A 72,089-nucleotide genomic window follows, 5' to 3' on the forward strand; every position below is an offset into this window, starting at 1 on the left:
AATAAACAACAAATTTCTCTTGATCTGATGGCAAAGCTAACACCGGAGCTGTTATCAAATGTTGCTTCAACTCCTGGAAACTTGCTTCACACTTGTTTGACCACACAAATCACTGATTTTTCTTGGTCAATTCGGTTAGGGGCATATAGATCTTAGAAAATCCCTCGACGAAACACCGATAATACCCTGCTAAACCGAGAAAACTTCGAACCTCCGTCACAGATTTTGGCCTCGGCCAATTCTTCACTGACTCAATCTTGCTTGGATCAACCATAATCCCATTCTTCCCGATGATATGCCCTAGAAAAGATACCTCAGACAACCAGAACTCGCACTTTTTAAATTTTGCATACAACTTATGATCTCTAAGTCGCTGCAATACCATTCAAAGATGATGCTCGTGCTCCTCTTCTAACTGAGAGTATACAAGAATGTCATCGATAAACACTATGATGCAGTTATCGAGGAAATCCTTGAATACCCTATTCATGAGATCCATAAAGGCGGCAGGAGCATTGGTCAATCCGAATGACATTACCAGGAACTCATAGTGCCCATATCTGGTTCTAAAAGCAGTCTTCGGTATGTCCTCCTCTCGAATTCTGAGTTGATGATAACCAGATCGCAAATCAATCTTCGAAAACACTGTCTTTCCTTGAAGCTGATCGAATAATCGTCGATTATGGGTAACGGATACTTGTTCTTAATCATCAGCTTATTTAGTTCCCGATAATCAATACACATTCTGAGGGAACCATCTTTATTTTTCACAAATAGAACCGGAGCTCCCCAGGGCGATACACTAGGTCGGATAAACCCAATGTCAAGCATCCCCTGAAGTTGTAACTTAATTTCCTTGAGTTCTGCTAGAGCTATCCTATATGGAGCTTTAGAAACAGGCTCGATTCCAGGTGCTAGATCAATTACGAAGTCAATTTCTCGTTGCGACGGCAATCCCGGTAACTCCTTGGGAAACACGTCGAGAAAGTCTCTTACCACCCTCACTGCCTCAGGCCCAAATGTTTCCGGTCTGTTGGAGTCAATTACCACTGCTAGAAATCCTACACAGCCACCGTGTAGTAAATCTCTAGCCCTCAGTAAAGAAATAACCGAGATCCGAGACACCTGAATTGATCCAACATAAACAAATTGATCTTCCCCTTCTGGCTAAAAAGTCACCATTTTTCGCTTACAATCTACACTGGCCGAATACTTGGACAGAAAATCCATCCCCAGTATAATGTCAAACTCAGTTAGTTCCAGTTCTATAAGGTCAGCGCTCAACTCCCTATCTTCGATCCTAACCGGCATAGACCTAATGCGCCTATTAGAGATAACCAACTCCCCACTTGGCATTAGGGTTCCAAACCCTCTTTCTAAAATATCACAAGGCCTACCCAAAAGATCAATTACTTTTGTAGCTACATATGAGCGTGTAGCTCCCGAATCAAATAATACTGTAAACAAGGAGTTGTTGACAGGAAACTGACATGTCACAACAGAAGGACTGGTTGCTTGGGTAATAGCGAACACTCGAGCAGGAACCGGTTTCACCTCAGCTTTCGACTCCTCTTTCTTTGCTTGAGGGCAATATTTCTTGAAATGCCCCACCATGCCGCACAAAAAGCATGTCTTCCGGTTACACTCTCCCGGGTGATGTTTCTTGCAATGAGGACATTCAGGGTAGGAGTAACCCTAGCGTCCACCTCTACCTTGGTTCCCATGGAACCGCTTACTCTGCCCTGAACCACCAGAAACTGTGATAACTTTCCTTTTCTGTTCAGTGGTGGAGTCACCACCATCCCTACCATAAACAGGAGTAGGAACAGTGGGGGTTCCACCAACACTCGGAGTCACTCGGGGCTCCTGCAGAAATTTCACCGCACCCTCGGCTCTCAAAGCCTTTTCAACCATTCCAGCATATGTGGTTGCTTCGGTAGTAGTGATCACCAAATCGTGCCTAATCTTCGCACTCAAACCGGCCAAATATTTTTGTTTTTGGCTAAAGTCAGTTGGCACGATTCTCGCAGCGAGTTTAGCCAGACGGTCAAACTTTGTCGTATACTCAGTAACAGACATTCCCTCGGTTTGAACCAGTTCGGTGAACTCTTTCCGCTTTGCACTGCGAACAACTTCATTGTAATACTTGGAGTTAAACAACTCCTTAAACTCTGCCCAGGTCATAACCGTGACGTCCCGTGTGAGGGTTATCAACTCCCACCACACGAGAGCGTCCTCCTGAAACTAGAAAGTGGCGCAGGCACTCGATCATTACCAACCACTCCCATAAAATTAAGGATACGCTTAATCACTGTGAGCCACTGCTCAGCCTTCATTACATCGGGACCCCCTAGAAACACTGGAGGTGCCTGCTTCTGGAACCTTTCATACAACGGCTCCATACGGTTACCAACAATAGTTGTTCTACTGGCACCGCTGGAACTGCTACGGCCTAAGTAACTTGTTGAGGAGGCATGGCAGGAGGACCCTGCTGCCTCAATCTCTGAATCTCTTCATCCTGTTGATGAATCTGATCTTGCATTTCCGCAAATCTTTGCTCCCAATCCGGAGGAGCTTGTGGTGGATTTACAAGGCGACCACCCTGAGCTCTGCCACGGCCACGGCCGCGACCACGAGGATTTTAGGGATTCCTCTGACTGCCTCCGGTCTCAACCATGCCACCCTGACTTCTTGTATTTCGCGGGGCGTCCATTTTATAGGACTTAGCCTGCGAATCCATAAGCCAGGCAGGTTAGACAGCGATCAAAACTTAACACCGCTCTTAAGGACTTAAAGGCAACACACTTTTAAAATAATTAATTAAAATCTAATATGCTTCCTAACATGCTTCCACATTCACAATTATTTAAAATACTAAACAAGTACGGGCTTGCTGAACCGTAAACCGAGCTTTCTCTAATGAAGATTGTACATGTCTTAGCAAGCTTTGGTAGACAAACCTGGCGGCTATGATACCAAAATTGTAACGCCCTAATGCTAAGGCACGCTACAATGCTTTTTCAATTACAGTACAATCTTCGCTAATCTAAGAATTTTCTTGAAAAAACGTGTCAAATTAAAACTTTTACATTAATTAATAAAATTTATAATATATTAAAATATTTACAAGTGCCTGGATCCCGTTTTCAAACTTTTTAAACTTAATATCCCAAAATACACAATTTACAGGTCGCTCAGCGACTACAAAATTTAACTCCCAGATGTCCCGAGCTCAGGTTCGACATGTACAAAATTTAACTCGCGCCGCTTCGACATGTACAATCTCACCCTAGCTCAGGTTCACTCCTGTTCAGCCTTCGCCTTTCATTTACCTACACATGGAAGTAGAACTGTGAGTCAACAGACTCAGTAAGAAAAGCATATAACATTTCATATAATTTCCGACTTGTACTTAGGCGCCCATACACCTATTTACAAGGCTTAACAGATGAGTATGAACGTTCCATACTAGGGTATAGCCACTATACCACATACACTACGTACCTCAATGTACAAGTGTCAGTAGAATTTGTTCATACCCTGAGTACCCCTGAGTGATATACCACGCATTCCCGGTACCTCTCCGTACTTATGCTGGGATCACGGTACTCTCAGATAACATTCACTATACCAATACACTCTATACTATAACGTATAAGTGTTGGTAGTGCAAATAACATTTTAAGCATGCATATACACGCAACATATACATACACTCGGATATTCATATCACACATTATGTACAGTTCTTACCTTCTTTCTGAATTCAAGTGTGCTGGCCGATCTGAACGGAAATTCACGTGCTAGATGAGTGCCCCAATCACATAAATTATAACATAGATGAGTGACTCGCTAAATCACTTTCCGGGGACTTAGACTTGAAACTAAAAGTTTCCCTATCGATAAATAACACGGCAATACCCTAAATATCTCAAAGATGGGACAAACTAGGGTTCCAAAAACTCCCCCAATCGGCAGACCGGTTCCCAACCGGAAGTCCAGTTCTGGGTCACCAACCGGTCGACCTGTTGCCACACGTCCCCCAGAACCGAAATTCCGGTTCTGTGCTGGGAACTCAAAAAATTCTCCCCATGACCTCAAAATCAAGCCAAACTCTACAAAACTTTCCAGTATACCTAAACAATGCATTTACAACATAATTCAACCAGAAAATCTCAAAACAAACCATTAAAATTCAACTTGCCATTAATGATCAAAGCTTTTAGTTCAAAACTCAAACTTGCATAAAATCAACACCACATACTAAAACCAGCTGCTAGGACTCTTAATCAAGTCAAATTAAGTCTAAAATTCAAACCCTAAGCAAAACTAAACCTAACAGCCCCTTACTAACAAAATCATAGCTTAAAACCAAAGAAAACTTAACTAAAACTCATAAACTCAAGAGATAAGGGTTTCTAGGGTTTACCTTACAACCCTTACTTGCAAAAACCTTGAATCCTTGCTAAATCTTAGAGAAATGGGAAAGAAAAGTTTGTCCTTGCCCTTGCTTTGTCTCAGCCGAAAGAAAGAGAGAGAAAGTTTCAAGAGAAAAACTCTATTTTCTAATTTCCTTCTTTTCTTAATTTTTTTCCTCAAATGAAAAAGGATTTTCCTCAATAAATCCTTACTGAATATTACTTGCTAGGTGTCCAATAATAAGACAGCCACCTAACTCACCATTCAACCAAATGACCAAAATGCCCATAACTCAAAACTAAGGTTTTTCTAAAGCTAGGGGTAAAATGGTCAAAATCCATAACCCCGCTCAAACCCGATATTTTATTTTCTCTAAAAAAATTCCCACTAAGAAATAAGGTTCTAAACTTACCCATGTGATAAAACTAGCCATCCATCGCATTTTCCGTTGTCGCCGAGCAAAAATAACAAAAATAGCATATTTCATATACGAATCACATAATACCCCTAGAGTTTAATAAAATCTCCAAAATTGAGAAATTATAACTCTAATATGTATTTCTAAATATTGGGATGCACAAATAATTAATTTCATAAATGATCATAAAATAACAGAAATTAAGGCTAATTGCCTTTTCAAATCCAAATTACTAAAGCGGTCATTACAATGGTAGTACAATTGAGTGGGAGCGCTAAACATAGATATGGAATCTATAACTTCTATCTAGCAAATATAAGAGAAATGATGATTTCCTTCGAGTTTGGCTAAACAGAGATAAATGGTTGAGTACTCATTTCAGTTCGCTGAAATATCATTTATATGGGTTTAAGTGTTTTAAGGATAAAATACATTGAAGGGTGTAACGGTAATTTAATCCCTACACAATGTAAATCATCTATAGAGGATCATTGATTATTGGGATTATAACGATGGATAATTGATAACGTATTTATATGGTGGAACATATAGAGCATTCTATATAGCTGAGAGTGCAATTCCAAGTTCTATGCAAGGACGCAACAATGAATTAATAAGTTAGTGAATTTACCTAGTAAGTTCTTGGTCTGCTTATTGGAAGCTCGGATATATAGGCCCATGGTCCCCATACTAGTTGAGACAATACTACTTGTAAGACTCAGTTAATTGATTTTGATTAATCAATTATAATTCTAAAATTAGACTGTGTCTAGTTTGTGAATTTTCACTAAGCAAGGGCTAAATTTTGAAGAAAGAGTTTCTAGGGTACATTTGTTAATTAAGAGACTTTGTTTAGTCTAATTTATAAATATATTAAACGACAATATTATTTAATAATTAATTTTAGTTATAAAATAATTTGAATTGACATTTAAATGGTTAAATTAGAAAATTGGTGTTTTTGCGAAAATGAGATGTAGAAACGATAAAACAGCAAAATTGCAAAAGTGGGGCCCATTGTCCTATACCTTGGCCGGCCACTTATGTAGGTATTTATTATTTATTTTTTCATTATTTTAATGCCAAATAAATCTAACCTAACCCTAGGTGGTTGACTATAAATAGGTAGTGATGGCTTCCGGAAAAAGATGATGCATCTTATTCTTTCAGAGAGAAACTGAGTGCCTTCTTCCTAAAACCTAGCCGCCACTCTCTCTTCCTTTTCTTCACTTCTTAAAACTGAACCCTTGAGTGATAGAGTGAGTGCCCACACATATCAAGTGGTACCTCAATCATAGTGTGGAAGATTGTGAAGAATCCAGATTCAAGAGAAGGACATTCAGGCTCAGATCTTGGTGATACTCTGTGACAAAAAGCATACAAGGGTTAGAGATCTGAGTGGAAGGAGACATTAAATTCCGCTGCAACTACTGTAAGGTTTCATATACTTTATATGTGTTTATTTAATATCGTTTCAGAAGTTCATATTTAGGGTGTTAAACAACATACTTGTTAGTAAATCTAATTTCCTGGTAAAATATTTCCGACAGCAAGCAGCTGGTTTAATAAGTTTACTCATCATTCAATCACTTTTTGGGAACAGTTGTCTAAGGACTTCAAAAAATAGTTCCAGACCGCAAGGGATAGGCAACCCAAAGCATCCTCACTCATCAACATAAAGCAACAGCCGGGCGAGACGCTTAAGGCCTACTTAAGTCGTTTTAGCACAGTTGTTGCGAGGGTGAGGAACCTAGATGATAGTACTCAGCTTACTGCTCTTCAGGCAGGGATCACGAATGATCTCTCTACCGCTGGAGGCGAGCTATTGGATAATCTATAGAGTCGCCCAGTAAAAAAACATTACTGAGTTCAATGAAAGGGCTCAAGTATTTGTTCGAAAAAGAAGAAGCCAGAAAGGAGATGAAGTTGTTGCAGACTGGCTCGGGAAATAAACCTAGCAATGTCTCAACAAGTACCGTCTCGACCAAGGCTGATAATCCAGGAGCCTCTAGTTCAAAGAGGAAGGATAACTTTAAGGAGTCATCCAAGGACAAGAAAAAGCAAAAGAAGCACGATAAGTACGTGCCGATTTACACCATTTACACCGAGCTTAATGAAACTCGGGAAAACATCTATCTCGCGCATGAGCACAGGGTGGCATTTCGTAAACCTGAGCCCATAAGGCACGCGAGACATGAGAGAGACGCAACCAAATTTTGCAAGTACCACAAAGACATTGTGCTAATCATAGATACAGAATCTATAGCTTCTATATGGACATAGAAGTGAAATGATGATTTTCTTCGAGCTTGGCTTTATAGAGATAAATGGAAGAGCTCTTATTTTAGTAATTATATTAGTTTACTAAAATATCATTTATAGGAAGCTAAGTATTTTAAGGATAAAATACATTGAAGGTTGAAACGGTAAATTTGTCCCTACTTGAAGTAAATCATCTATAGAGGATCTTTGATTATTAGAATTAGAACGATGGTTAAAATTTCATAACGTATCTATATCGTAGAACATATAGAGCATCCTATATAATTGAGAGATTAATTCCAAATCTATAGTGGTGCATAGAGGAATTAATAAGTTAGGGAAATTACTTGGTAAATTCTAGATCGACTTATTGGAAGCTCGGTTATATAGGCCCATGGTCCCCACACTAGTTGAGATAATACTGCTTGTAAGACTCAATTAATTAATTTTAATTAATCAATTATAATTCTAAATTAGACTATGTTTTATTTATGAATTTTTACTAAGCTAGGGCTTAATTGTGAAGAAAAGAAGTTTTAACGTTTATTTATTAATTAAGAGACTTTACTAAGTCTTATTAATAAATAAATTAAATGAAAATTTTATTTGATAATTAATTTTAATTATTAAATAAATAGTTTTTGACATTTAAGTGGTTAAATTGGAAAATATGGCATTTGTAAAATAATAGGATAAATAATTGACTAAAATGGCAAAATTGTAATTGGTGGGCCCACATCCTAATGGTCGGCCAAATAAGCTCAATCTAGCCATTTATTTATCATTTTTTTAATATCATACAATTCAAACTTAAATCTAGAAGGATCTCTATAAATAGATGCAAGTTAAGCCTTCAGTGAAATTTTAGCCTTCTCTCTCTCTCTCTCTCTCTCTCTCTCTCTCTCTCTCTCTCTCTCTCTCTCTCTCTCTCTCTCTCTCTCTCTCTCTCTCTCTCTCTTCAAACTTTTGTCCCTTATAGTGATTGAGTACATGCCTACACATAGCAAGTCTAGTACTCAATCATAGTGTGTAAGACTATGAAGAATCCAACACCTGAAGGAGAACTGGGCTCAGATCTCGATAATACTCTGTGACCAAAAGGAACAAGGATTAGATATCTTAGTGGAATGAGTCATTTAATTCTGCTACAACCAATGTAAGGTTTCTTGAACTTTATGTGTTTAAATTCCATTGTTTTAGAAATTCATGTGTAGGATGTTAAACAACATACATGCTAGTAAATCTAGATCCTGGTAAAATAATCCCCAACAGAATCATGTTGTTTTTTGTTACTAATGTTGTAGTATAAATTTCGAATTTTCATTGTTGGTCTAACTTAGTTTGTTGTTTTAATGGGACAAATCCCAAGGAATTGTCATCAGACAAACATAATAGTGTTAGATCTCGACAGATAAATATTTGTAAATGCGACATCTAGTTGTACATCCAAAGATGACAACTTAGACTAGTGTTTACAATATGAAACAATGAAGAAATTTATAAAATAAGAATAAAATTTGACTCTCTTCTAAATGGGACATCGTTGGATTCTTATTTTAATGGAAATTATCCTTTAATTTTTTCTCTTAGCTTTTTCATTAAGAAATTGCTTCGATAGTATGTCATTGGACAAAAGAATTATAAATCATTTGCTTATGATGTCATCCTATTTTCTTCTATGAAATTGAATGGCGCAAATGAATTTATTCTAGACATTCTATCTCGAAATGATACAAAAATCCTCAATCTTAGAAATCTCCTACTTGTATATGCTCACTTAAGGCAACCTAAACTTAGAGTTAGATAAGTAGTGGTGGTCTAAGCTAGAATAATTACTCCAAAATATTTGGTGTAAATTTAAGTCTTTGACTTTAAATTTTTGATTCCAAATAGAAATTTTATTTCAGTTTCCAAAGTACATTGAACATTACAATACAACTTTCACAAGTTGTTAATATTTATTTTTTGTCAATGGATCCAAACTGTATGTTTATGTATAGAATATGAGTTGTTTTGTATTCTATGACCAGAACACACTTGGACTATTCTAAGAACTCTTTGTTGTAACTACACCTAAGTCATCAAAAGACCATAACTATAATATATATATCTATGGCATTTGCATCTTGTTCATAGTGGTTTTGATAAGATCATCCTCTGCAAAGAGAAAACATGTCAATATCCACTTAAAAGTAAGATCATCTATATTCGAATATGGATGTACATTCACGGGTGGATATGAGCTATCATTAAATTCTTAAGATGATCACTCTAGGCTTCACCTTATGCAAATAAATTTGAAATGTTTGAGAATTTTATGAATTTCTAATAATATTGAAAAATATTAAGGTAAGTGGTTAAAGATCTTACGAACTGATCGAGGTGGAGAAATATTTGGTTATGCAGTTCAAAGATTATTAAGTTAAACTTTGAATTGTATTCAAACTTACCTCCCCAAAAATTTGGACTGCATATTGATGAAAGTATAAGTTCTATGATTAGTGACTAGTAGCTACCTGAGTCCTTCTAGGAGAAAACCCTAATAATTTTATATTTTTATTGAATTTTTAATTATTTATTAAGATATGAGTTTATAAATATAAATAAGTTTGATTTTTTTCTTCATAAAATCTTAGTTTACTTAAATTATTTATTAGATTCTCTATAATTTTGATTTGATTTTTTAAGATACATGTTGATAAGTAAAATAAAATTTAAAAATATTTTTTTATCAAATTTCTTAATTAATTTTATTATTTTTTTGAATTAATAGAATATTATAATTGCTTTAGAAAAAATAGAATATTATAATTTTTAATTTTTTATAAATAAAAGGGGAAAAATTTTGTGTTGGTCAAAGTTCAGGGGTAAAAATACTAATTTTTAATGGTAAAAGAAACAAAATTAACAGAATGGGCGAAATCAGGTAGTGCCGAAAGTTCAAGGACAAAAATACTAATTATTTAAAAAATTATGCTATCATTTAATTTAAAATACATCCAATATTAAAATATCTGATCTTATTATTAAATAATTTATAAATGTAATGAAATGAATAAAATTTTAAAATCTAACCATAATTCAAAATATAAAATTGGTAATTTTTAAGTTTAAACTTAAAATATCAATAAATTAATAATAATCTATTAAATAATAAAAAAATTATTAATTTAAAAGTTTGATATTTAGGTTTAAATATTGTAAATTATATTTTATGTAGATATTTAGTGATTTGAAATTGAAAAATCTGAAATTGGCGAAAAAATCACCAAAATAGGGATTTTTGGGTGAAAATCACGTAGTTGCCCACGAAGAGGCTACTAGCAGGGTTAAACGCGCGCGCAGGGAAGGATCAGCAGGTTCCTTGACCAAGGATTCTCAGCGAGTGTAGGGTCCTGGGCGTGCAAGGTCGTGTCTGAAGGTGGCGTGACCAAGGAATTCAGACAAAAAATGTTTGAAGCACGCGCATGAGCCTCGTCTTGTCCAAGGGTCCTAGTGTGATGGTGCACCACCCTCAACACCAAACACACCCGAATTTCAAACCTCGATATCTCCTTAAATTTTTATTGAAACTAAGTTCCGTAAAAACCAAAATTGTTTAATTTTTCAAAAGTAATCTAAATAAATTATTTTTAGAACGAAAAATAAAATTATTTTAATGGAAAAAATTCGTAATTCACATACATTTATCAATTCACATATAAACCAACACGAACATATCAAAATCAACAAAATCATCATTTTAAATCCATATTTCATGAAAATAAATCATTACCATGGCTCTGAGGCCAGTTGTTAGAACTTATGTTACCAAGATGTAGATTTACTAACATGTATGTTTGATTAACACCCTAAATATGAATTCTCTAAAACAATAAAATAAACACATAAGAGTTTAGAAAACCTTACATTGATGGCAACAAATTAATATGACTCCTTCCGCTCAGATCTTTAATCCTTGTTCCTTTCTATTGCAGAGTAATAACTAGATTTACGCTTGGATCTCCTTCTCTCTTTCGGTTTGGTTAACCATCGTCTTCCGCACTATGATTGAGTACTTGACTTGCTATGTGTGGGCATGATACTCTATCACTAAAGGCTTGAAGATTGATTAAGAATAGCAAGAGGAGTTCAAAATCACTATGAATGAGTCTCTCATCTACTAGTTGTCTAACAGAGTTAAAAAACTAAGTTTAGTTTGGTTGAAATTGGTTTGGATGAGAATGAGAGCATCATATTTCTTTTATAGTATTCCAAGTAGGGTTTAGGATTTAATTATATGGATTAAAAAAAGAATAAAATAATAGGTAAAAATCTCTTCTAGTGGCCGACCACTTAATGTGGGCCTCACTAGTTAAAATTTTACCACTTTATTTCAACTATTTATCTTTCTTTTAATAATGCCATATTTTTTTAATTTCAATCCTATAAATATCAAAAATATTTATTTAATAATTATAATTAATTATCAAATAAAATGTCATTTATTTTATTTATTAATTAGACTTAATAAAGTCTCTTATTTAACAAATAAACTCCAAAACTTCTTTTCTTCACAATTAAGTCCCTACTTATTAAAAATTCATAAATAAGACATAGCCTAATTTTAGAATTATAATTGATTAATTAAAATCAATTAATTGAGTCTGCAAGCAATACCATCTCAACTAGTGTGAGGACCATGAGCCTATATACTCAAGCTTCCAATAAGTAGAGCTAGAATTTACCAAGTAAATTCTCTAATAACTTATTAATTCCTCTTTGCGCCACTATAGATTCGGAATTGCACTATTAATTATATAGAACACTCTATATGTACCAAGATATAGATACACTATGAATAATCCATCGTTCTAATCTAAATAGTCAAAGATCCTCTATATATGATCTACATTGAATAGGGACAAAATTACCATTCTACCCTTAATGTATTTTATCCTTGAAACACTTAGCTACTTATAATGATATTTTAGTAAACTAATCTAATTACTAAAATGAGATCCCAATCATTTATCACTATTAAGCCAAGCTCGAAAGAAATAATCGTTTCACTTCTAATACTTATGGAAGCTATAGATTTCATATATATGATTAGCGCTCTCACTCAATTATACTATCATGTTCTGTTCGCCCGAACCATTGGTTAGCTTTCACGAACAACTCTAAGAACATTAATAATACAATTGAGATCAAACCTAACCATCTCAGGATTAAGATCTATTAACCTAAGATCAACCAGTGATATTGACTTAGAAAGATATAAAGGTAAGTTTATGATATTTTATCTAAGTTCAATATCGATCCAATCCAATGTATACTCCCTACATCTGATACTAGCATACTTTGTCAATGCGCTAGAAATGACATAACACTTCTCTAAGGTGTAAGTATACTTTATCACTGATTATCATGTCAGTCTAAATCCAGTGTACTGACAAATCATGGGACTTAAACTTTGAAACATATAATAATGATTATCTTCTACTGTGTTGACAACACTATAATCATGAATAACTGTATGTTCTGGACTTAATAATTTATATATTAAACATATAATCATGTGAACCATGCAACATAAAATAATTTATGATCTTTTATCAATTAGTAAATCTAATTATATTGAAATAGGTTTTATTTAAGACACAAAACCCAACAATTAGACAGGGAAAACTAAGACCTTGTATGGTAAATTTATGTGGCTTCACTGGCGACAGTGTCGTGAGCTTAGGCATAATCGAGCTTCCCTTGACTACGGGGGAGACACCGTTGTCTGCAACACAAATGCAAGAGTTTTTGGTTATCGACATCCCCTCTGTATATAACGTGTTGATGGGTCACCCAACATTAATTGGACTGGGGGGCAGTGAGCTCGATAAAGAATTTGTCCTTAAGATTTCCTACGAACTTTGGAGTGGGAACAGTTAGAGAAGACCAGTTATTGGCTCGAGAGTGTTATAGATTGGAACTTAAAAATAGAAGAGCCAGTCATCAACTGATGGTAATTCTGACTGAAGAAATTGAGAAGGAAACAAAATATTTGGATCCTGGGATCCAAGATAATAACAACCAACTCAAGCCAATTGAAGAGTTGGAAGAGGTGTTTTTAGATCTGAACAATCCCATAAAGTGTGTTCATATTGGGAAAAATTTGGGGGAAGAACTAAAATAACCACTAATCACTTTTCTGAAGGCAAACCAAGATCAGTTCGCTTGGAGCCACTCAGACATGGTTAGAATAAACTCGAATGTGATTCGTCATCACCTGAATATCGACCCAATTCTCTAGCAAAATGTCAGAAGCAACGACCATTGGATCACGAGACAAAATGCGCACTCAAAAAAGAGGTTTACAAATTGTTAACTAATGACTTCATACGAGAAGCCTTCTATCCCTTGTGAATCTCTAATCCAATCCTCATACCAAAACTAAATGGCACATGTAGAACTTGTATAAATTTCTTAAATTTGAATAAGACATGTCCTAAAGATAACTTTCCACTACCAAGGATTGACCAATTGGTAGATGCAATACCGGTGCACGAATGGATGACTTTCATGGATGCGTATTCTGGATATAACTAGATTAAAATGCAAATCCTAGACTAGGAGCATACAAGCTTTGTGACAAATATGGGGCTCTACTGTTACGAAGTCATGCCATCGAATTAAAAAATTCTAGAGCAACATACCAACGTCTCGTAAATGGTATGTTTGAAAACCAGATTGGACGAAACATGGAGGTCTATATTGACAACATGTTAGTGAAGTCACTAGAAAGCGAGAACCATACGGAGGACCTTGCAGGGTGTTTTTATATACTTAGAAAGTATGATATGAAGTTTAACCCTAAAAAAATGTTCTTTTGGGGTTTCCTCGGTGAAATTTTTAAGTTTCATTGTGAATGCAAGAGGAATTGAAGCTAATGCAGAGAAAATAAAAGCTTTAATCGAGATGCCTTCACCTACAAAGCCAAAAGAAGTTCAGGATTTAACAGGAAGAATGGCAGCACTCAATAAATTCATCTCAAAGTCAACTGATAAGTGTCTCCCATTTTTCAATATTTTACGAGGTAATAAGATATTTGAGTGGAATGAAGAGTACGAGGAAGCATTTAAAGGAATAAAGAAGCATCTTTCCACACCTCCATTTTTGGCTAAACCAGTAGCTGGTGAAACACTATACCTTTATCTTGTTGTCTCAGAACATGCCATCAGTGCAACATTAGTGCGAGAAGAGGGTAAAAACCAACGATCAATTTACTATGTTAGTCAAAGATTACTAGAGGCAGAATCGAGATACCCACCTCTAAAAAAACTTGCACTATGCCTGATTCATGCATCTCGCAAATTGTGGCCATATTTTTAAGCGCATCATATCAAGGTCTTAACGAATCAACCATTGTGACAAGTACTATCAAAACCTGATGCTTCAGGAAGATTAATAAAATGTTCAATTGAATTAGGAAAATTTGAAGAAACTTACTACCCGAGGACTTCAATCAAAGGGTAGGCTTTGGCTGACTTTTTGATAGAATGAGTAAACTCAGGAGAAGACTTTGGAATAGAAAGTGAGGCAGAAACATGGAAACTGTTTGTTGATGGGGCTTCAAATGAGAATGGCTTGGGAACATGAGTAATAATGATGTTTCCAAAAAAATTCAAGTTCCACTACGAGCTTAGGTTTCAATTTGAAACTTCAAATAATGAGGCAGAGTACGAGGCCTTGTTAGCAAGATTAAGAATAGTCGAGGCACTAAAAGTCAAAAGTATTACGTGCTTTAGTGACTCGCATCTAATAGTGAATTAAGTCTTAGGAGAATACCAAGCGAAAGGCTTGAAAATGGCCAAATACTTAGAGAAAGTTTAGAAGAACTTGAAGAAGTTTGATTTTTTTAAAATAAAATAAATTCTAAGAGAACAAAACTCTAATCCAGATGCCCTAGCAAAACTGGCATCTCAATTTAATCTCAATAAGTTAAACTTGGTACCAGTGGAGGTATTAGACGAGCCAAGCATATGTGAAGAGGAAGATGTCGACATGATAGATACTTCACCAACATGGATGACACTAATCACCAAGTATCTGTTAAGTGGAGAACTTCTTACAGATAAAACCGAGGCATGCCAACTCTTATATTCAATTCCTCGCTACACAATAGTCAAAGGGAAATTATACATAAGAGGTTATTCTATGCCTTTATTACGATGTCTGTGTTGGGTTTTGTGCCCTAAGTAAAACCTATTTCAATATAATCAGACTTACTAATTAATAAAGATCAGAAATCACATTTTATGTTGCATGGTTCACATGATTTATTTCATGTTTATTTTTAATGTATAAATTCTATTAAGTCTAGAACATATGCATTTGTTCATGATTATAGTGTTGTCAGCATAGTGGAATATAATCATGATTATATGTTCAAAAGTTTAATTCCCCGATTTGTCAGTTCACTGGATTTAGACTGGCATGATAATCAGCGATAGATATACTTACACCTTGGATAAGTGTTATGTCTTTTCCAGGGCATTGACAAAGTTTACCAGTATCAGATGTATGGAGTATACATTGGAAGGGACCGATATTGAACTTGGATTAGATATGATAAATTTACCGTAATATTTATTCAATTTAATATCACCTAGTTGATCCTAGATCAAATGATCTTAATCCTGACATGGTTAGGTTCGATCTCAAGAGTGTTATTCATGTTCTTTGATTTGTTAGTTAAGCCTACTTTTTGGTCAGGGTGATACGTACATTTTGGGAACATGATAGTGCAATTGAGTGGGAGCGCTAATCATAGATATGGAATCTATAGCTTCTATAGGTATTTAGAAGTGAAAAGATGATTTCCTTCGAGCTTGCTAAATAGAGATAAATGATAGAATGCTCATTTTAGTGACTATATTAGTTCACTATAATATCATTTATAGGTGGCCAAGTGTTTTAAGGATAAAATACATTGAAAGGGTGTAACAGTAATTTTATCCCTATGCAATGTAGATCATCTATAGTGGATCATTGATTATTGGGATTATAACAATCGATAATTAATAGCGTATCTATATCATGGAACATATAGAGCGTTCTATGTAACTGAGAGTGCAATTCCAAGTTCTATGGTGGATGCAACGAGGAATTAATAAGTTAGTGGATTTACTTGGTAAATTCTAGGTCTACTTATTGGAAGCTCGGTTATATAGGCCCATGGTCCCCATACTAGTTGAGACCATACTGCTTGTAAGACTCAATTAATTGATTTTAGTTAATCAATTATAATTCTAAAATTAGACTATGTCTAGTTTATGAATTTTTCACTAAGCAAGGGCTTAAATGTGAAGAAAAGAGATCCTAGGTCTTATTTATTAATTAAGAGACTTTATTAAGTCTAATTAATAAATATATTAAATGAAAATTTTATTTGATAGTTATTTTAATTATTAAATAAATAGTTTTGGCATTTAAGTGGTTAGAATTGGAAAAATAGCATTTTTCAGAAAATAAGGAAAGATTGTGATAAAATGGAAAAATTTCAAGTGGGGCCCAAACATCCTATGGCCGACCATTAGGGAAAGGAATTTCCATTTAATTTCTTCATTATTTAATGCGTAAAAAAATCCTAACCTAAACCTAGGTGGTTACCTATAAATAGATAGTGATGACTCACACCAAAAGATGATAAAAAATTCACCTCCAGTCAAATTTTCCTGAGCCTTCTTTTCTATTAATTTCGAACCACATTCTCTTCTTCTTCTCTTCATATTTTCATACCTTGAGTGATAGAGTAAGTGCCCACACACATCAAGTTGGTCCTCAATCATAGTGTGTAAGACTATGAAGAATCCAATCAACAAGAAGGAGAGAAAGAGATCCAGGTTCAGATCTTGGTGATACTCTGCTACAGAAAGGATACGAGGGTTAGAGATCTGAGCGGAAGGAGTCATTATATTCCGCTGCAATCAATGTAAAGTTTCTGATAACTTTTATGTGTTTATTTCATTGTTTTAGAAATTCATATTAGGATGTTAATGAAACATACTTGTTAGTAAATCTAGATCCTGGTAAAATAATTCCAACAGTGTGTTACTAGCGGAAGCTAATGAAATAATCAGAGAAATTCATGAAGGTTTCTGTGGAGATCATGTAGATTGGCAAACCTTGTCCAATAAGATAATCCGTCAAGGATACTACTAGCCAAGTATCAATAAGGACACACACAAATTTGTCAAGAAATGTGACAAATGGCAAAGGTTCTCACATATACCTTGAGTACCACCCACCGAGTTAAGAATGATGACCTCGCCATACCCATTTGTAATTTGGGGAATTGACCTTGTTGGGGCTTTACCCACAGGGCGAGGTGGTACAAAGTATGTTGTTGTGGTAGTCAAATTCTTCACAAAATGGATAGAAGCCAAACCTCTAGTTTCCATCACATGCAAGAAGGTTCTTGATTTTGTCATTAAGAACATCATATTTAGGTTTGGCATTGTAATTAAGATAGTATATGATAATGGAACTCAGTTTGATGGTGAATTATTTACTGAGTTCTATGAAAGAAATAAAATAATTGAGAGCTTCTCGTCAGCAGCGAGTCCTCAAGCAAATTGGCAAGTAGAAGCTATTAATAAAACTTTGAAGGATACTATTAAGAAGAAGTTAGACGCCGCTAAAGGAAGATGGGTTCACGAGCATCCACAAGTGCTCTGGCCCACAGAACCACAGAGAAAACCGCAATGGGACACACTCTATTTTCATTGAAATTTGTCTCGAAAGCAATGTTACCTGTAGAGGTGAACATTGTAACCCACAGGCGTGAATTCTACAATCAGGAACAAAACCAAGAACTTTTAAATATGTAATTGGATCTACTTGATGAAAAATACAATGAGTCACAAATAACCAATACTGCTTATCAACACCGTATCACGAAGTACTTTAACAAAAGAGTTCAAAAAAGGCTATTTGAATTAGGAGATTTGGTCTTAAGATGCGTATTTACAAACACGCGAGATCTAGCAGCTGGGGTGTTCAACCCGAACTGAGAAGGACCGTACATCATTGAAGTTGTAGTTGGAACAATGGTTTATAAATTAGCTTCACTGGAATAAGGAGCATCTACGGCCTTATTACCAGTAGTTTATTATTTAAATATTGTACTAATCTTTGTCATAATCGTTCATTATTCTGAATAAAAGTTGATTTTTTCAAGTAATTATAAAATCTCAATTTCTTGAAAATTACTTGGGGGCATATATGTGTATAATAACTAGATTCTACCTAAAAATATATAGGAAAATGCTGAAAACCTAAAATTTAATTTTTTTCACAAAAAAAAGGATAATTAATTAAAAATTGTCTTAGGACAGTACAAAATCAAGAATTAAAAAACCTTTTCTTCAAGTGGAAATTAAATTAGCAGTTGTAAGTGAGATTCTTTCTCATGAAACAACAAGAACCTATATGCGATCTGAGTAAATAACGGCTCGCATGATTATATCATGTATTATAAACAAGACACAAATGTGTCTTGAAAAATAATACGCAAGCTAAAGTATGATTAAAGGATTAACTATTCATACAAGTAATCAAAAAGTATTAAAATAGTTCTTAAAAGAACTATTCAAAATAATTGAAGCTTACTCTAAACATAACAGATTACAAATTGCTCGCAAAAAACATAACTCGAAAAATGCAGGATAAAAGGTATAAAAGTATATATATATATATATAAATTAGCATTGTTGGCCATCCAACAAAGTAAAAGTTTTACAAAAAAATACCACAAGGGGCAAACTATTGTCTCGGCATAAAGGCTATTGCTTGAAAATAAAAATAAAGATGACTAAGTCTACATGGTTGGAGACTTGGTTGGGTCTTCTTCTTCTTCTTCTTCTTCCTCGACCTCTTCCTCAACATTTCTTGGCTCATCCTTCTTGGTTTGTTCGCAGAATGCTCGCATCTCTTTAGTCTTGGCTCCCAGAAAACTCAAATCCATCCAAGGGTTGGCCAACCAAGCTCAATAAATAGATCGCTTATCGATCATATTAACCCTAGCTTTGGCATCAACGTTGGGATATTCAAGCTTTTTCTCAGCATCAACTTGGGCTTTTTGGTTCGCCTCTTCAAGTTCCTTGATCTTTATCTGGGCAGCCTCAAGGTTTGCTTTGAGGGTTTTTTATTGCTCCTTGGAATCTTTCTTGACTCTTGAGATCTCCGACTATGAATCAGTCCATTGCTTAGCCAAAAACTTTGCAATGTTCCCTAGATTTGCAAAGCTAGGCATTAAGCATCTCGATGTTTTGGAGACCTCTTTGTTGAGCCACAGATGATAGAAGAGATGGCTGTGAAAAGTAAAGTCAGAGGAAGACGTACAGGAGAGAAGTAAAATGAATAAAAAAAAAGAGACAAACTAACTGACTGCATGAGATCATAACTCCTTGTCATAAGACTTTGAAAGTTTGTCGTTGTTAATTAAATCCCAATCACCTTGCTCGAAGGTCTTATAATGGCACCAATTATTGGTAGCATGCATCGAGCATATCTACGAACCCTCTGTGCCAGCATAGATAGGTAGGGGCAAGAGGGCTCTAGCAGTGCCATCTCGGGTGGAGATCTCGAGAATTTGACTTGATGAACAGACCCTAGGGCTTGTTCACCAGAGCTTACAACAGTTGGGGCAGTAAATTGTCTAGGGACTTTTCTAGTTCAATGGTGAGTTGGTTCGAGGCACGCTTCTTGTTGGCAATCTTTTTGATCCTTTCAAAGGCTTCTAAGTTGATCCAGAGGCATATCCTATTGAATTTGTGCGCTTCTTGGATTTCTTGATGGGGCCAGTAGGACTGCACAACACATCTTTGAAATCTAGATCCATGTCTGCGAGACAAAAGATAAAATATCAACACTTGTACAAAATAAACAAGAAAAATGCGGTGAGATAATCTCCCACTAAAGAAAATTACCATAGTCATCAGACGAGGATGAAGAACTAAAATAATTACTAAACTTCCTATAACCAATAATCATGAAAAAAACCAAAGTGGTTTAGAGGAGACATGTCCCAATCTGGATGGCTTGCCCTATCGAAGTTAGTACCATATTGTTTGGCAGTCCCAAAGTAAGAACTATTTCAACTTAATTGGACATGATGCTTAGGATACCAACTGTCAAACCAATCAGCAATGCGATCTACACAATTCCAAATGTACAAGTTGTACTGACTATCCTTAAATTTAACTAAAGTAGTACGCTCAACTCTAAGTACAGTCGAGGACCATCCACAAGTACAAACGTTATTACCTTGGGAGGCATCATCTTTAGCTTCCCAAGGGGTTGTGCTCTTCAAATTGTGGGTGCAAGCCACATAGTCTCTATCCTATTCGTTAGTAGGAACTGGAAAGTATTGCTAGTTTGAGAATTTTGGGACCTTGAAGTCTCCAGTAGATTATTTGCTGCCAAGGAGAGCACAAGCCTTCAAGTTGTTCTCGTGCAACAAGAAATCAGCTGCTCGTAACCCAAAAGAAAGGCCAAGAAGAATCCTATGCCTTTTTTCAATTTTAGGAATTGGAATAGGCCTCTTGGTGATCGCTGTCAATACAACATATAAACAAAATTAGTAAGATAAAGTCTACATTTAATGGATTAAAACTCAAAACCAAATTTTTGAGAAAAGACAATACTTACGTATGATTTAGAATTTGGTTGTGTTGATGGGAAAGAGACATGAAGTCCAAAAGAATTCATCCTTGAATTCTTTTTTATTGGGTAGACTTACAATGATCCTATGATAATTAGTATGGGTTCCGAGGTAGTAAAAACTACATGCTCCTCGCTTCCTTGCAGGAAAGGTCTTCACAGAATAAAATTAAAGAATTTCAAGTGGGGTCGGGCACTCCCACTTCAAAATATGGTATAAAGACTTTAAACAAGTGAATATCCTATATGAATTTGGTGCCAACTGGAATGGGGCAATATCGAGGTAATTACAGAAATCCTTGAAATAATCGTTAACAGGGAGTACTACTCCAGCTCTTATATGTTCGAGGCTCCAAGCGCCTATCTTAGATGGCTCGCTAGTATTACACCCTTCTTCTCAAAATACACGTTCAGGAGGATAACAATTGAACTCCCCCTCAGTGATAGACCTAACCCGACATCCTTGCTCATATTTGATGCCACATGATTTTAATACTTCCCCAACATAAGATCATATTAATCTAACTTTAGACTCTATCAGTTCAGCCTCAAAGGTGACTATAGGGTCTTGAGGGGTCTTTGATTTTGTGTGCTTTTTGGGCCATAATTTCAAAATCTAAGTTACCTGGTAAAAAAGTAACACTGACTTCAGGTAAAAACATTGGTCTCGCTAAGAGAATATAAATTGAATTTAGAGGTTCAGTTAAGCAGCTTCTCGCTCTATTCCTGGTTATCTTGTAGCTAGATCCTTCGAAACCACAAGAATCCTTAGTTAGAATGGGATTCCAACTCAGCACCTTTTGAGATTTTGAGAAGAGTTGCTCTTTGGAGAGCAGAGTTCGATGAAAGTTGTAAGTTGTGTTCAGGGGGAGCCTACCCTTAATTATCTCTTGTAAGAATTGCCTATAACGACTAGAGGTTTCATCTTGGCTAGTTCTAGAGATAACCCCTAATTTTTGCATTATTTACTTCAAGAATGGTGGGGATTTATGTGTTTCGGGTCTGAATTTGATGGTAGAAATTTGAGGACAAACTGATTCTAGGGATTCTGGGATTATGATTTCTAGAAAAAATTGAGACATATTCATAACTAATAATATCCCAATTACTATAAAAATAGAACACAAGCTCAGCCCAAAAAATCTACAAATCATATAACCTAAAAAAATTTTCTAGACCTAGAATTATTCAGACAAACAAAATTAAAATTACCCAAACAACAAAATAATGCAGATAGAGAAACACTAACCAAGGAATAGAAATTATGAAGACAGATGAAATATCAATAAGGAAAAAGGAATATGTCACTTACTATTTTGACGAAAAATTTTGGACAGAGGAAAACTTCGTGATTGAAACTTCGAAGGTTGAAAAGTTGGGTCGTGATAATGTCTAGAATGGGAGGTACAATTGAATGAAATACATAGAAAAATGTGAATGATAATGAGGGCATGCAAGTTTAGGAAGGAAACGGTTGAAGTTTTTGCAAAAAGCTTGAAGGTTTGAAAGAAGGAAATGTCAAATGTGAAGTGCAGTTTTGATTTTATACCTAATAGGTGATTACCGTTCGATTGAAGAAAATCTGTTCTAACGGCTGGGAACGTTGCAAAAGAGGAATAATCAGGGCATTAAAGGATCAATGATGTACCTCGAATTTTTTTGAACCGCCAAAACTCAAACCATACAATTTTTCAAAACCGATTAAATGCGATTATACCCCTAAGAGCATTTAAAAATTTATTTTTAATTAAAAAGTACTTTTTAGGGGGCAATTGTTATACTCGAAAATTTGACTGTTCATCAGAGACCGACACGTGTCCTACAAAAAGAATATAAATCAACTTGAAGAATATAATAATTAAATTGTATTAGTAAATACGATTCAAATAATTTGTTCTAATTAATTAAAGTTGGTAGAAATGTTCAAACTTGCTGACGACCTAAATCATATGCGAGATAAGAATAATAATATTAAACTAATATAATTGACAAGGCAATATGTCAATCTCAAGATAAACAAAGTATATGATAGAAGCTTACAAGACGAGACATCAAGAAGCTTGTAACTCATCGACCCACATACATGAACAGGGTGAAAATAACTGCACTCAACCATCTCGCTTTCTATGCGACGTAGTAGTCATCTCGCATCATCACTACAATATGAGAGTGTTGCGAGAAAAAGAATGTCTACACTTAGCATTCTTTCCTCTCAAGACAAATAAGAAGGATAATTCATACTCAGCGAGAAATAAATTCATTAGTCAGCATAACCGTTTAAAGGATAAAGACAAGGAGCAGTTAGGTAGTTATTAGATATTATCCCATATACAAATAAATAAAACGTGGGAAATATCCACGTTTCATTAGCATTTGTAAATGAATCGATCCCAATAAAAATAATTGCCAAACCGACCAGACCGTAACCGAATTTTCGGTTCCACGTCATCACCGAATTTGGCGGTCGGTTTCGGTTTCGGTTTTTTTGACACGGCGGTCGGTTTCGGTTCTTGAAATAAAAAAATAGTTTAACCAAAAAACCGTCAAAACCGCCAAAAACCGCCTAAAACCGCCAAAAACCGCCCAAAACCGCCTAAAACTGCCAAACCGAAAACCGCCAAAAACCGTACGGTCGGTTTTATACGGTTATAATTTCTAAACGGTCGGTTACGGTTTTCGTAAAATAAAAACCGTAACCGACCGGTCGGTTATAAAATTTTAAAAACCGACCATAACCGACCGATTTTCACCCCTAACACCTATAAATAGGAGCAGATTCTATGGGAAGAGGGACGACAAAATAGAGAGAGAATTCTATTATTTATTAATACTGAGATTTATACTATGCATTTAAATAAATATCCCTAATAATACGGACTCGTGGAGTATGTAGATTTAAACTACAAAATCACGTAAAATATCTTGTGTTCATTATTATTATTAAATTCTGTAGTAAATTTATTATGTAAAGTTATATATTTAGTCAACGAAAATTTGTGTTAACACTTACTTTTACACAAAAATAATAATTACTATATTTACTTTCTTTTAAATTTATCCAAATACTTTGAATTGCTTTTAGTTAGTATCCAAAAATATTTGAATTTTAGGAAGTTATTAATTTAAAATTATGCTAGACTGGATACTTATTTGAGTAAGTATTTACTTTTACTTATAACTAGAAGTATGAGATAATTATAAATTTTGACTTATTTAAAACATTTAGATAACTATTATATGAAGATTTTTTTTTAATAAAAAATATTTTTCAAAGTGTTCAAATGTCATTGGAATTTTTTTTTTTTTTTTGAGTAAATTAAAGATTATGTAAATTATTTTAATTTTAAGAATAACTTCTCAAAAGTCATTTTAAGAGAAATTACAAATCATAAGTTCTCCCGAAGAACTTTTAAATTAAGAAAAAAGACTTCTCATTTATTACCCAAACACTTTTAAAAGAACTCTTTTTTAACAAAAGACTTCTCCAATTCTGTATCATAAGACCATCTTTAATGGGTGGTGTAAATTTTGCACTAAATTTGACTCAAAAAATAAGTCAATCCTATATTGGACCCAAATTTTATTATCGTGCTCCGATGTAGTGGTAAATTAACTTTTTTTTTTTAATAAAAAGTTGTAAGAAAGTCAATAAATACATTAAAATTTGATTGAAAATGTATAAAATTTTAGTAAACATATCAATAAAATGTAAAAAGTTAATAAAGGCATTAATGCGTGGCAAAAGAGTAAACAAAATAGTGATATTTATCTTGGTGTAAGATTCAGTGCATGTTATATTTTGTGTTAAATTTGGCACAATTTTTAACATGTATCAAATTTAAATCATCTTATACACTATGTAGTTCAATTTTATGAACATATGCTAAGGAATATATCTACACCTTCTTTATACCATTCATATTTGGAGATGCTCTAAGTTGTGTCAAATTTAGCACATACTAAAGGTTGTGCTAAATTTGATACAAGATATAATATTGTGTCAAATTTAGATCGTGTCTCGGCAGACTTTTTCTTCTTTTATCCGAAATGGGGAGAGTTTATACGAACCAGTAAGAATAGCCCATTCCAGTCTAACAAGATTTACTAGAGAGTAAATAAAATCATATTTTTTTACCGTCTTCTGTATTTGTAGGATTCTTAGGTGTAGGTTTAGGTTTAGCAACAAAGTAAGTTTGACGGGGTAAGAAAGCCTCTCCTCTAAGGAAGCCTGCCCGCAAGAACTCTGGTTATCCCAGCCCCCAGCTTTTCGAAGAGGGCTTTTGGTAGAGTAAAGAACGGGTAAATCTCTGAACCGGACGATCCGCTTGTCCTTCTTTATTGTCTATCGACAGAAGAAATTATTTATCGTGCCAGCTATAGTAACTTCTTTCTTCTTTCGTTCTCACTTGGATATCGATCTAGTTAAGTAACCAGGAGTTTTCTAGGGTTCATGTGATCGTTGCCACGGGGGCCCCCGCTCGAAACACTACAAGGACGTCTCCTTCTGGCAAGAAAGAATGTCCTTCCAAAAAGATGAGTGCTTGCGAACGCCTCAGGTGCATCACAACATGCAGGCATGCCACTCTCAAATGCGCCGTTATGTCCCAACTAGTTCACTGACGGACTATACTTCTCGAGTGATTTTAGGCAAGGGTCACAGTCAAAGAGTGGTATACTGACTTGCTTGTTCGGCGCGAGTGCCTAAAAAAGACGTTCTTCCCCTCTAAAAAGAGTGTCTCTGGTACGGCTTTTCAAAGCGGAGATTGCTAAGTTGGAACTTGCGATCTTGCCCCAAAGCATCGCACACAGCACTCTGATTCATTGCCTACCATTTAGTAGGGGTTGCCCGAAAGGAGACCGGAAGGCATACATCAGAGCTAGCTTTTAGAGCCCCGTGGACTTTCTCTTATCCGAAAGCCTCTCTTTGTTGAATTGATCTCTCGACTGTTCCTCGTGACGAAAGATCCTAGCCTACCCCTCCGTCAGTAGCCATTGTTTCAACGGCACCCGAGACTTCTGAATCAGTCCGTGAACCAAGAGCCCACACTTCTTTTGTTCATCGCACTCGCCTTGCTCATTGCAAGGGGAGATCCTTTCCTATCTCCATCGGCTTGTCCCGTCAGTAGGAAACAAATTATTCATGAATATTTTGCTACTTAAACTGTTATTGTCTATTGGAATACAACTATAAATATTATCTTATATATAACATTTGTTTATTATTTGTGCCAAATTTAGTATAATACTTAGATTTTGCATTGGAGATGGTCTAAGCCAGCTTAACAATTTTATTTAAACATTCCTATTTGCTATCTTAAAGTGTCCAATCCTATATTATTAAATTAAAATATATAAAACCTAATATTAAAAGGGAAACTTACAAAAATACTAGAATTTGGGTTAACTTTTACAAAAATACTGCCACACGGAAATCTTTTCAAAAATACTGCGTTTTTATAAAACACCAGTAAAACACAAAACAGAACAACTCAAAACAACAGTAGAACACTAGTAAAACACCAGTAGAACATCAGTGTAAACTTAACACAGTATACTGCAGTATGAAACTTATAAAAAAATACAGTAAAAAAGTAAAAAATTCCGCTTGACAGTATTTTTGTAAAAAAATAACAAAAATTAATATACTATGTAATTTTCCCTATTAAAATATACCTATTTAGTTCCATAAGGTCTCCTAGCCAAAGAGAGCCTAATAAGAGCATTTTGAATGGGTATATGTTTTTTTTTTTTTTTGAAGAAACAAAAAATAGAAAAGAAAAAGCCGCCTTGGGTATGCCTTGGAAGGGGTCACATCATATATTTGAAAACGTATTTATATATAAATCAAATTTCCCCTCGCCAATAGAAGTTAGTTGATCTGAAAGGTATTATCAACACCGCCAAGCACCATCACTTTGACTCTGCCGCTCTCTCTCTGACTCTCTCTCCATTCGTCGCAGCATTGGCTGATTCATGAAGTGTTTCCATTTCACCAGCGGAGATAGGCGCGACGACGATGACGCTAGCGTCACTGGCGCCGGCTCCAACGTCGTTTCAAAGGTCGCCTCCAAGGTGTCTTGGGCTCGCTCGCTCAGTGTTGCCTCCAGCAGCCTCGACAGTACTCGCCGCTCCGAGTTCGATTCCGACTCCAGGGACCTTTCTGACTCCATCGGGTGTTACGACTTCCTCAGTCTGCGTAGAGCCAATGATCTGAGGGTGTTCACGTTCTCCGAGCTCAAATCGGCCACCAGAGGGTTCAGTAGGGCCTTGTTGATTGGGGAGGGAGGTTTTGGCTGCGTTTACAGAGGAGTTGTTAGGGTTTCGGGGTCGGATGTTGAGATTGAAGACGAGGACGACGAAGACGCCCTTCCCTGTAAGATTGATGTTGCGATCAAACAGTTGAATCGTAGCGGCTTCCAGGCATGTCTTTCTTCATTCCTTTTCTCTTTTCTTTTTGGCACGATATATGTACGAATCCATTTATGTTTGTATTGTTTTTATAGTTTGGTCTGTTTTAAGAATCTTGGATTTGCAGTAGCTTGTTCACAAATCTGAATATCGCGTTGAGTTCGGGTGTTTTATAGTCATAAGAGGAAGTTTTATTAAAAAAAAGCATTCACTAGTTTGCAATTCTATAACTAATCAAGCTGTTAGTGTTCAATTAAGAAGGAACGCATCTGTACATGTTCAACCGGTAGAAATTAGTTATTGAAATCTTTGATTTGTTGAAATGGGTTTTGTTTTAGAAGATCAATGTTGCTTTTGGAATGCCATTGTCAGGTGCTTGAAGTTATCTAATGAAATTTACCACGTATTTGCATTCTAGTGTCCAGGGGCATAAAGAATGGATAAATGAAGTGAACTTTTTAGGTGTTGTGAAGCATCCAAATCTTGTGAAGCTAGTTGGATATTGTGCGGAAGATGATGAAAGAGGGATTCAGAGACTTTTGGTCTACGAGCTCATGCCTAAAAAAAGCTTAGAAGACCATCTGTTGGCTCGAATGCCGTCAACTCTCCCATGGATTGCAAGATTGAAAATTGCCCGTGATGCTGCCCGGGGATTGGCATACCTTCATGAAGAAATGGATTTTCAGGTATCTTGTCTCTCCTTTTTTTAATTGATTTGATTTGAAATTCTTCCCTTGCATTAAGAAAAAAAGAAAAGGTTTTAATGCTTCCCTTTTTTATGTCTTTCAATATAGTTTTTGGGAGAGGATGACCCAAAATTCCTTAACCTAATTCATGCCCATAGGCTTGTATACTGTGGAAACTAAGTTACTTCTCAGAAGTAAATAATATTTGGATCTTTTGGTTGGTGCAGTTAATATTCCGAGACTTTAAAACGTCGAACATTTTGCTAGATGAGGACTTCAGTGCAAAACTTTCAGACTTTGGACTAGCAAGACAGGGGCCTCCTGAAGGAACTAGTCATGTTTCCACATCAGTAAGTTGCTTTACAGAAAAAGTTTGTTGGATCCAATACTTTATTGGTAAAAATTAAATGATCATGTGATTGGACGGGTCAGAGTTCTGCTTCTTGTCAGAAGCTGTTTGAATTATTTTGTCCATAGTTAAAGATGGTAGTACCATCTTTTAAAGTTGGTCCTGATAAATTACCTGTTTCTGAATTCTTGTTTTTGGCATCACACATTTTCTGACGATTTTGTTTGTATGAACGCTGCTCACAATTAATACTTTTTTCTCAAGGTTGTGGGCACGGTAGGCTATGCAGCTCCAGAGTATGTTCAGACGGGGAAATTGACTGCTAAGAGTGATGTGTGGAGCTTTGGTGTGGTTCTTTACGAGCTCATCACAGGAAGGCGGGCTGTGGAGAGAAACCTTCCCCGGAGTGAACAAAAACTTCTAGAATGGGTGAAACCTTATGTTTCAGACTCAAAGAAATTTTACCTTATTATTGACCCTCGACTTGAAGGAGACTATTGCATTAAATCAGCTCAGAAACTTGCTTCATTAGCGAATAAGTGTTTACTAAAGCAGCCAAAGTCTCGCCCTAAAATGAGTGAGGTGGTTGAGATTCTTGGAAACATTATCAACGAAACTACATCTCAAGAAGTAGAAATTGCTGCTCAAGAAGTTGTTGCCCCACAAGCCATCAGCGAAACTGAAGAACCAGAAGAAGAAACCACAGTGGAATCTGAACCTGTGTCCACCAAACAAGGAAACAATTATCTAAAGAAAGTGTTTGATATAAGAGAAATGGTCAACTTAAGAACCAAATCCATTAGCAAGTTGGATTGGCGAAATTGGACTCCTGGGTTGGTAAGAACTTCATAAAATCTCAAGCACAACCTGGGGCAGTGAAGGAGAAAAGAAGTAATACAGCCATTTCTCTTTCCATGCAGTGGTACATCACACACATGTATCCATTAATATGGTGTATGTGAAAGAAATGAATGTGTAGATATGTGCTATTCCTCAAAAACTCATTGAAGATGTCTTCTTTCTGTCCCTTACTCTTTGCCTATAGGGTTATGTAGTCTTTGTAGATATTCATATATATGTGACCTGTGAGCGACTTGTTTTGTTTTTTTGCCTTAAAGAGTAATGATATATGCACCTAAAATATACATAAAAGAATTACACACAGTAACATGGTAGTGTTTTCTAATGAGAATCCATGTTTTATAGAACATCAACAAGAATAATGTTTTGGTACACTTTTTTTTTCAGCCATGCAAATACGCCTTAGTAGTCAAGAGTTGCAGTTGCGGATTGGTTCAATTGTACTTATAGCAGATGTAGTTTACTATACAGTTGATGAGTAAACACTCAGGGAGCAATGTCGCGGAGAAACTTAATTGGAGTTAGAATTTTTAGTCCCAACAGTCCTATACTATAACATGGATTTTATAATCGACTGTTGTTCGTGCTCTGTTTTTGTCTGTAGGATCACAAGATTAGGTAGGACCATGACGATCTTTTATCTTCCCATGTAGGATTTGAGGAGATTAAATATATTTCACAATTTTTAGGTTTTGGTTGGGAAATTTGACTTTTTATGCTTACAAATACCTAATAATTTTTTCCTAAACACATAACATGTAATATTCGTGGGATATGACACAATTTACAATATTCCTAAAATACCCTCCATTTACATTATCCCCTCTCTTCTTCTCTTTCTTCATATCCATCGAACCCTCATCAGGGTCCCCATCGGACCTGTCAGACCCAATTGGGGTCCCCATCAGACCCATCGAACTCCCATTTACAGCACATGCATCAGACCCCAATCGGGGTCCCCATCGGACCCAAAAACTATATTTTTCGCACATACATCGAACCTCATCGGGTCATTGTCTTCCCCAAACTGCGATTTCCCCAAATCGCAGATCTGAACCTTGGACATTGTTAAGCATCGTTCGGGTCTCCTCCGTGACGCGGTGATGAGGGTCGGAATGTTGGGTGTGGGTCTCGGTCGGGGTGATCAGTCGGAGTGGGTTCTGTGGGGGGTTGTGCGATGTGGGTTCGGGCGAAGGGCGATGATGAGGGTCGGAATGGTGGGTGTGGGTCTCGGTCAGAGTGGTCAGTCGGAGTGGGTTGTGTGGGGGGTTGTGCGATGTGGGTTCGGGTGAAGGGGAAGAGGCAGAGAGAGTTTGAGGGAAAGAGAGAAAAAGGGTTTGAAATTTTGAGAGGAGTATTTTTGGGGTTTTGAAAAAGTGATCATATATTTTCAATGTTAAAAAGTATTAGTTTAGGGAAAAAATTATCCCCTGATGCATGCATAGAAATTCAAATTTCCCTTTTGGTTTTTGTTTGGATAGATAATAGTGAGTTTTGAATCTTTTGATGGAATCCCTTACTTTTGTAACGTGTAGTGTACACTACTTCATGATTAGAAAAGGGTGGGAAATGGGGTGGTGGGGGTTGGGATCAAAGTATGTTCAAGTATAGACAGCTTTCATGGTCCATCAATGAATCTAGCTTGTTTCTTCTTTAAAATATACTCTGTTCTTCACTATTACACAGGAATGGGTGGATTGGTACCAATACCATGGTAGTGAGTTTTGGTTTCAACCCAATGAATTTGCAATAGTTTGGTTTTAATATTTGGACTTGTCTGCAGCCCATATCTCATACTTACTCATGCACACGTACAGATCTATAATAAAGAAAGGGCCCATTCTTTTTATTTGGGCATTTCTTTATATTCTCGGGATTCTCGGGATAAGTTAAAAAATACTTTTTTTTTGTTTTTTTATACCTTAATTAAAAATATCTTCATATTATATTTAATTAAAATATATCCACTTTTTTAAGTAGGTTATCCAATATACCCTTACTTTCTACTTAAGTCTAACATATAGTTTACGTTAACCTAAATGATCCAATGGGAACATCATCTATAAAAGTGGGTATATATTAAAAAATATAAAAATAGAGGTAAATATTAAAATAAGTAAAATAAAGTAGGTATACAATATAATTTCCTCTATATACCCTTAGCTTAACTTTATCGTGAAAAATTCCGAGTAGGATTGTCATGGACTGTGTTGCCTCTTAGAGCATTTTCAAGGCAAGTAATGTCTATAAAACTCAATATCACCTTAAAATATAATATTTTATTTTCTCTCTCAACGACATCAATATTAGGTACTTTCTGCTAAATAAAACACTTTAATGCTCAACAATTCTTTAAATAATATCTCATACACTATTATTTAATATATCATTCATTTTATTTCTAATATGTTATTTTATTATTGTTTTTCTATTTCAGCAAAAAACTTTTATTTAAAAAAAAAATAGATACCACATTGCTCCTGTCAAACTACAGCAGTTATCCAACTATTTAACTCCAATGCAATAGCTACCATTAAAAGTAGTCCATGCTATCTTTGATGTATAGAGCAACTTTGATATATAGAGCTGCTCTTAAGATAGGTTTGTTTTTTTTCTTCCCAAGTTCCCAATGCTATCTTTTTTTTTTTAATCAAAATGCAATTTATTAAGATAAATTCGCTATTACAGAAGAATTAAAATATCGTGGACAAGTATTCGTTTATACACAATCTCCTAAACTAGTAACAAAGGTTGTCAATGTATAGGCAACACTATTCGCAAACTGTAGAGTAGCCTTGGAAGAACCACCACTAACAATAGCTAATAAAAAAATGAATATCTAACAAAATAGAATGAAAAATATAATTTGAGTGAGGATTATTAACCCAACCAATAGCTACAGTATAAACACTATTAATAATGGAGATAATGAACCCGAAGTGATGCGTAAGATTCAAACCTAGTCTAATTGCAAGCAGTTTCGCTACATTAACAGAAAATTCACCCAACACACAAGATGACCAAGCCAGCCAAACCACACTTGTAGCATCCCGCATCGCCCCACCCAATTCGACAAAACCCCTCCTAAGAACCACTGAAGCATCAGCCATAAGAGCAAATGAATCAGGAGGTGGTGGCATCCACCGAGTGGGCCCTGGCCAACTGGGTTCGAAGGGCACAACCCCATTTGAACAGCCCACCAAACAGGCTCTTTGAATTCTGACATGTGATTATGAGCTAAATTTGGAACAATATCTAATCTTGACTGTATATCATTAAATAATATTGAGTTTCGATCATACTAAAGTCATCAAAGGGTATCCATCATCAATTCAAATGCCTCAAGAGATAGCTTTTCAAAGAGATAGAGGAGAATTTCTAGAATTGGACCATTTACACACCGGTGGAGCAACGACCATACCCCCAACCGGTGCCACACTAGAATTAGGCTAGAACAGAAAAATAAAGCATGTTCTAGAGTTTCAGATTCTTTGCCGCACCTTGAGCAACAAAGAGGTACCTAAACTTTCCGAGAGATAAGTTATGTAGCTACTGGTAACACCAAATAGAACATACGCCAAACAAAAACTTTCACCTTTGGTGGTATAGTAAGGTTCAATACTCCATTCCGCCAATGAATTACCTGAGATGAGTCTGCTACTCCCTCATCAAACTGAAACAACCACGCCAGTAAATAGCCACTTTTAACATTTTAAACCCCATCCTAATCATAGAGCCAGTACCAACCATCCTCCGCCTCTCGCCTCGCTAATAGAATAGATAAAATTATGTTAACATCCATGTCCAAAAATATTTGTTGAAGCTTCCTAACATCCCATGCACCGGATGGAAGAATAAATTCACTCACCCAGCAATCATCATTTACCCTCCTCGTGATTGGCTAAAAAGATCTCAGACGTGGGAGCCATGGGTCTTTGAACGCCCATACTTACGTTCCATCTCCAATATATCTATAAAGACCACATTTAAGCAAATCCAATTCCCAAATCAAACTCGACCAAAGATGAGATGAACTATCCTTTTTAATGGCTTATAGGATAGAGTAATTTGGAAAATATTTGTGTTTCAGAATTCTGGCAGGTAACGACTCTTAGTATAGAAGTAATCTCCATACATGTTTAGCCACAAGATCTTGATTAATAAGTTAAAAATCCTAAAACCCAAGTCTTCTCATTGTGTTAGGGTGACACACTGTTTCCCATTTCACCCAAAGAATCTGTCATTTATCACCATTCGAATCCCATCAGAGTTGCCTTACAATAGACTTTAATTCTTCATAAGTTGCCGCATGAAGCTTAAAGACACTTATCATATAAGTTGGAATAGCTTGAAGAATAGATTTAATAAGTAATTCTCTCCCACTAACAGAAAATAAATTCTGCTTCCACCATCGAACACACTTCCAGACCTTCTCACAAATCCCCTCAAACGTTTGCTTTTCGTTCCTACCAACCACCATAGGCAATCCTAGATGCTTATCATGAGTAGCTATAGATGTCAAACCCAATACATGTAGAACCCCATCTTGATCCGGTGATTGCACATTTGGACTAAAAGTGATAGCAGACTTCTCAAAGTTAGTCTTCTGACTAGAGGCAGCCTCATAAAGTAGTAGGATACGCTTGATAGTTTCAGTATCACTTCCATTAGCCATACCAAACATAAGACTATCATCAGTAAAAAAATAAGTAAGTTACACGTGGTCTTGATCTAGAATACCTAAACTTCATCAATTTAAATCTAGCTTCTACATGAGAGATCAGTGAAGACAATGATTTCGCACAGAAAAGGAATAAATAAGGAGACAAAGGACATTCCTGTCGTAACCCTTTTATCGATACCACTCTTCCTTTAGGGCGGCCATTGACTAAAAAAGCATACTCCAGGGTCATTACACAATCCATGATCACCCTAATCCAACCATGAGCAGTTGCCAACAACATCTTCAACTTCTCAATAATAATAACAATAATGTTCTCTAAAATTAAAAGTCCAATATTTGATCCAAAAACTGGAAATGTCAAAGTTAAATTAAATTTTCACTAATATAAAATTGGCTTTTTCCATAGATTTATAACTTTGTTTTATACTGTATTCTATCAGTTTCTAAAACTGTTGGCTATGTGGGTTTCAAAAAAATAAGAAACTTTAAATGATGATTTATAACTGTCAGGTGCTATTGTGGCAGAGCTGCTTGTATTGGAGTCTTCAAGGGTTGCCATTAATGGTAATCGTTTTCCCGATTTGATACCAAGTTAAAACAGGAAAAATGTAGAGAATAAAACTAATATTGAATGTTCTTTTTTACTGATAATAATTGCTTAACGGATGCAAAGGTTGAGCATGATACATCTATTTATATGGAGTAAAATAGGGGACAAAAGGAATATACAATTGTACAAAATATCCCTGAATTTTAGGGAAAGGCACAACGGTTTTGTACGATGCCAATGATATGCTAGCTAGCGTTAGTGTGATCATCACTGAAATCAGTTATAGAATTTTCATTTCATTCAAACGTTAGAAGATGTGATAATATCAGAAGGTGTTGTCAAGATGTATGAGATTGGTATTTTTCAATAGGAAAAACCAGGAGAACGTTATCGGGGCTCGAGGCTCTGATACCACTTAGTATATTCGAGAAGTTGATGGATAGACCAAGTTCTCATACAATTTCGTACAATCTTTGCATTTATTTGATATTTCTCTTTATTTTTTAAAATTAAATTTTAAAAAATGAGAATAAAAAAATAATATTTATGGTGTCAAGAAAATAAAAAGTGATATTTAATATAGAAAAGAATGAATAAATATATTTTTAAAAATAAAATAATATTGAAAATAAGTAATAAATAAGAGAAAACAAAATTATAAAAAATATGAAAAAAGTCAAGAGTAAATAATGACTGATGAAAAGTTATAGTAGAAATTAATGAAAAAGCAAAAAGTAATATTTGTGAAAATAAAAAAAAAATATTAAAAGTATTAGTGTTGTTATTACAAATTTCGGTTTGTTGTTTTAGAAAACTAGAAGATCTTGTTCTCCGAGAACAATTTTTTGTTTCTTTTTTTTAAAAAAAAAAATATAATGCTAAACACTCCTCATTTTTTTTTTTTAATTTGGTTTCAAATGATGGCGATAACTATAAGCGTTATATAATATGAGGGAGAACACTCCTTTTCCAATTTCCATGCTGAGTTGGGTGGAAATTGAGCTGTTCCAAAAGTGAATTACAAGTGCAGGGGACCCATAGACATTGGGATTTGGAAGGACTTTTGAAGATTGGTGCTCTTAACTTCTTTGTTGTATATTCCAATGTACCACCTTTTTTTGATAATGCAATGCAAAAGAAGCACAAAAGTCCAGCACATACATGCCTACACGTGCGTTCGTGTGTGCATCTGCATTCCACTCCTTCAACCTATAAATGTTTCAGGTTTTGGTTTGTAATTTGTAGGAAATTCGAACCTAATTTCTCCTACGTGCACCAACTCAAGGAAACAATTAGCCAAACAGGTTGTAAACAACCTTCCTGGTACAATGCTACCAGTTTTACCTTCCTTTACTTGGTGTCAATGATGCTAAAACCAACTTCGGTTAGCATACAACCCAAATTAGAGTTTTAACACAACAAAACATAATCATGAACTTCAAACCAGAAATCAAAAAAATTATAAAGAAATAAGGGAAGAGAGAAGCAAACACAAGATTTATAGAGATTCCTCCCAATGCAATGGAATACTTCCTCTTTTCGAGCTCTCCTCAAAGATGACAAGCTTGGTCTGCACTATATCAAATGGTGGATTGCAAGTTACAACAGTTCCAAGGCTTCATGCCACACTAGTTTGGCAGATAGTCATCTTCCTCGATCAATGGTGATCGAGTTCTCTCGTCTCAATCTTTCTCTAAACCACTCTAGTTCAAGCTCTATCTTTTCTATTACCAAGAGAGGTATTTATAGTATGCCTTTTTGTTTGAACTTATTCTCAAAGTTAATGAATTTCGACAAAATGAGTCTTAGTGTCTAATAGAATGTCTCACATGAGATATGAGTCCTTCTTTATAAAGGTATATAAAGAGTAACTTTGACACTTGGGATAAGACCTCAAGAGATATCTAGTTTTGTGCTAATGGGTAAGGATACAGATGACTTGCCACACCCGCACGCTGTCCGGCTGTACCGAGCTGGTGTTGTTAACACTAGTTAACTACACCTAGTTAATTTTCTGTTAGCTTAGGTTAGTTAACCTGTGTAATTAGTTAAGGTAGTTATTTTTCTGTTATTGTATCTTTCTTTGTGTTCTGCTTGTATATAAACAATGGTTCTTCATCAATAAAGATTGAGCTTTTCATTTTCTCTTTTCTCTGCTCTGTTCTACATGCTCTGTTGTTCTACATGGTATCAGTAGTCTTGACCCAAGACCATGTCATCGTCAACCTACGATCCTGCCATTAATCCCTCAAATGAAGCTCCTCAGGCTCCTGCCATTAATACTTCAAATGAAGCTCCTCCGGCTCCTGCCATTCCTCCCGCTGCCTCTGGATCTTGGAATCCATTTTCAAACTCTCTTTCTTCCTCGCTCACAGTAAAGCTTGATCGATTAAATTTTCTTTCGTGGAAATCACAAGTTCTTCCCACTGTTATTGGGCATGACCTTGATGAGGTTCTTCTGTCTGGTGTCCCTCCCCCAACAACTCTCGTTGATGGTACTACAAACTCTGCATATTCTCAATGGCGTCGCAAGGATCAGCTGCTCCTTTCTTGGTTGCGATCCTCCATGTCTGAAAGCATACTCGCGTCTGTTGCGAACTACACCACATCTGCATCTGTATGGCGTGCTCTCGAACAGAAGTTTGCCTCCCAAACCAAAGCACGAAGACTTCAACTGAAAGGCCAATTCTCACATGTTAATAAAGGCGGCTTATCCATCTCTGAATTTCTTGATAAAGTTCAAGCCATAGCTGACTCTCTCGCCATTGCAGGATCTCCGGTTGATGATCAAGATTTGATTCTACAGATCCTCAATGGTCTTGGCCCTGAATTCGATTCTGTTGTCTCAGGAATCACTTCAAGAAGCGATGTGTTGTCTGTCGAAGAAGTTCAGGCACTTCTTCTCTCCCATGAAAGTCGCCTCGAACACCATCATGCCATGAATGACCTTACTGTCAAAATGCAAGCTAACATGGCTCTTGGACACAACAGACCTCCAGGTGCTCGACCTTTTTCCAACAACAACTCCAGTAACATGAACACTGCCTCCCAGGGCCGTAACAGAGTTTTTTCCAGATCATCTACTCAAAAAGTGATCTGTCAAGTCTGCATGAGGAGTGGACATACTGCATCTGTCTGCCATTATCGTTTTGATAAATCTTGGATCACTCCCAAACCAGGTAATCCCATGAATCGTGCCTATCTTACTGAATTGGACTGTGATTGTGATCCACAGGCATACAATACCACTATGGTGCAAGATTTTGGTGCTGATGACTCTTGGTATGTGGATTCTGGTGCCACCACTCATGTTACCAACAGCCTCACCAATCTTGATGAGTCCAAACCTTTCTCTGGAGTTGAATCTCTTGCCATTGGTGATGGTAAGAAATTGTTAATTTCCCATACAGGATCTGTCTCTATTCCTTCCTACTCTACTTCTTGTCCATTACATATGCAATCTGTCATAAATGTCCCCTCTATGACTAAGAATTTAGTTAGTGTCTCTAAACTAACTAATGACAATGATGTTTTTGTTGAATTTCATAAAAACTGTTGCTTTGTCAAGGACAAGACAACCGGGTCTGTGCTGCTCAAAGGGAAAACTAGAGATGGACTTTACCTTCTTGGTGACTCGTCCAATCGTTCAAGTCCTACTCTGCAATGTCATCTTGCTACCTCAGCAAATGTTTCTTCTGATTCCAATTGTTCTTTACAATGTACTTGTACTACAGATTGTACTCAAGAGTGTGATTACACACAACACCTCTGTAATACTTCTTCAATAAATAAAGATGACATTTCTTATCCCTCTGAGCATTCTGTGTTTAATGTTTATCAGCATTCGAATATTGATCTATGGCATTGTAAATTAGGACACCCTGCTGTGTCCACATTACAAAAGATCTTACCCTCTGTTCCTCATACTGGTAACATTAAACAACTCACATTCTGCAATGCCTGTCAACTTGGGAAAAGTCATAGACTGCCCTTTATTACATCATCTAAACGTGCTTCTCAACCTCTTGAACTTGTTCATACGGATCTTTGGGGTCCCTCTCATGAACCTTCAAAAGATGGTTTTCGATACTACATCCATTTCTTGGATGATTATAGTAGATTCACTTGGATCTACCCTCTTACATTGAAATCCCAAGCTTTTGACAGGTTCATTCAATTCAAGAGTATGGTAGAAAAACAATTTCAATTGCCTATAAAAAGTGTCAAAGCAGATGGTGGTGGTGAGTACAAACCATTTGCTCGTTTTCTTGCTGACCAGGGCATCTCCTTCTCTCATCCATGTCCTCACACTCATCCACAAAATGGTAGAGCAGAACGAAAACATAGACACATCACAGAGACAGGTCTTACTTTGCTTGCACAGGCAAATCTATCTCTTAAATATTGGTGGCATGCCTTCCAATGTGCCACTTTTACAATCAATAGGTTGCCTACTCTTGTTATTGGAAATCTTAGTCCCTATGAATGCCTATTCAAAACCAAGCCCGATTACACTATCTTGAAATCTTTTGGTTGTGCCTGCTTTCCCCACTTAAGACCATACAACTCTCACAAGTTAGATTTCAGGTCTGAGCAATGTTTGTTTCTTGGTTACTCTCCTGCTCATAAGGGCTACTTCTGTGAAAACAAGAATGGCCGAATGTTCATTGCAAGAAATGTCATCTTCAATGAACTTCACTATCCTGGGGACACATTTCACAGACATCCAGATCAGGTAAATACTTCTTCTCATACAACTTCCTTTCCATCTGCAAGTTTTTCTACTATACCTGTCAATACTGATCTTTCTTTTTCTGGTATGACAACTGCTGCTGCACCAATCATTCACCATCACCACATCCCTGAGACTCACTCCACTACACCCTCCCCAGCACCCTTCCCTGAACATGACCAACACACAGCAACCATACTTGACCAACAAACAGCACCCCTACATGAACCTAACCAACAAACAGCCACCATCCCTGACCAACAAACAGCACCCTTACATGAATCTAACCAACAAACACCAACTGTCCTTGCCCAGCAAACAGCACTCTTACCTCACCATACACCAGAAACTGTGCCTGAATCCCACACCATACCCTTACCAGAAACTCAACCAAGGCCAAGTGCTGCTACTCCTTCAACTCATCCTATGATCACTCGATCGAAAAATGGCATTGTCAAATCCAAAGCTTACTTGGCCACCAAACATCCATTACCAGAATCCATCTTACCCTCTGAACCAAAGTCTCTTCAAGCTGCTCTGAAAGATCCAAAATGGCTCAATTCCATGCAAACAGAGGTGCATGCCTTAAAAAGAGCAGGCACATGGACATTAATTCCAAAGCAACCTGGTATGCACATCATTGGAAATAAATGGGTTCACCGCATCAAGCTCAATGCAGATGGGTCATTGGACAGATTCAAATCTCGGTTGGTTGCTAAGGGTTACTTGCAGGCTCCAGGGATTGATTATGCTGAGACCTTTTCACCAGTTGTTAAACCAGTCACGGTTCGCACTGTCCTTTCCTTAGCTGTTACTTATAATTGGCCAGTTACTCAACTAGACGTGAGTAATGCTTTTCTAAATGGTCAGCTATCTGAAACTGTTTTTATGAGCCAACCACCTGGTTTCATTGATCAACATAAACCAGATCATGTTTGTTTACTTCATAAGGCTCTCTACGGCCTCAAACAGGCTCCTAGAGCTTGGAATGACAAGCTCAGGGTTAGTTTACTTCAGTGGGGATTCAAAGCTTCGAAGTCAGACACGTCTCTGTTTGTTTATGGGACTGGTGACACTGCAATTATTCTCCTTGTGTATGTCGATGACATACTGGTCACGGGGCCCAATCAGACACTTATTACAAAACTTATTACTGATCTAAATAATCAGTTTTCTCTCAAAAACATGGGTGATGTCCACTATTTTCTTGGTGTTGAGATCTATCGAGATTCCAAGGGTATGTTTCTCTCTCAAACCAAGTACATTACTGATTTGTTAGTTAAACTTCATATGGACGGAGCCAAAGTCTGCAATACTCCCATTAGCAGCACCTCTAAACTGTCTCTGCAAGATGGTGAGTTATTTGACAATCCAACCCTCTACAGAAGCACTATTGGGGCACTTCAGTATCTATCCTTGACCAGACCTGATGTTGCATTTGTGGTTAATAAACTTAGTCAGTTTCTCAAGGCTCCCACTGTTTCACATTGGGACACTTGCAAGAGATTACTCAGATATCTTAAAGGCACTGTATCTGATGGTCTTCTACTTACACCAGCCACTGAAATGGTCCTACAAAGCTACTCCGATGCTGACTGGGCTAGCTGTGTTGATGACAGACGATCAACAGGGGGCTATGTTGTTTAGTTGGGGAATAATTTGATTTCATGGTCAGCTAAAAAGCAACAGGTTGTTGCTCGATCTAGCACTGAGAGTGAGTTTCGTGCTCTTGCAAACACTGCTGCTGAGTTGAAATGGATTGTCTCTCTTCTCACTGAATTACAGATTGCACTTTCTCACTGTCCTCTCATATGGGTTGATAACCAAAGTGCATCTGCCTTGGCTGCAAATCCAGTGTTTCATGCTCGATGTAAGCATATTGAAATTGACTTACACTTTGTAAGAGATCAAATTCTGGATAAGAGACTGTCTGTTAGATATGTTCCAAGTCATGACCAAATTGCTGACTTGCTTACCAAACCATTGTCCAAAGATCGGTTCATCTACCTTAAGTCCAAACTGAAAATGGCTCAAACCCCTTTTCGTTTGAGGGGGGATGTTAACACTAGTTAACTACACCTAGTTAATTTTCTGTTAGCTTAGGTTAGTTAACCTGTGTAATTAGTTAAGGTAGTTATTTTTCTGTTATTGTATCTTTCTTTGTGTTCTGCTTGTATATAAACAATGGTTCTTCATCAATAAAGATTGAGCTTTTCATTTTCTCTTTTCTCTGCTCTGTTCTACATGCTCTGTTGTTCTACAGGTGTAGTGTAACACTACTATTTGGAAAAAAATTATTTATTATTATTTAATTAATAATAAAAATAAAAATTTCATTTTTAGTAGCAAGCATTATGTAGAACACTTTTACTATTACATTGGTTTAGTTTTGAAAATATAAAGGAGTAGGTTAGGGTCTTTGACTTGTGTTGTAACTGTTCGAGAGTTCGTTAAAGCTAACTTGATAATCTGGCATTGTTAATTGACTTAATATGATGATTGGTTTCAACACAATTATTGCACATTGTATGCGAAGTAGATTAAGTGAGTGAATATCAAATTCACAAGCTTATTCATTAATCTCTGTTTTTGTCCATTTGTGTAGAGAGCAAAAAAATTCAACATCACACGAAAAAAAAATGAAAAAAAGACATGCATTGTTCATAGAAGAACCCCAGACTGGAAAAATAAGAGGTTATTAAACAATAGTGACGATACAAAACAATTGCCCCTTCTATTTCCTCAAAAGCAATTGGTAAAAAAATAAAAGAAACAAAAGACGTACAGCATTATGAGGTGAGCCATTGCTATGTTACAAGTTCAAGAAGACTGCCTCAAACATGGCTTTTGATTATATTAATTTGACGTAAGAAACTGTACAGCCGCAAGGCAGAATATACGTGTATGTGTGTTGTTCATGACAGTGTTTGCATACCAGCTTCTTTGGCTTCTTTTGTGTTTTCTTTCAACTGAGCAAAGGAAAACCATATATATCTAGTAAATTTCTTCATACTTCATTTCTAAACATAGAGTGAGGAGGCAGAAGGCCGAGGATAAGAACTGTTTATCTTCTTTTTATTACTGCTAACATCATCCGCACTTCGTCTACGAGTCCTTGTCCTGGATTCGTTGCTTGAATTATTCTGGTTGCTAACAGTTTCCTGGGAACTCTGAAGCTGCTCCAAAGCTGTTACAACCTCGTCCATGTTCGGCCTGTACTTGCCTTCAGTTGATAGACATCTCAATGCAAGTGTAGCTGCCTTATGAGCTACTTCCATCAAGTACTGGCCTTCAAGACGGTTGTCCAAGATTCGGAAGATCTTCCGCTTGTTTGCCAGATAGGGTTTAGCCCATTCCACTAGGTTGTGTTCTCCCGATGGTCGATTTTTGTCAACTGCTCTTCGGCCAGACAACATTTCTAATAACACAACTCCAAAACTGAATACATCACTCTTTGCAGTCAGGTGACCTTCAGGCAGTTATGAAAGTAGATTCATTATTAGTAGTAGGAAACCTGATTGCCTCAACTTTCAAGAAATAGAAGATCAAGAGCATTGAACCAAAGATAATCACAATCTAAATCAGTGAGCAGTTAACGAAAATATGTTACCAGTGGCTAGATATTCGGGTGCAGCATATCCATAGGTTCCCATCACCCTGGTGGAGACATGGCTTTTGTCACCTGTTGGCCCATCCTTGGCCAACCCAAAGTCTGATAGCTTTGCATTGTAGTTCTGGAGTTATAGAAGATATAGTTCTTAGAATAAATTCAAATATTCTACCAAACTGATCATATATATGAATATCATAACAAAAGTTCTACATGCCAGAAACTTTTTGAGATCATACCGAGTCAAGAAGTATGTTAGACGTCTTGAAATCTCGGTATATCACTTTAGTTTCTGCGCTGTGCAAAAAAGCAAGCCCCTTTGCAGCACCAAGGGCAACCTTTAGACGAAGATTCCAAGAAAGAGGCTGAAAATAAGAACCCCCTGATACAGGAAGAATTATAGTCGTCATTAAATCCATACTAGATAGGCCAATAATCATTATCTTTACTGTTACAAGAGTAAACAAATGTGATTGATGGAACTTACTTCTGAACAAATGATTTTCCAAGCTACCTCGTGGCATGAATTCATAGACCAAAAGCCTGTGTTCATCTTCCAAGCAATAACCAATCAATTTCACCAGATGAGGGTGGTAAAACTGTCCCAAATAGTTCACTTCCGCCTGTAGAACCAGACAATCTGTCGTCAATATCCAACCAATACAGTATCAAGTTACTCAGATATGTTCCTGTTTCAAGTATTGACAAGTTAGTACACATCCTCAATCCAAGAAGAACACAGGCTTGTTTCACTACCACCTTTCTTAAACCAGAAGGGCCACCAAATAAACATAAGACATTGTACAACAACGAGCTAGTCTTTTCAAAATTGTTAACTAAAAAGTGAGATAAAAATCAACTCACCAACCACTCTTTATGACCTTGAAAACCATCCTGATTAAGCCTTTTCACAGCAATAACCATGCCAGTCCCAGGCTTTGTAGCAGTGAAAGAGTTCTCATCAATCCACCCCTTGTAAACTGAACCAAAACCACCTTCCCCTAAAACGCTATCAGGGCGAAAATTCCTGGTGGCCATTTTGAGGTCAGCAAGATTGAAACTCTTCAAATTGGTAGCCTGCAATATCTCCCCCTCAGTCCTTGGAACTGAAACTGATGAAACCTTGCTGCTAGTACTTGTACTGCTAGAATTTCCATCACTAGTAACATATTTTGAGCTAACCCCTGTGAATTAAACAAATAGATATAAGATTCATGATCATGCTTCAACAAAATTATGATACACTTGGAAGACGACAATTGCTATTATTGAGATTCAATCTGCTGCATGCAATCTACCAAGTACCATGCAGCAGCAACAACAAAACAAAAAGACGAAAGACAAAAGAAACATTTTGAGCTTAATCTAGTTTGAGTTTAAGAACAAAACGGTGCATGACGTTCTAAACAAATTTGTTTAGAAACCAATACCAAAATGATTGAACAGCCAATGATATGTTGATAAAATACATGCATATATAGCTCAAGTCCACCTCACTGATCCCTGATCCCAGAAGACTAACAAACAGAGCACAGATAATTCAACAGAACCCTTTTCCAAATAAATATATTCAATATGCTAAAATAGGCCCCCTTCAACAGGTGGGGTGCTAAAAGATATTAGATGTAATATCTGCTTACCTGTTTTATATGTGCTGTCAGCTTTGATTTGTGCGCTTAAGCAAATCCCCATTGAAACCACCCAATGAAAAACAACCAAATTACCCTTTTGAACTCTTCCTGCAGATCAAAAGATTAGAGCCTCATCCAAAACCAAACAAAGGCAGCCTTTGAAGAGTAAATATAGACAGATCTAATAGTTGAAAACATTTTTCATCATTTTTATGGCAAAAATGTTTTTATTTTTCTTAAATAAGAAGTTAGATTTTTGTCCAAAACTCAAACTAATTGCTAGCTTTTCTTTCTATGAGTAGAAAATTCAATGACAAAAAAACAACAAAAAAGTATGAAACTTCCATTCAAAAAACAAACAAGAACCCATCAGAGAGAACATAAAAGAGTGCCATAAATAAACCTTACTTTGTCACAAAAATCAAAGTGAAGAAAGAAAGGTTACATGTGTTATAGTTTTTAATAGTCGTCTGGGAACTAAGAAGTAACAAGTTCAGAGAAAGCTTTACCAGAAGAGGCAGACAGAGCAAGTTACGTTGCTTTATTTCGCCTTTCTGGTAAGGTTTGGTTGTTATTGAAGGCTGAGAAAGCCGATAAAAAAGGAAGGTGAGATGGAAAGGATTGCATTAATGGCAGCCTGGTCCCGCCCTTTCGCTCAACGTTTTATACTCTCTTTGGCTCTTTCTCTCTTAAGCCCTTCGATTTTGATTATGAACTTGTCCATTCTTCAATGCATCATAGATGGCTCAGCTCGTTATCTACAGCTGGCTTGTTTCTTTCAAAGTTTTGTTGATTTTTCTTAAAAAAAAAAATAATAATAATAATAATAATAAACAAATAATAATCAGAAGTTTTTTTTTTTTCTGAAACTCATTTTTTTTTAAAAAGTTAATAATAATAAATTGCTGGTAACAATTATCAAGTCAATATTTGACTGAATGGAGCATATCACACGTGCTAGTCTTTTTAAGAAATAAAATATTAGATGTGGTTTATGAAATTTTATGAGTTTTTATGAATGAAGAAAATGATAGGGAGATTATTTAATACTCATAAACCATAATACTGTATCACTGATCATCATTGGAGTGAATATTCTATTGTTTTTATTATAGTAGTTAAATAAAGGATTTTTTTTTTACAAAAGAAAATTATTCAAAAACCGTAAAAGTGACACAACAAAAACAGCAGCAAAAGTAATACAATGGTTGGTTATGTTGGATAACAGGAAAATTTTCAGGGGTGATAAATTTGTTATTTGCTGTGATACTGTTTATATGCTGTGAAAAAATAGAAATAATAGCGTTTACAATAGTAGATGGTATTAAAGATATATTTAAATACAGATTGTGTAGCTTAAAAAATAGGAGGATATTATACAAGCTGAAAGAGGCATGTATTTACGCCTAATTCAGTTGGACTTTTAGTGTGAGTTTGGGCTGGTTGGTTGTGGCCTTGGTAAATCCTTGTTTTGTCTTTGATTAATAAAATTTTCTCTCTAGTAAAAAAAAAACAACAGCAAAACACAAACTGTTCAAACTAACTACCAACCCTCAAATACATTTACAATATAAAAATCACCCCTCCTCAACTTGGTATTTTCGAACTCCAAAACTCTCAACTTAACTATACTTTTAATCATAATTACACAATTTTTCAGGTCAAAATGTTGACTCGAGCACCAGTTCTGCAACTCCGAAAAGTTTCCAGGCCAAAGATGGAAACTAAGCCACCTTCCAATCCCTGCAACCACCTTTTTAGTGAACATACATTCCATAAATAGATGAGTGTGAGACTCATCTTCTTTCACACAAGGCTGGAGGAATCGACATCACTTTGCTCAAATGATTTCTAGCTAATAGTTGTCTGTTAATAACTTGCAAGTATATAAACCTATGTTTAGGAATAATTAACTTGTGCCAAACATTGGAAGCATACTCCACTTTATTACCAGTAAGTAAGGAGATATAAAAACTTTTCACTTTCAATTTACCTCTCCTTTTGGCTCGATGCACCTTCTCTTTAACAGCAATTTCTCGAAGCTTTAGGAGCTTTTTAAAGTACCAGCTCATATCTTGTTTCATAGAACAATTCCAAAAATCTTGATCCATTTAACCCAAAGAATATCTTGCTTACTAGAGATGGCCCATAACAACTTAAACATCATGGTTAAATTCCACTTCTTCCCCTCTCAAAAGCCAGTCTCCCCAAATATTTTAGGAAGGCAAACTTGCTCTCAAGACGAAAGGTGGAACTTACTTCAGTTTTTTTTCAAACCCCACAAAAAATCATGAAAACTTTTAATAATGGCAACAGTATTTTTCCAAGGAAGAATAAAAAGACTCATCCAGAAATTGCGAATTCCCAATAAGTCCGATTGAATTAGTAGAGCTCTTCCTGCAAATGAGAGATTTCTACTTGCCCAACTATTAAGCTTATTATTCAACTTATCCACAATGATACCACAATCTGAAGCTTTCCATTTGGTTGGTCTGAGCTTAACCCCCAAATATTTAAGGGGAAAAAAACCTTCATTCATTTAAATACTCTCTATAATATTCATTTAACAAGCCTCTTTAATACTCCCAAAATAGATGAGAGACTTCAATCTATTTGCTGAAAGGCCAGTAGATTCACATAACTCTTTAAAGGCATTATACATCATTTTAACTGAGTTTGCCTTTATAAAACATGATCAAATCATTAATAAAGTAGAGATTAAAAAGCTTAAGATAATTACAAAGAGGGTGACCCCCGAAGCCTTTTTTGGTAGACATTTAGGCCAACAACCTAGTAAGGTAATCCATGATTAACACAAAGAGTAGAGGAGAGATCGAATCACCCTGTCTAAGCCCTTTCTCACCCTTGAAAGACCCTTGAATCATACCATTCATAAGTAGATTGTACTTTGTTCCCTGTAAGAAAATTAGAATCGAACTATTAAATTGAGAGGGGGAGCAAAGACCCTTCAACAGATTTGCTACAAATTGACAATCCACATTGTCATAAGCTTTACTAAGATCTATCTTTATAAGGCATCTATCAGAAACACTCTTCCTAGTGTAGCCCTTTAAAAGATCCTGAAAGATTAAGATATTATGAGCTAATAACATGTTTTTAATGAAAGCCCCTTGGCAGTTGTTCACAAGCCACGACAACACCTTAGATAATTTAGAACAAATCATCTTTGAAATACCCTTATAAAGAATGTTACAACAAGTTATATGTCTATAGTCATTAGCATTAATTGGATTCTTACTTTTAGGAATAAGATATATAACAGTTTCATTAAGATTTGAGGGTAAAATATCATCTTGGAAAAAATTCAACATAGAAATCTCATCTCCAATGTCTTCCCAGAGACCCTTGAAAAAACCCAAATCAAATCCATCCAAACTCAAACTTTTGGTGTTATGGATACCAAAAAAGACTTTCTTCATATTACTTTGCTAAAAGGTACTCTAACTAAATGAACATGTTGCTCCAAATTTAAGCAATTACCATAAGAGAGAGTCCACATTGATTTTTCAAGAAGTAGAACTTTTCCTCTCTATTGTATTTATAAAATGATTAGAAAATGTTCTACAACTTTAAAGTAATCATCAATAACAACATCATTCACAGTGTAAGTAGTGACTTTATTCTGTATTCTTCTCTTTTTCATATAAGCATGAAAATAATGAGAGTTTTCATCACCACATTTAATCTAAGTAATCTCACTTTGTTGTTTTAAAAAATAAGTAAAACTACTCACAAATCATAAAAAAATTGATGTAATTTTCTTTCTTTCAACTGCAACATCAGGTTATTAGGATCACTCGTAAGATCCCCTTGAGCTCTGTATAAAGATAACTTGGAATCTTTGTATTTTGCAGTGATATCTCCTACTTCCTTCCTGCTAAATCTCTTCAAAACATGCTTCATTCTATATAATTTCTTAGTTATTTCGTTGAGGCTGCCATAACTGTTAGTCTTCACCCATCAAGCTAAAACAATATTCCTATAGCCATTGTGCATCATCCAGTGATTGCAAAATCAAAATGGTTTATTACCAATGTTGCCTAGCTCTTGATGTTTGATAATGTAGTAGCTATGATTCGAACAAGGTTCCCACTTAAAACAAGCTTCATTTTTAGGAAAGAACTCTAACCAATGTGTTGGGTTTTGTTCCTTAAATAAAACTCATTGTAATATAATCATATTTACTAATTAATAAAAGATCAGAAATTGCTTTTATGTTGCATTATTCACATGATTTATTTCATGATTATGTTTAATGTATAAATTCTATTAAGTCCATAACATATATAAATATATATATTTGTTCATGACTATAGTGTCGTCAGCACAGTGGAATATAATCATGATTATATGTTTAAAAGTTTAATTCCCATGATTTGTCAGTTCACTGGATTTAGACTGACATGATAATTGGTGATAAAGTATACTTACACCTTGGATAGGTGTTATGTCATTTCTAGGGTATTGGTAAAGTTTACCAGTATTGGATGTATGGAGTATACATTGGAAGGGACCGATATTGATCTTGGATAAGATATCATAAAGTTACCGTTATATCTTTCCAAGTCAATATCAATGGTTGGTCTTAGGTCTATGGATCTTAATCCTGATATGGTTAGGTTCAACTTAGTTGTATTATTTATGTTCTTCAAGTTGTTCGTGGAAGCTAACAAATACTTTTGGTGGATATTTACATCTTGGGAACATGGTAGTTCAATTGAGTGGGAGCGCTGATCATATATATGGAATCTATAGCTTCTATAAGTATTTAGAAGTGAAACAATGATTTTCTTCGAGCTTGGCTGAATAGAAATAAATGATTTAGGCCTCATTTTAGTACTTATATTAGTTTACTGAAGTATCATTTGTAGGTAGCTAAGTGTTTTAAGGATAAAATACATTGAAGAGTAGAACAGTAAATTTGTCTCTATTCGGTGTAGATCATATTCTATAGAGGATCTTTGACTATTAGGATTGTAACAATGGATAATCATAATGTATTTATATTGTGGTACATATAGAGCATTCTATATAATTGAGAGTGCTATTCAATTCCAAATCTATAGTGGTTCAAGGCAGAATTAATAAGTTAGGGAATTTACTTAGTAAATTCTAGATCTACTTATTAAAAGCTCGGTTATATAGGCCCATGATCCCCTCGCTAGTTGAGATAATACTAATTGCAGACTCAGTTAATTGATTTTAATTAATCGATTATAATTCTAAAATTAGACTATGTCTTATTTATGAATTTTCACTGAGCAAGAACTTAATTGTGAAGAAAAGAGGTTTCGGGGTCTATTTATTGATTAAGAGACTTTGTATGGTCTAATTAATAAATAATATAAATGACAATTTTCTTTGATAATTAATTATAATTATTAAATAAATAATTTTGGCATTTATAGGATTGAATTGAAAATATGATATTATTGAAAGAAGAATAAGTGGTTGAAATAAAGTGGCAAAATTGTAACTAGAGAATGGTCCTATTAATGGCCGACCCTAGTGTTGATTTTTTCCTAATATTTTATTCTTTTTTAATCCATATAATTCAGCCCTGTGCCCTAGTTGAAACACTATAAAAGGAACATGATGCTCTCACTCATCCACTTGATTTTCATCCTGCCAAAATCTAGTTTCTAACTCTGTTAGACAACTAGTAGATGAGAGACACCTTCTATAATGAGTTTTCAAGCCTCCTTCATTGTTCTTCATACTCGAACCCATAGTTATAGAGTGCCATGGGCACACATAGCAAGTCAAGTACTCAATCACAGTGAGTAAGACGGTGGTAACCAAACTCGAAGGAGAGAAAGAGATCCATGCTCAGATCTTGATAATACTCTGCGACAGAAAAGAACAGAGGTTAGAGATCTGAGCGGAATGAGTCATTATATTCTGTTGCAACCAATGTAAGGTTTCTTAAACCCTTATGTGTTTAATTTCATTATTTTAGAGATATTCATATTTAGGATGTTAATTCAACATACTTGTTAGTAAATATAGATCCTGGTAAAATATTCCCAACAACTGGTATCAGAGCCATGGTAATGATTTACTTTCATGTAATATGGATTTAAAACGATGAATATTGTTTTTGTGTTGATTTGGATGTGTTCATGTTGGTTTATGTGTTATTTGATGAATGTATGTGATTTATGAAATTTTTCGCGAAAATAATTTTATTTTCGTTTTGAAAAATATTATATTTGGATTTCTTGTGAAAATTTAAGCAACTTTCGTTTTTACGGAACTCAATTTCGTTAAAAATTGAGGAAGTTATGATGTTTTAAAAATTGAGGTCTATTGAGTGTCAAGGGTCGAGCATCACACGCGCAGGCACTCGGACAAGACGAGACTGCGCGTGTGGATGCTTAAGAAAAATCTTATTTGAACTTGGTCAGCTCGGCATCTCGAACAGGGGACACGCACGCACATCACCCTGCTAGCAGGGTCTTCCGCTTGCGGATCAGCCCACTGAAGCCCTTGTACGCATGCGTAAATGGCTGCATACAACCTCTTGGTGCACACATGGGTGATTTTTCACCCAAATCTGATTTTTGAGTGATTTTTCACCCAATTTCGGATTTTTCAATTTTCAAACCCTAATTTCAAAAATAAAATATTTTTTTTAATATTTAAACTTAAATATCAAATTTTTAAATTAATAATATTTAATTTATTTAATAGATTATTATTAATTTCGGATATTTTGAGGTTTAAATTTAAAAATTGATTATTTTATTTTTATTTATGGTCAGGTTTTAAAATTTTGTTAATTTCATTAATATTTATATATTATTTAATTATAAGGTTAGATATTTCATATTAACTATATTTTAAATTAAAAGATAGCATTATCTATTATCTTTTTAATTTGAAATGTTATATTAAAATTACCTTATCTGATAAATTAAATAATTAATAAATTTGAAATTAACCTAGACCAATAGAGTAAAGCCTGTTTGACTCACCATCGTCAAGTTCCTTCAGATCCTCATCCATGAAGGGGAGACCTCTCTCAATGTGCCTGTTGACTGCCTCAGCATATGCCTAGCAATTGACCCTGCTCCTCTGTTAGGCCTCCGAGTACCCTGGTATGCAGGTCGTATCACAGGTTGCCCAACTAGTGCAGGCCCTGGTGAAGGGGGAGGCAATGACGACCCGACAACATCTCCACCACGAGAAGTCTTGGCCACCTTGGCCCTCACTCATCTCGTGGGCTCATCTGAAGGTCTCCTAGTAAAACCTCTCAACCTGAAAGATATACTTGCAAAAAGAAAGTAGCAAAGTCATAAAGCAATCTTAAACATTCAATACAAGACAAAAGCATGGTGTTATCAACTATTAAATACCATCGTCATCAGAAGAGGAACTATCAGAGTCCTCGACAATAGCCTTGCCCTTGCCCCTAGATATGGGCTCGAGGTGAGTAGGTCTCTCAGAAGGCTAGCCTCTGGGCCCGATACGGAGAGAGGCATCACCTACTGGACCCCCGCTGGCTAGTCACTGACGGAGAGCCCTTTCCTTCTTCTCCAAATTCCGTGCAATGTGAGATAAAGGTACCTCATTATCATCCAAGACAGGAGCTTGCCCATCTTCAGGGCAGGCCCCATCTGTAACCAGCGCTCTTACAACTCTAGGAGCAAGAGGATACAAGCCATACTTCCAGAAATGACCACATTGGTCAAACATATTATATTTCTCTATTCTGCTGAAAGAGATGGGATGTAGTTTGCCCTATGGATAGAACGTCTGAAGAATGGAATAGGCCAGAATTCGTAGTGCCCGATCCTACGGAGGCCATAGGCTGGCGCTCCCACTGACTTTCAACATGGCTGTACAATTAGTGTCACCCAACCATTGGTGACTGATTTAACTGAAATAAAAATATCAAGTCGTGTTCTGCTTCGGCATTGACTTCAGATCAAAGTAGTAACCAATCAAGTAGGGGGTAAACTAAGACTAGCCTAGCTCCCTATACAGGAAGAACATCACCAAAAGATACTTGATGCTTTTTTACGTGAGATGTGTCAAGCACATCCCAATGTAGGCAGCGATGTCTAGAAAATACTGATGAAGCGGTAACACTGCCCCATGCTCAATGTGACCACATTAACAAACCTATAGGGAGCCTGTACGCCTGATAATTCCTGTAGGGAATCTCACAGTGGACATCCCCTACTAAGCCACTAGCAAGAATCTCGCTAAAGGCCTCGTCAAAAAGAGTAAAAGCAAGGGAGACCCAACTGTCTCCCTGTGATCTCGCATCTAGTATCTCTGGCTTAGAAGACTCCTCTAGGACATGATCTAGCCCAAGCTCTGAAGGCTCACCCAGTGGCTTACCATTCGCGTCATGACGATCTTAGTGTTTCGGTTTTATGCCCTAAATAAAACTCCATGTCAATGTAATCTCTATTATTTAAATATCAATAAAGAGACAGAAGTATTTTTACTACTTATTGTGTCATTTGGTTCATGTTATCATTTATTTGTTTATTTGATTTCTAAATTCATCCAAATCCTTATCACATTTATGTTCTTGTTTATTGTGTCGTCAGCACAGTGGAAAGTAATCAAGATTGTGTGATTAAATATATATTCCTAGATTTATTAGTATACAGGGTTTAACAGATATGATAATCCAAAACATAGTTTACTTGCACCTTGGACTGACTACCTAGCCTTATACCTAGCCTTCCAGGTAAAACACAATGTACAAGGTCGATCAACTACCAAGTACCGTCTTAAGTACACTTAATATGACACATCATAAGTCCTAAGCTGTATAATTGACTATAATGGACTCACTACCTAGCCTTATACATAGTTTCCAAGATAAACCACGCAAAAGGCCACAGTTGTATATGCCTCCAAGGCTGTCACAAGACCCTAGCCAAGGTCAAAAGAGGGAGAACAGCTGGCTGCCCACTAGAGCCTTGGCCTTGTGCCGGCTAGGGTTCCAAGCCTTAGTGGCTGGCTAGGGTTTCAGGCCTTAGTGGCCGACCAAGAACCCTATTTCCAGGCATAGGTCGGCCAACCTAGGAGGTACAACCCCTTGGCCGGTTAGACCCCATGAACGCCTCCCTTGGTCGGCCAGGCCACAAACAAGGCTTCCTTGGCCAGCCAGGATCTGCATGGATTAGAACACGTGTTTTTTCTAGAGCTCAAACATGTTCTTTGCATTCTTCGTGTTCTTCGTGACTCAAAGAGCCAAGAATCACAATGAAGGACAGATTCAGATCTTTTTCATCTAGAAATCACACATCATGTATCCTAAGGCTGTCATGTAGATCAAAATACCAAAAGGATAACAATCTAACGTAAGAATCAAAGCATGTTCTAAACAAGGAATAATATTCATGCATCCATGGCAAAATCAACCAAATCAAGTAAAATAATAGGAATAGGAAGCTTACCCACTACAAGATGTCGTTGAAGAAGAAGGTGGGAAGCTCAAATCATCGAAACAGTGCAAAAATCCCGAAAAGATGATGCTTGTGGGTTCGACCCTTTGGAGAGAAGGAAGAGCTTTTTCTTAGGCAAGTTTCAAGTGAGAGAAAGTGAAAAGTAAAAAATGAGAAGTTAAAAAAGGTTTTCCCTCCAAAACTCACTTATGTAATACATGCGGGCCCCTTTTTTGTCACTTACCTCACCTACACATCATAAAGGCAACTAAAGTAGCTATTTCTCTACAGCAATGAGATCAAACAGTCAAGACAAAGTGATTCAAAAGGCTGAAATGTATCAACTTTTATTTAGCAAAGGCTACAACAATCCCGAACACACCAACATAGCTAGTAAAGTCCCTATCCCTATAGACGTCCGCACAGGGACTTGGGGGCAAATGTTATCCCAATTTTTATCCTCCTGACGTGGCATGCTTACGTGGACAAAATCAGCGCCACATGGCAGTACAACTTGCCAATAAGAAGGCCAAGTCAGCACCTAAGCAAACGGAGACCTCGACACTCAAACGCGCATTAAGTGACAAACTAGCTCCCTCACAGGAGCTGGCCGGCCCTATGGCCGGTCAGCCTCGGGATTGCACCATGGTCGACCAGCCTACCCTCCACAGGGGCCTAACTGGCTAGGAGGTTCTCTACAGGGTTTCCTGTGCACTTCTACACGTGCACAACAACTCATGGGCTTCGAATTGGGCCCTAAAAGCTGAAGAAAATGGCTGAATAATATCTAGATTCAATGGCATTTTGGTCTTTTGTAATTAATTAACATACTATCCAAATATCTGGGGTTTCAAACTGCAACCTAGGCTTTAGGCCTCCTATATAAAGGCCTTAACTCTAGCCTAGAAACCTAAGTTGAATCTAAGGCTGAAACTTGCCGCCAGGCTCTAAGCCTAAGTTTAACAACTTCTCTCTTCCTCACTTCTTCTCTCACACGCCTACACTAGCATCATCTCAACACTTGAGTTTTACCATTATTGATTTATACCTTATATTCTTAAGGGTGCTATAGCAGATCCCATCTATAGTGATCTGGACATTATCAACCCTCAGTATTAATACAACTAAAAGGGAAGTACGTCATTACTCGCTATCACAAGGGGGTCGAACCTTTATAACAAATCTATGTGTTTATTACTTTTCACTCTTATTTGTGTAAATACGTGGCAAGCATGAAATCTATACGACCTCGCTGTCAGTTGATCACTTTTTGAGGTCAACAAAGTCGTTAACGGGTCAATTTCGTTTCAACCGTATCAATCGAAACACAACTCGTTTGTTAATTAAATAGGTTAGACGAATCAACTCGCAAATGTCCCAAATTCATTTAAAACAAACCCATTCCTCCACCGCTTATAAATATCAATACATATTGTATTCAAAAAAATAAATATCAATACATATTACTCCAATATATTGAAGAAGATATCCCTTTCAAAAAAAATAAAAAAAAAAAAGAGAAAAAAAACACGATATTAATTATTTAGTAGTGAAATTTGAAATTTTTGGAAGAATATGGGCAAATGATGTAGTACTGTTATCCCACCATGCCCGTGTCCACAGTCCATGACCATATATATGATGGAGTTATTTAGGTTTGGTTTGGTTTTTTGAGTTTGCTTAGCCACTTGGGCCACTTCACATATATCATATCCCTTCCTTTAGATAAGCTTTATTAATATCTTCCCAATTATTATATTATGTATCCCCTTTTACACGCAATCATTTTCCATCAACTTGATCTAATCTAATATATGCTTCCACATCCTATTTTACAATCCATAACTCACTTACCACCAAAATGTTTTCTTTTCTTGTACATGAAACTTCATTTTGAATTCTTCTATCAAGTCAAGTAAATATTATTACGAGCTGTAGAGCTCATGCATATATTATTGTAGCAAGAAAAAATATAATTGAAAGCTCAACTCAAGTGATCTTTCCTCTGTTTTCTTCACTATTTAGTAAAAACAAATGGCATCTTAATATTTTTAAAATAATAAATATAATATTTATATAAATAAATGTATACAAAATTTTGTTAGCATAAAAAAAAAATGTTTACAGAAGCTGAATAAATCGCAGTTCCATCATTTGTTTATTTAGGTGTCGTTTGGTAATACTTTTTTAATAAGTTTTTTGTTTTTAAAATTGAAAAAGTGAAAATATTTTTAAAAAACATGTTCTAAACTGTTTTTACTTTTCAATTTTTTAATTGAGAATCAAAATTTTAAAAATAAAAAAAATCATTTTCAATATTTTTTTAAACAATTTTTTTTTTTCTTAATCAATATCTTGGACTTCGATCATGACTCGGACCCAAATCCCCCCACGGTCCTGGCGCTGAACCCGGCCTCTGACTTGAACCCAAATCCGACCCCGGACTTAGACCCGACGTAAATAAAATCAAAAAATAAAAATAAAAATGAATTTTGCAAAACACACTTTTGTTTTCTGTTTTTAAAATTGAAAAACAAAAGTGATTACAGAACGCATTTTTATTTCTCAAAAGCAAAATTTTTAAAAACAAAAATTTTACTTTTATTTTGTGATTAAAAAATTAGAAAACAAAAGTGTTACCAAACGGCACCTTAGCAAATCAAAATTTATTAAGGGTGATCTTACACCTCACATATCACCCTTGAAAAATAAAGGCTATAACAAAAAATCTTTTCCCATGGGAACAATTGTAGCTGATATTAGACCCATCACCAGTGTGTCTTATATGTATAGATTAGCTAATAGAGTGGCACATTCACTTGTTCTTTTTGCTTTTTCTTCTCCTATTGTATTCCAAACTGGTTGACTAGGATTGTATTAGCCGATCCTTCTTGATTAATGCAATCCTTTATTTTCTCAAAAAGAAAAAAAAAAGTAATTAACACAACCAAATATGCATAGGTTTTGTTTCTATTTTGGAGAGAGCGAAATTTCCTAGCATTAATTATCAAGTCAAACACACAAAGATTGAAATTATAATTGAGACAAATGATCCGAAGACTACCATGAAGTTACGCATGCGTGATTGGTCGTGCATTCTTTTAGTTGTTTTTTTTTTAGTGAGAGATTGAGCCAAATATAATATTTTTTTATGTCTAACTTAATAGTCATTTTTCTTTAAAATAAAATAAGTTATCCTTTCATAAAATAAAATAAGAAAGAAATAGAGGAATAAGTTGAAAGAGGCATTTTTTTTAGTATTTTCAATTATTAGTTTATTTGTACTTAAACTTCCAAACTTAAATTTTGGTGGTTAAATAAAAGCCTCCAAACGTCTAAACTGTTAGTAAATTTAAGGTGTCATCTATTTTTTACAGTTAACTGTCAACATATACTACTTATATGTACACTCTTGTTTGTACACGTAGCACATTTATATTTGTACACCTAATATTATTATTTAAAAATTATAAAAAATTATTTCAAAATTTATAATATTTTTTAAATATTTTATTTTTATTTTTATAATTTTATTTAATTTTAAAATAAATTTTGAAATAAAAATATTAGGTGTACCGATATAACATACTGCGTGTGCAAGAGTGTACACATAAACAGTCCATGGTGGCAGTTAACTGTGAATTTTTCTCTTAATTTTTTCGTCTCTCTTTTCTCCTAGAATTCTAACTACTTAAGCTTCTATTTATCGGGTGATAAAATGACTAATGTGCAAATATGCTTACGACAAATAGCATAAGAGAAATTTGTACCCAAAATATTCTAAGATTAACAATTATTACAATAATCGATAATGTTTTTGTTGTCTTTCCTAGTCAAAAGACTTAGATTTGTAACGACCACTGTTCATATCACCCAAATTTCACAGTTTATGCTCATAATGACTATCTACAGGGTATTTCGACCCTAATCAATGGTCTAATCGCAATTCAAAATATTCTAAGATCAACAATTACACTAATCAATAGTGTTCTTGTTGACTTTAGTATTTAAAAGGCTTAGATTAGCATGGGTCATCATTGATCTCACCCAAATTTTATATTTTATGTTTACATAGACTAACTACATGGTATTTTGAACCTATTCAACGGTTCGATCACCACTCGAGATGTTCTAAGATCAACAATTACACTAATCAATAGTGTTCTTCTTAACTTTAGTAGTCAAAAGGCTTAGATTAGTATCGGTCACCATTGATCTCACCCAGATTCATATTCTAAGCTTACGTTTAGTAATTATAAAGTATTTCAGACCTAATCAACGATCCAATCACCACCCGAGATGTTCTAAGTTCAATTATTACACTAATTGGTAATGCTCTTATTGACTTTCCTAGTCAAAAAGCTTGAATTGGTATCGATCACTGTTCATATCACTCAAATGTTGTAGTTTATGCTTACATTGACTATCTACAGGGTTTTTCAACCCTAATTAACGACCCGATCACAATTCAAAATGTTGAAATTAAAGAAAATATTATAATTAAGTGCAAAATTCAAAATATATAATATTAATTACTTATAATTATTTTAAAATTTTAAATTATTATTATTTTTATGAACTAAATATTAAACAAAACGCTATCTTATCATGACGTATATGTTTGTATGTAATAAAAAAAATTATAATTAATCGTAGGCTTGAGACATTTATTTTTTTTAGCACAATCATTGAGTTTTTAAACCTCACAATAACGTAACATATTAAATGGCATAGATTGAACTCACAAAATTGACTGTGTCTAAAAAAGCTTACGAGCAAAAACAAAGTAGTGAAATAGGTACCGAAAGTCGGGGTTGAGTATATATACAATTATTAGCAGCGAGACCGCTGTTAATGCTCTGCCGCTAATAATTCTAACGATTATTCTTTTAATTTTTTTAATATTATTAGCGGTGGGGCTCGCCGCTAATACTATTAGCGGCGGAGTTTACCACTAATATTTTTTTTAAGAAAATAAATAAGTAAAATTACGGCGAGTTCTGGTTCTGCTGCTAATGCTACCACTATTAAGGGCGAATTTTGTCCATCCTTAATAATATTGCGACTATTGATAAATTTTATTGTAGTGATAGTATACGTCTAACTTAACTATAAAATATTAGCACGTGAGTATATAATATTTACTCTGGAGATAAATTATTACTCACTGTGTGAATATATTGTTCCACATACATATAAGTTAGTTCCTGAAAGTCTAAATTTACTAAATAAATGAGTTATATTAAATTTACATTTTTGGTCTAATACAAAATTTATGATTTTATTAAATTACTCACCTATTAAATAATATAAAACTTTAAAGTAATATTTTTATTGAGTTATTAGCTATAATGGTAGTACTAAATAGTACATTCATTTTTATTAATATACAACTAGTAGGAGACACACGTGCTCCACACGTGTATCAAATTAAATGTTGATTTATATATAAATTTTGATAATTTCAAAATTTTATAAGTTTGTTTTTTTATAGTAAATAAAAGACACTTGTATAAGTAAATGCGTGTTTTTTTATTGTTTTTTTTATTAAATAAAATAATAAATAAATTATTTCTAGGATTGAAATAAATTTTTAATTTTAAAAAAAAAAAGTATTTTAAAAACATAATTTAAGTTACAAAGAAGAATTATTATAGAAGATTATAAGAAAAAAAATTGAAAGGATTCATAAAAAATGTTAATAGGAGAGAAAGATTAAGATTCACCTAAATAATTGTATATATTTGGTTGTTTTATTAGCAACTTTATTTATTATTTATTTTGTGGTTATCAAAATAATGATTTTTTCTTTTTGTAATTTTAATATCTAGTAAAAGCTAATTACGTAATTTATTTAGTGAAATCTTAAAAATATTCTCACTTTTATAGAGGTTATAGATTATTAATGATTAAGTTGTTACATGATTATTAGCTAATATAATTATCAATAGGAAGAGATTAAAAACTAAAAATATTACATCAAAATAATGTGATTTATATTGATCTACAAAAATTTTTAATGAAAAAAATAAGATAAAGGTTAAAAAAGTAATTTAACATGTAAAAGCCCAAAAGTTATTGACTCTTTTATATATAGTTATTATATATTATCTTACTAAAATAAAGACAAAGTAATAATGGGGTGTTTGGATTCCTCGTAGGAATAATGGGGTGGCTCATCGCCTTGCTATACGTGCAGCCGCTTTGGATGCTTGTCGAGTGTAAGTTTTTCTTTCAGCAAAAAAAAAAAATATCATTATATTCAAGTGAGTGACCGGTCTGAAAAATAAGTGGCAAGGGATTGAATCTATAGCCACGATCCAAAATATGAATATCTATACATATATATATATATATATATATATATAAGGACAAATACTATTTTAATTCTTATATTTTGCAAAAGTTAACTATTGCTCTCTATTTAATGAAATAATAAATACAACTTGTAATTTTTAAAATCGTACAAAATATTATTCTGAGCTTAATTTTCATCAAAATAAAATATAATAATAATAATACAATCTGGAGATATCTATGACCAGGCTGGAAAATGGCTTCGGGTTTGCTATGTTAAAAAAAAATTAACGAAAAATTGAGTTCAGAGTAATATTTTATACCATTTCGAAAAACACAGGATCTAATTTGTCATTTAACAAAAGAGAAGGTCCATTCAATAATTTTTACAATTAAAAATGGTATTTATCCACATATGAATACAACTATAGTTATTGTTTTTAGTTACCTATATTTATTTTTTTTTAATGTTATTAAGTACATACTTTTATATGATGGTCAATAATGTAGTTAGAGACTTTCTAAAAATTATACAATTAAATGATTTAGGATGCATAAATGTGTGTATTGTAAGGGTTTTATGCCTTAAATATTCAAATCTCAATATATTTGTTATTTTTTATCATCAATAAAGAAAACAGAAATTTACTGACTTGGTCAATCACATTGTTAATGTATTTAATTTCACAATTATTTGTTTGATTTTTCGTTATATAAAATACCGAGCACATAGACAACTAAAATTATTTTGATGTAAATCACGAAAAAAAATAATATGATTATATGATCATAATTGTTGATTGAGATTTTTCGTTAACTTCTAAATCTTAGATTAAGAAATTAATTATGAGTGGAGAAGATCGTTTTTATGCAGTTCAGGTGTTAATTAATCGTAGTCCACGAGTCACTTTTATTAATGAGCAATCTATTTTTAGCATGAGAGTATATCCTCTATTACAGTTTCAGAGCTCTCTTTTCTCTATGTTTTTCAAATCCCATTTCTCATTACATTTTTTTTTGTATTTGTAGGCTGAGAAAATGGAATATTCTTTGGACGATGGGTACATCTTTCCTTTACATCTAGGATCTACATGGCCTTTTGTTGTGAAAATTATATTTATACACAAGTGCACTCAATCGACAACAAATAATATAATGATAAGTTGAATATCGTCTCCATAGAGATTGCAAATTGTTGTGAAAATTCTATTGCTTTATAATTGCGCAAGTGTACACAATCACAAACAAGTAATACAATGATAAGTAAATCAAAGTTCGTCTCCACAGGGACTTTTTACTAAATAATGCTAGATCAACTAAGAGCAATTCCAAGAATTTCAAATAAAAATAAAATAAAATCACACATCAATTCATAAGAAAAATTTATAGCCTTGAATCTAAACTTGAGAACTAATTTTTTAAACTAAATAAACTAAGAATAAGAAACTAAAAGTGATTAAAATGGTGGTAATTTCAGATTAGGAAAATAGACTTGGGTGATTAATTTCCACTTGTATGTCCCAGTTGATACAGCAATGACACAGCAATGACTCAGCAATCCTGGGAAAGTTAACAGATTTCAAAAAAACCAGCAAGCTTTTTCCAAAACTTGCAATAAACCATTCACAATCTCACAATGCATTCCTACATCAGTTTAGATCACAAATAGCCCAATAGAGCATCAAATCCTTAGTTATACATGGTAGCAAAATATTCCTATTTCACTACTAATTAATACCTAAAAGAAAAGGTAAAAATCATGCATCAATTAGAAGGGTTCAACTAGGTCTTACTTTTCCAAGTAGGATCTAGCTTGCTAAATGTTAAAAATGGCCAAAAATTAACATTCATTCAACATTTCATCACAACTAATTGAACTAAGTCAAGATTACTTCATCATTGCAAAGTCAAAACACTAGTCCATACAAGGGTTTATAACCACCCAAATCTCAAAAAGTTTAGTTCATAACTGAAATTAAAAACTCAAAACCAGAAAATGTATTGTTCATGAAGTTAAAGAGAAGCTTAAAGAGAAGAAAATGATACAAAACGAAGTGGAGAGCAAGAGAAATGAGTGGTGAGCTCAAATCCTTTCTTTGATAGTTGTCTTCTTCTCCTTCTTCTCAATCTTCTTCTTCTTTGTACTCTCTTTCTCTGTACTTTTTCTATCCTTTTTGCTGCTGTAATTTTCGTACCCCCTCCTTCAAAGTGCAGCCACCATCCTCTCATCTCATGTCCTCCTCTTTTCTTTTGCTCCCCAATTAGGGTACCAAAATTTACCCTAATTGGAAATCCAAGTCATCACCCACTTGTCCTTCATTTTCCACATGTTTGTTGAGTCAATAGCCAAATTCCGCCACCTCAGCTCGTTTTTCTTTTCATTAAAGCCAGCTGGACTATCTGCCAAAATAAACTTACTGGGCTGACAAATTGCTACGCGATGATTGCTATAGCAATGGCAGTTAGCAATAATCATTTTTCTGCTCCTTTTTCTCCTTGTCCCAAACATTTCCAAATACCTATTCTTGTATTTTTTCTGCTTAAAACACATAAAAACAACAACATAAGTCCATCTAACACTTACTAACACACACACTTCATTTATTACAAAGACACAACAAACTAAACACAATTACATAGTATAGACATTAATTGCTCTACAATTCACATTAAATTCAAGCTTAAAGATATGAAAATAACTCTAAATCTTAGAGTTATCACAAATTAAAATAAATGTAAAACTAACTAATTAACAACTTTAGGTCTATTGAAAGAAAAATAAACGAAAAAAATAGATGACTAATGAAAGTAAAATAAATTGGTGACAATGAAAATATGCTCAAAATAAGACAACCAACATTGTAAAATTAACTGCAAGACAAAATATCTACGAAATAATAGACTTGAATAGCTAAATCCCCATATGTTAAATCTGCCCAATTTTTCAACATTACTTCAGCAAAGTTGCACAAAATTAACAAAATTTTTCTTGAGTTTATGAGATTTTTTTAAAACTCACAAATTATGTTCTACCACTTAGTTATATATATTCTTATATCAAATCAAGTTGCAGAACATCAATTCTCAAGTTATGCAAGGTAATGAAATATCCCTATTCCATTTACTAAGAAAAAACTAAACTTAGGAATTCACTTGCATCATCCAAGTTGTAACTACTAGATCTAGCCTTTTCAAAACCAGATCTAGCTTAGTAAATTGTTACTTTTGGCCAAGTAATAACAATTAATAAACAGCAAGCTTACTTGAATAAACAAAGGCAAAATTACTAAATCATGCTTAAAATTAATCATACCAAAATATAGGGGTTCATAGCCATTCAAGCCTCAAGAAGCTTAGCTCATGTTCCAACCAGTAATTAAAATCCAAAATAAAATTTGTTCATCCATGGCTGCTACTTAGTCTTTGCAAATTAATAAACTCCAAGTATATAAAGAACAGAAGAAGAAGAAGAAGAAGAAGAAGAAGAAGAAGAAGAAGAAGAGAAATTCAAACTAATGAAGCTTGTGTCCTCCTCCTTCTTTCTCAGTTGACTTCCTCTTTTAAACACTTAATTTTCATTACTTTTCTTTTTGTAATTAATTTTCCTCCCAAAATGGCAGCTGAGTTCATGGTGTGATGATGGTGGTTGTACTTATTTTCTTAGTTGTTAGGTCATTAGGGTACAATCCAATACCCTAAAATAGATGCCCATTTCCTTCTTTTCTTGGTCCCCTAGCCTTGGTCTCCTTTTCTCACGTCAGCCAGCTTGCCTAAATTTAAGTGACTGCCACCTTTGCGCTGATTTAACTAAAGAAAACTCTATTGCACTTTGTCCACATCACTGCCCAAAATGCTAAATTTGTTGCAACAATTACTTTAGCAATTCATCGCAGTTTCAGCTTCCATGCCCAATTTGACCTCACATCATTCCTTTTCTAATGGCACTTTGACTCTTCTTTCTTAACACCAAACAATCAATAATTAATTAAATAAATGCAGCTAAAAAATAATAATTTCATAAAACTCAAAAACTAGCATACTAAATAGAAAATGAAGATAAAAACTAATCAAAATTAATAAACAACACACTTTCATTACTCTTTTCATGATAAATCAAGTTTAAAGCTAATTGTTGACCTCAGAAATTGGCCAACCGACATTAGGGTCGTATTAAATTGATGATTGCCATGTGTTACACAATTAGAACTCAAAATTAAATTAACATAAGGATTTTATAGAGGTTCGGCCCCCTTAAGTAGCGGGTAATGACCTACTCTCCTTTTGGTTGTATTAATACCGACAGATATTTACTATTCACATCACTATAGGTGGGATCTGATATAGCTCTCTTTAGGGTTACAGAGTATGAATTAGTAGGTAGATAACTAATGAGAGAGAGATAGGGCCTTGGAGGCGTGTGAGAGAGAGGAAGAGAGAAAGCCCTTTGGGCGTGTAGAAGAGAAAGAGAAGAGGATTAGGGTTTCAGACTTAGAGCTATATGTCTTAGATGAGACTTAGGGTTTTAGGGTTTAGTTAAGGCTCTTTTTATAAGAGAGCTTAAACCCTAATTAGATATTTACATATCAAATTAATAAATACAAATGATCAAATTACCCCTTAAAAGTAGATATTTTGGTAGTATCTTAGTGGGTTGTCAAGGCCCAACTTGCAGCTTGGCTTGCTACTTACGGATGAAGGCTATGCATCAATTTCTTTCAAGGGAAAAGTTGGTTGGCCATGCTCCTGCCAAGATTTGGCAGGTCATGTTCCTGCTAGGATTTGGCACGTCAAGTTCCTGCCAGGATCTGGCAGGTCAAGTTCCTGCCAGCTTTGGCAAGAGGAGGCCAGCCTTTGGAGGTGGAGGTGAACCTTTAGAGATTGAGGCCAGCCTTTGGAGATGGAGGCTAGCCTTTGCACACCTTTTCCTTGTAGAGTTTAGGTTTCCATAAGGGGTGTTCACTAAGTATCCGATCCAATCCATCCGCACGATCCAATCCAATCCAATCCCGTAAAATGCGGATATCCGCACTTGCGCAAATTGGATTGGATTAAAAAATCTAAAATCCACACTTGTGCGGATTGGATGTTGTTTGACCTCAAAAAGTAACCGATCCAATCCAATCTGCACTTAATTATATATATTTTTTAAAAAATTATAATATATAATATATATTAATTTTCTTGTAATATTACAAAAAAGACACAAACTTCTAATTTCTTAATTTTTTTAGTAATATACTGAGTTGGTGTATTTTATTTATTTTATAATAAAAAATACAAGAAAAATTATTCTTATTCACATAGACCCATACACATAAATTTAAATATATATACTAACTTATTTATTTTAGTAATGAATACATATATATATTTTAGTGTAAATCTAAAGATGAGTACATATATATTGACATATATGTATATTGGTTTTATTTATATATAAATGGAGATGGAAATAGATTATTATTGGAGATTAAGAAACAATAGTCTTTTTTTAATTTTTTTTCTATGAAATATTAAATAATTTATCATTAAAAAAAAAAACTGATCCAAAATAACCGATCCAATTCGCACTATTGCGGATTGGATTAGATTGGATTTAAACTGTTATGCGGATTGGATTGGATCCAAAATATAAAATCCGCACTTAGTGCGGATTGGATGTTGTTTGACTAAAAAATGCAGATTGGATCGGATGAACATCCCTAGTTTCCATGGTCGAACGGAAGCTCCCTTGGTCTAAAAGTCACCTTTTGGTCGAGCAGCTTGTGCTCAATCCTTGGTTGGCCATACAAGCTCATCCTGGCCGGCCTATTGACTCCCCTTGGCTAGCCAAACATGGTGGTATAGCTCCTTGATGGCTTGCTTAAATCCTTTTTCTTGCTGCTTGACGGTTTTGCCATGCATTATAAGGAGACCTTATCTTGCTATTAGCAAGGTTGTATTCCATATGTACTCTGTCTTTGCTTATGTGGAGATGCCACGTCAGATGGACAAAATTTGGGATAAAATTTTCCTCCAAGTCTCTGTTCGAACATCTGGTGGATAGGGACTTTCTAGCTCTCGTCTTGTTTGTAGTAGTCCTTATCGAGCAGCCTTGTCTAGCCAAGTGTTGGCTTTTTGCATGACATGCTTTTATATCATTGATCTTCTCTCTCCATATATGTCTCATCTTCTCTTCTTTGATATCTCTTTTTTGTACCTGCCATTCATAAGTTTTAAGCTTTTAGGAACTTTTTGATTCTCATGTTAGATTGTAATCATTTTGGTATGTTGATCCACATGACAGTTTTAGAATGTGTGAAAAGATTCAGTTTTGTCCTTTGTTGTGATTCTTGACTCTTTGAGTCATAAAGAACACAAGGCACATATTTGAGTTTTGAAAAAAAAAAACACACATTTAATTTCAAAACTAACCCTGGCCGGCCTTGGAGGTCTTGCTTGAGACCTGGCAGGTCCTAGGACTTAATCATGGGAGTTGGCTAACTTTAGGGTTTCACCTTATAAAGCTAGTCAGTTCATGCTTGGGTTTGGTGACCTTACCCAGTTCATGGCTGAGTCATGGGACCCTGGTCGGCCCTTTCTGCTTGGGAACCCTAGCTGGCCTGGGCATTGGTTCCAAGTAGGTGGCCAACATTCTTTCTTCTTTTGACTTCGGTAAGAATCCTGTCATGGCCCTGTAGGCATATACAACCTTAGTCTCAGATGTGGTTCCCTTAGAAACTTTGTATGAAACTTAATGGTGAGTCTATTATAGTCAAATATTCAACTTAAAAATCAACATTTGTCCAAGTTTTTACACTTGAGACTTGTACTTTGCTGATACCCAGCCTTGTACAATGACATTGTCTAACAAATACCATTGGGTATGGCTGTCCAGAGTTTTTTCTATGGCTTGGAACCTGCAAGGAACTCTATCTTTTGGCTTAGAATATGCCATGAACTCTACCTTAACCTTAGCCCGATATGTGGTTCCTATAGAAACTCTATCCGGTTCTTCTTTGGCTATACCATTCTTGCAAGGCCTTAGCCTTATGCATGTGAACAAATTTTTTATTCATATTCAACCTCAAGGCTTTTATGTTCTTGCCTTTGGCCTATAGGCACTATGTTTTCAAACACTACTATTATTTAGCCTTAAATCCTTTTACTATGGACGTATGATTGTCCTTGCTATCTTCATATGGCCTTGACATGCATGTATCCAGATTTACTTTTCTTTATGCCAAGCTGAAGTATGCCTGCACTTAACTTAGAGGCAGATTTAGTAGCTTATTCTAAGAGTTAAAATTTCTCTACATAAGTTCTTCGTACTATTTAGATGCATTGTACGGTGTAGGTTCCTCCCAAGTGAGCATGCAAACTTATAGTCTCTTAGTCACTTACAATTCACCAAGTATCATAGACCTTGCCTGGGAATTTTCTTAAGGTGTTACCAGGTGTACGCATGTGGAACTGAAAAAGAATAACTTTAAGAAGTTATCTTTGTTAGCGAGTGGTTTAGACACATCTGGTCTTACATGTAACAAAAGCTTACACCTTAGTATCTGCTTTTGAAATCACTCGTGGCTACCCCTGCGCGACTTACCACGCAACCGCCATCACTGAAGAGTGATTGGAGGCCATGCTAAAACATAATGGGTACTAGCTCTTTTATATATGGCTACCTCTGCAGAGCTTACCGTTCAAAGGCCATCACTGAAGAGTGATGGGAGGCCATCGCTTAAGAGCGATGGGTACTAGCTCTTTTATGGGTCCCTGCATGGTGAAACGTTAGAGAAACTAATGTATAAGTTGTCTAGTGAGAGTACTTACCGAGATGTTCTCTATTCCAATGTTTTGGTAGAAGAGTCAACTCTAAGTTCTCGTTATACTCGCCAGGCTTGTAGGCACCTTTATTGTTATCTTATAACTCAATGGGAACCTTTTCAATAAGGTCCAAGCATGCTTGCTGCAGGATCTTTGCTGTCAAGGGATACTCTTCATGGAGTAAGTCTCTTACAAAGATTTTTTTTTCCTCAGTTTGTTTTTTGAAGGGCCTGGTAACTCTTTGTGGGCAAACATGCTACTTTGAGTTAGCTTGGTCTCTTCTCCTTTTTTTTTTGTCAAGGGATCCTGCCAGCAAAAAGTGGTTTACCTCTTGGTCACTATAGACCAGAAGTATGAGAGTAGACTGTAGGTGGATCGGGCTAGTTAGGGTATAGACTCAGTGGCTAGCCACGTTGAGAGAGCATTGTCTGGTGGGTTGAATGAGGCTATGGCCGGCCAACCTGTGGAGGTAGTGGTTGGCTAGGTTGTTGATTCTATGGTTTGCCAGCCTGTTAAGGCCAAGGTCGGTTAGCCTTTCAGAGGCCTGGTCGATGTTGTAGTTTGATCCCTTCTACACTCAGTTGGCTTTGCCCCTAGCATGATTGCCATAGAGCCTTTTTGCACTCTTGTCAATACCTATTTAGCTTCTTTCTTGGTAACACTTATTAGAGATAATATTGAGATACCATGTCTGTGTGTTATGTTGTATAGGATCGGACACCCTGCAATCATCCCCTAATCCTTACTTTCTAGCAAGGTTTTTGCTTGGAGGTATGCTGCTGTAGGTGTATCAATGTTGGTTGTCTAGCCTGTCTGTTCCTTTTGAAACAAAGATGCTTAGTTTTTTGAAGAACTGAGTAGGTACCAAGTTTGCCTTGGTTGTCAAGGCGCAACTGGCTAGTCGAGTGAGTGCATCAGTTGTTATGTTGTCTTTGGGGACTTGCCTTTTAGTACAGCCTTTAAACTGACTATTTAAGTCTTGAAATTAGCTTAAGTAGGCCATCATCTTCTTGTATTGAGCTATATATTCACCTAGGACATGACCTATGACTAGTTAAGAGTCGTGGTGTATGTCTAGGTGTCTATCCTACGCTTTGTGTGCTAGCCTGAGGCCAGCAATCGAAGCGTCGACCTCATTTATAGAAGCTTTGAAACTAACCTTTTTTCCTCGTGTAGCCATTGCCCCCCAAGTGTTCTAAGGGCCTAGCCTACATTGGGTAGGTGGTCAATGCACCTTCTAGGTTCAGTTGTGTGCTCTTGCTCTCGCTTCTTCTCTGGCTCTTGCTTTTCTCTTAAACTTTAAGAGATTTAGGGAGATATGCTTCTATGTTTAGCCATCAAATTGGCAAGATCTGGGCCTTTGTTGGCCATGCTTAGTTGACCAGTGGCCTTATATTGGTCGAGCCTCGGTGGTCCACTTGAGTGTTGACCAGGTGCTGTAGGTTTTGGTGACACCTGTCGACGTGGATGGTTGGCATGCATTGCATTGGGAGTCTTGGTAGGAGAGTAAAGCATGTGAACTTCTCCTTCTCGCTTAGACTTCATGGCATAAGGGAATCGTTGAATTTCCCTCTTTTGCCATTATGTCAGTCAGAGCCATCGTTGATGCGTTTACCTCCACCATTCTCATTGTTGGTGAATTACCAGAGATCGTCTGCATTGGTCAGTACGTCGGACGGTCCTTGGGGCAATATGATGTCCTGTGTCTATTAACATTGACTTGCCCTCTTGTTTAGGCTTGCTGGACAGCTTCTTCCAACTTTATAAAGCCATCAACTCGCTCAAGGAACTCTATCATGTTGCTCGTTCAGATCCTTCTGATATCTGTCTAGAAGTAACTCAACGGTAAGATGCCTCTGAGTATGGTTGTATATCGACCTTCTTCTATCAGGCCTTTGACCTTCGTAGCCTCAACTATGGATCATTGAATGTAGTCCTTCGAAGGCTCATCTTTTCTTTGCTTTATTTCGACAAGATCCTCCAGTCGTGAAGGTATTTGTCTTGAAGCAGAGAACTTAATATAGAACTCTCAGGAGAATTCTTCCCAAGAATTAAATCTTCCTGGGGCCAGTTTGAAATACCCTTGTTGGGCTATTTTAGCTAGAGTTACTGGAAAGATTCAACATCGCACATCTCTAAATACTTGTTGGAGATCTATTTGGATCTCAAAGTATTTTAGGTGTACTAGGGGATCTTCTTTCCCCGTGTACATCTTCCATGCTGGCATCTTGAACTTGGGAAAGGGCAAGGCATTTATGTATGCCGAGAATGGTGATCCTATTGACCTGTCTAGCTCAAGTTCTAAAGGTTTTGGACCAGCTAGGCACTTTCTCATGTCTCTCATTTGGTCCAACTGTGCTTGCACAAAGGGATCTGTTGCTGCAGAGGCCTGGTTGATTGGCCTTCCTTGATTGAGCTACAACCTTTGATTGGCCAGAGCTTGGTCAGCCATACCCTAGGAGAAGGTATGTTCAAGGCTGGCCAACCCTGAGTCTGGCAGCTACTCATGGTTGGTGAGCCCTGTGCTGGGCAGGGCCTGACCGCCCACTCTTCCTTGACTGACTAGTGGAGCTTGTGCGTTGACATGGGGTAGATCACACCAATTTTTGGAGTTTGGTGGAATTATTATTGTATTGGGTGTTTCCACCCGACCCGCACCTCACCAATTAAAGATTGGCCTTTAAGTGGTTCACTCCCGGATGTCTCAGGATGGGAATTCAACTTGTTGGTTGGCCAGATGTGTACTTCTAGGGTGATGGCCGACCATGAGTTGGACAATTAGGGGCATTATAGTGCCAGAGATTCTTGACGAGTCCCCAGGCCAATGGCTACCGGGATCTGGCTATTCTTGTCGTTAGACCTTCGTGGGAAGTCTTGTCCTCCTTTGGGTAGGGGAAGGTCTGTCTTGGTTACTAAAAAAACCTGGTTGGTCAGAGTGTTGATAGACCCTCCCTAATCTATCAACTAGTCTTCCTTGGAGTAGATCTCTGATGAGATCTTGGCCTCTTCCATTGGTTTTCTCATTGAATCTCCTTATCAGGTTACTAGCTTCTCTGTTGCAGCGATGCAGCTCTGTCTAGTGAGATCGAAGGATATACTCTTGGTAATCCATCTCAAAAATTCGCGTCTCTGCTGAGAAAATACATCGCAATTAGCAGCGCTTGTTTCTTCATTTAGGTCGGCTTGACAAATAGCCTTTCTAAGTTTGGCTAACTCGAGATCTTCTCCCAAGTCTACATGGGGCTCGCCAATAGTAGGCTCAAAAATTCCTGGTCCCGTCTCTCAAGCATAGTACCAGGGATGAGGTTCGGTTTTTGTTCTAGGGGATGTTCCCAAAAGGGTCCTTCTTCAATGGGAGGCAGCTATGGAGGGTCCTCCCTTGAAGGCAAATTCCAATTGTTCAGATCCACCGGGATGTTGTTGTCTTTCTGGCCAGCTGTAGTGGCCAGATTTGTGGTGCATGCCGAGTGGCAAGATTCACAACATCTACAGTGTTCATGGGAATTAATGTCATGGCTGGAACATGGACATCAGGATCTACAGTCAGGGGGTCTTGAGGAAGACTGATGATGCAAATGGTGCAACCGGAGTTCTTCTCGTGTTAACCATGGCATCGGATCAGAGATGATATCAACTCGCTCTCAATGAAAGCACCAAACTGTTGACCTCAAAAATTGGCCAACCAACAGCGGGATAGTATTAAATTGATGCTTGCCACACGTTACACAATTAGAACTCAAAAGTACATGAACATAAGGATTTTATAAAAGTTTGACCCCCTCAGTTTGCGGGTAATAACCTACTCCTTGTTTGGTTGTATTGATGCTGAGAGATAATACTATTTAGATCACTATAGGTGGAATCTTATATAGCTCTCTTTAAGGTTACAGAGTACGAATCAGTAGGCAAATCTCTAATGAGAGAGAGAGAGAGAGAGAGAGAGAGAGAGAGAGAGAGAGAGAGAGAGAGAGAGAGAGAGAGAGAGAGAGAGAGAGAGAGAGAGAGAGAGATAGGGCCTTAGAGGTGTGTGAGAGAGAGGAAGAGAGAAAGCCCTTTAGGCGTTTATAAGAGAGAGAGAGAGAGAGAAGAGGATTAGGATTTTAGACTTAGAGCTTTATGGCTTAAATGAGACTTAGGGTTTTAGGATTGAGTTAAAGATATTTTTTATAAGAGAGATTAAACCCTAATTAGATAAAATAAGAGATATTTACATGTTAAATTAATAAATATAAATGACAAAATCGCCC

General features: G+C 35.7%; 2 protein-coding genes across 7 annotated transcripts; one reads left to right on the plus strand and one right to left on the minus strand.

The window, feature by feature from the left end:
* The first annotated feature begins 26,589 nt into the window (after nucleotides 1-26,589).
* On the plus strand, nucleotides 26,590-29,408 carry LOC115720790 (serine/threonine-protein kinase PCRK1). The gene is made up of 4 exons (XM_030649968.2): nucleotides 26,590-27,217; nucleotides 27,631-27,891; nucleotides 28,119-28,241; nucleotides 28,505-29,408. Exons 1-4 carry the CDS (start codon nucleotides 26,771-26,773, stop codon nucleotides 29,090-29,092), a joined length of 1,419 nt encoding a protein of 472 aa, XP_030505828.2. The 5' UTR covers nucleotides 26,590-26,770; the 3' UTR covers nucleotides 29,093-29,408.
* Nucleotides 29,409-41,707: 12,299 nt separating this feature from the next.
* On the minus strand, nucleotides 41,708-45,237 carry LOC115719261 (probable serine/threonine-protein kinase PBL9). 6 transcript variants are annotated; one of them, XM_030648228.2, is made up of 7 exons: nucleotides 44,818-45,237; nucleotides 44,318-44,416; nucleotides 43,542-43,861; nucleotides 43,165-43,300; nucleotides 42,917-43,059; nucleotides 42,678-42,801; nucleotides 41,708-42,536 (listed from the first exon to the last, which is right to left on the minus strand). In XM_030648228.2, the coding sequence occupies exons 2-7, from the start codon at nucleotides 44,367-44,369 to the stop codon at nucleotides 42,088-42,090; spliced, it is 1,224 nt and encodes a 407-aa protein (XP_030504088.2). In that variant the 5' UTR covers nucleotides 44,370-44,416; nucleotides 44,818-45,237; the 3' UTR covers nucleotides 41,708-42,087. The 6 variants fall into 6 exon arrangements, with proteins under 6 accessions (XP_030504088.2, XP_030504087.2, XP_030504089.2 ...); XM_030648227.2 differs by having other exon boundaries at nucleotides 44,717-45,032; XM_030648229.2 differs by having other exon boundaries at nucleotides 44,754-45,015.
* Between the last annotated feature and the right edge of the window lie 26,852 nt (nucleotides 45,238-72,089).

Source organism: Cannabis sativa, chromosome 2, assembly GCF_029168945.1.
Source record: "Cannabis sativa cultivar Pink pepper isolate KNU-18-1 chromosome 2, ASM2916894v1, whole genome shotgun sequence".
NCBI classification, from domain to species: Eukaryota; Viridiplantae; Streptophyta; class Magnoliopsida; order Rosales; family Cannabaceae; genus Cannabis; species Cannabis sativa.

Excerpts from the sequence above, each read along its gene's own strand:
- LOC115719261 (XM_061110742.1), bottom strand. The coding sequence starts at position 44,369 with ATGGGGATTTGCTTAAGCGCACAAATCAAAGCTGACAGCACATATAAA. Across the intron at positions 42,802-42,916 it reads CTAACATACTTCTTGACTCG|AACTACAATGCAAAGCTATC; the intron begins GTATGATCTCAA and ends CTATAACTCCAG. Across the intron at positions 42,537-42,677 it reads ACCCGAATATCTAGCCACTG|GTCACCTGACTGCAAAGAGT; the intron begins GTAACATATTTT and ends AACTGCCTGAAG.
- LOC115720790 (XM_030649968.2), top strand. The coding sequence starts at position 26,771 with ATGAAGTGTTTCCATTTCACCAGCGGAGATAGGCGCGACGACGATGAC. Across the intron at positions 27,218-27,630 it reads TGAATCGTAGCGGCTTCCAG|GGGCATAAAGAATGGATAAA; the intron begins GCATGTCTTTCT and ends TCTAGTGTCCAG. Across the intron at positions 27,892-28,118 it reads ATGAAGAAATGGATTTTCAG|TTAATATTCCGAGACTTTAA; the intron begins GTATCTTGTCTC and ends TGGTTGGTGCAG.